The 72089-nt window shown below is 39.3% G+C and overlaps 1 protein-coding gene and 1 pseudogene across 1 annotated transcript; one reads left to right on the top strand and one right to left on the bottom strand.

The window, feature by feature from the left end:
- Positions 1–18704: 18704 nt before the first annotated feature.
- MGST3 (microsomal glutathione S-transferase 3) lies at positions 18705–46958 on the top strand. Its single transcript, XM_072648763.1, has 6 exons — positions 18705–19335; positions 38546–38669; positions 43241–43314; positions 44235–44292; positions 46131–46203; positions 46708–46958. Exons 2-6 carry the CDS (start codon positions 38553–38555, stop codon positions 46842–46844), a joined length of 459 nt encoding a protein of 152 aa, XP_072504864.1. The 5' UTR covers positions 18705–19335; positions 38546–38552; the 3' UTR covers positions 46845–46958.
- A 24376-nt stretch (positions 46959–71334) lies between these two features.
- Positions 71335–72089, bottom strand: part of LOC140523203 (minor histocompatibility antigen H13 pseudogene) — a 1300-nt pseudogene continuing 545 nt past the window's right edge.

Here is a 72089-nt window from a genome sequence, read left to right as displayed (position 1 = left end):
CCAAAGAATCATTGCCATACTTATCTATTTACATGTTGTACACCTCCAACAGAATTGTTTCCTTGAGGTCAGTGACTATTTTTTTAAAAATGTCTCTGTATTTGCAGAGCCACCACAGTGCCTTGAACATAGCAGGGACTTAATCAATGGTTCTAGGATTGAATAAGATTAGATAAGTACCTCAAACATGATTAGACCAGTGCTTTAGGAAATGACAAACTTCTGTTGATGGAAAGATTCTCCAAATGCTTCTAATTACAGATAAAATTATTCTAATTGTACCTCCTAGTGAATTCTTAACCACTTAAAATTCAGCCTTCATCCTCACAGCACAAATGAACCTGCTCTCTCCAAAGTCACCAAAGATCTCCTCACTGCTATGTTGGGTGGCAGTTCCTCAGTCCTTATTCTGCCTCCGTGTAGACTTTGCCACTGTTGGCCAGTCCCTCCTCTCCCAGATATTCTCTCTTCCCTTGGCTACCATGATGCTGCCCTCTCCTGGTTCTCTTCCTCTAAGTCTGACCTCTCATTTTCTTCTGCTGAATCATTCTCTGTCTCTCTCTCTGTCTCTGTCTTTCTCTCTGTCTCTGTCTCTGTCTCTGTCTCCATCTCTCCCTCTCTCCCTCCCTCTCCCTCTCCCCTCTCGCCTCTCCCCCTCCTCCCCTCCCTCCCTCCCTCCCTCTCTCTCTCTGTCTGTCTCTCTCTCTCTCTCTCTCTCTCTCTCTCTCTCTCTCTCTCTCTCTCTCTCTCTCCCTCCCTCCCTCCCTCCCTCCCTCCCTCCCTCCCTCCCTCCCTCTCTCTCTCTCTCTCTCTCTCTCTCTCTCTCTCTCTCTCTCTCTCTCTCTCTCTCTCTCTCTCTCTCTCTCTCTCTCGCTCATCCTTCCCAGCATGGATGTGTCCAATGGATCTACTCTGTGCTATTATAGATGAGGAAACTGAAGCAAACAGAGGTTAAGAGACTTGCCCAGGGTTATACAGCTAGTAAGTGTCTGAGGACAGATTTGAACCCAGAAAGATGAGTCTTCCTGACTCCACACCTGGCACTCGATCTATCTCGACATGTAGCTTCCTCAGTTAGATTATAATGGAGTCAAATTTAACTGATCCCTTATTAAATTTTTCGTTCCCTACAGGTTAATTTGTTTTTTAGTTGACTCAAAGGAAGCAGACTAGAGACCAGCACTGGAAAGTTCTGTGTCCAAATCAAGATTATTTTGGAAAGATTGTTCTGTGTTAGGAAGTAGAGCCATGTCTGGTGTGAAATTATAATCTCCCATCTCTGTACCTTTGCCCTTAGGCCTGAAATGTCCTCCTTCCCTTGCCCTCTTGACATCATAGCTTTTTTCAAGGTTCACACCAAAAGCCACCTTCTGCAGGAGGCCTTCCTAACCCTATCCCCACCTAACCCTCAAAAGTTACCTTCCTCCTACTCTTTCTGGATCTTATATATCCCCATTTATTTACAAGTTGCCTTCTGCATCAGAAACTGTTTTTGTTTGGTTTTGCCCTTTTTTGGTATCACTAATCATGAGTAGAGCTGGTTTCTACGGGAGATGATTGGGCATGGAGAGAGAGAGACAGGCAGAGACAGAACAGGCAAAGAGAGGTGAGAGAGGGAGAGAGAATACATTTATTAATAGCTTTCCATTTTCTGGACATTGCTCTACACTGCACACGCAAATCCAATCAAGCAAGGCAGTCCTTATCTTCAATGGGCTTACATTCTGATGATAGAAGACAACACATATTGTGGTGTTGGAAGTAGGGTAGAAAGGACAAGGAAGGTACACATCCAGGAACAGATAAAGAGACAGAGGTCCAGAGAGTTGAGGAGAGGGTAAGGGAGAACATAAAGAATCAATGATACAGGTGACTTAGAGGGAATTGAACTAGTGAAGTAGGTCTGAGGTTAAATTTGAGGAAGAAAAATTTGGCATAATATGGAAGAAATTGAGAAAAAAATGTAAAAGGACATAATATCCAGGTCCAGAAACTAGACCAGATTATACTTCAAACAAGCATTAGGTGACCTTCTGCTCTCAGCAGATGGAGAAACCAAGACCCAGATATATTCAGCAACTTGCCTCAATTTACATTGATGGAAAAGAAGATTAAAACTGTCAGCTTTTAACAGCCCATTCTGTTGTTACTCCACTGACCCCACACCACCTTAGGTCCTACTAAATCAGTTAAGTGCTTTTCTGCTGAAGTCTGGAGACCTTCTCTGTTGCCTGAGACAGGTTAATGGATATGTTTGAAGAGACTCTTTAAAAAAATCATAGTTCCAGAATGGGACGATCTAGCCAGATATTCTGTTCAGTACTGAATTGCCATGCACATGTAAGATTAACAACTTCCAAAGAACTAGAATACAACAAAATACACTTGACCCTAAAGCTCCATTCAATACAATTCAGTAATTCAGTGATGATTCAGAAGGCACTTGGGGATCTTGGAATGCTATAATGTTATTACAAATATCACTTGTCATTATTCTACAAATGTGCTGAAATTCCAGTTAATGGGGTGTGATAGTTGACTGAATATTGGGAAAAAATCAGCTTTATTCTCTGTGTCTGTGTGTGCACACACATGAACACATGCATACATGAGCATGCACTTGTAGGTCACGATAGTTCAGAGATGATACAATTTGCTGATGGTGATACCCATTGAACTATTAGTATTAACAATAAAAAGACCAAATCTCCATTTTAGAAAGGTTCTCACTACATGGAACCTGAGGGAAGAATTGTTCTTTGACTTAATTTTAGGTTCTGTTGCTATTTTAATTTTACTGATACTTAATGGTGTATTCTGGTAGCATCCTGCCTTACTTGCCAATGACCTCCAGTGAAGTACCCCTTGACTTAATATCATTTCCTAATCCCTAAGGCTACTTCCCCTGTGGATCAGCCCTGTGTCAGGTGCTTTCTCCATCAACCAGTCTTGAAGGTTAGTATTTGAGGCCAGTTTGCTGAAATCTGTCAGGTGTATGTACTGATCCAGCCCAGGAAGCTGGGGGAGAGAGAGAATAAAGAGAGAGAGAGAGAGGAGGAGGAAGAGGAGGAGGAGGAGGAGGAGGAGGAGGAGGAGGAGGAGGAGGAGGAGGAGACAGGGAGACAGACAGACAGACAGACAGACAGACAGGGAGACAGACAGACAGACAGACAGAGATGAGAGAGACAGAGACAAAAGACAAGAGACAGAGACAGAGACACAGGAGGGAGCAGTTAGTCACCTGGGTTTAGCTGCTGGGGAATCAATGACTTGGGCAATGCTGCCCCCTAAAGGTCAAAAGTAAAAGTACTGTAACTCCTTAAGAATTTGTAACAACGACTCACAAAATTTTACTTTATGGTGAAGAGAGATCCATGGATAACTTGTAACATATTTAATGTGGCCAGAGTCAAATTTTTATTGCTATTTTTATTATTACTGCAACAGTAACCCGTTAGTATTTATGTTCCACTGAAGAACTGCACCATGTATAACTGTAGTTGGGCCGATGAAAGAGGAGATAAAGGAAAGAATGAGAAAGTCGTACACTTCAACACTCATTCAACGGATAGAGAGGAGGGAGGGAAAAAAGATAGATCTGGAAAATGAGACAATGCCAGTGAAGCCATGGCCCCGGTTGGTACCACTATGAGAATAAAGGATCTCAAATGATGGTAAGTAAAGGGTAGTAAAATGCAGAAATAGGAAGCAAAGGGGAATGTGAAGATACTTGATGGCAAACTTACCTTTGTTCACATGTGGGCAGAAGCGAGAAGAACATGGAAGAGGAAGAGCAGGCAGAACCTATGTGTCTCTCTGTCTCTGCATCTCTCTCTCTCTTTCTCTCCCTCTCCCTCTCCCTCTCTCTCTCTCTCTCTTCTCTCTGAGTCTCTGTGTGCATCTCTCTGTCTCTGTCTTTCTCTGTCTCTGTCTCTGTCTGTCTCTCTCTCTGTCTCTCTGTCTCTGTCTGTCCGTCTCTCTCTCTCTCCCTCTCCCTCTCTTCTCTCTGAGTCTCTGTGTGCATCTCTCTGTCTCTGTCTCTCTGTCTGTCTCTGTCTCTCTGTCTCTCTCTGTCTCTCTCTGTCTCTCTGTCTCTCTCTCTCTCTCTGTCTCTCCCCTCAGATCACCTACCAAAGTGATGCGGAAGCAGCTGGGGTATGGGAAGGAAAGCTCTTGCAAGCAGACACAACATCTCTCCAAACGCTCCCTTGTGTGCATGAGGACACAGTGATGAAATGACTCTGTTAGCCCCTCATCAGTTGATACGCAGAGAAATCCCTACTTGTGGTTCAATTAAGAAAACTATAATTAACCAGGAGTTTCACAACATGAGGAAACTAATGAAGCCTGATTTCCTCTGGATTGGAGCCTTCTGGGTGACTGGCTTGCTCATTGAATTATTCCAAAGTTTCCACGTGTTATAACACAAAAATAATACCTTGAATTTATCCTAGAAGCATATGGTTTGTCTCTACAACGAACTCTGCATTCTTTGTACCAAAGAAGCTGGAGTTGGAATTGAAATCTGGCGGGAAAAGAGATTAAAAAACCTGGTCCTAGGAAGAAATATAGTACTTGTGTACCAGTACTAGTAGTAGTAGTAGTAGTAGTAGTAGTAGTAGTAGTAGTAGTAGTAGTAGTAGTAGTAGTAGTAGTAGTAGTAGTAGTACCAAATAATAATGGTTTGCCTTTCTATAGCACTTTATGGTTAAAGGGCACTTGTATTATGTCACTTGATCCTGACAACAGCTCTGTGAGTAAAGTAGGGCAATTATTATTATCCCTGTTTGAGAGATGAAGAAATGGAATAAGTGAGCCTGAGGAAAAGCATGATTGCTATATATAAAGGACAGGACCAGCTGTTCTCCATCTCCATCAAGCACAAAACTGCAGCCTAAGAAACTTAAGTTAATTACATATTAGGCCTGTATACAGTGCTTTGAAGTTTGCAAAGTGCTTGATGGATTGGTTTTGGTGTTTTGGTTTTTGTTTTTTTGCCCTTAAATGTCCTATGAGATTAGTACCATTATTCCTATTTTACAGATGAAGAAACTGAGTAGTTATGACTTGTGAGAGGCAGCAGGTGAGAGCAAAGGCTTTTCCCTATGTATCCAACCCTCCTGCCTTCTACTCTCTAAGATACATTTCATTTGCACTGTATTTATATTATGTATGCATAATTATTTGCATGTTGTCTCCCTTTTAGAATGTGAGCTCCTTGAGGGCAGAGACTATGTTTTTATTTTTGTTTTTTTTTAATTTTCTTTGCTTCTCCAGCACTTAGCACAATAATTAGCATACAGGAAGCACTTAATAAGTGCTTGTTGATTGGAAAGTGGGGTATATTTGGAATCAGATAACCTATGTCTCCACTATGCTATTTGATAATTGGGTGACCTTAGGCAAATCACTTAACCTCTGGTATCAATTTTCTCTTTTATAAATTGAGAGGATTGGACTAGATGACCTTCAGGTCCCTTCTAACTCTCCATGATCCTATAATTTACCCAAGACTCATACCTAGTAAATATCTCAGGAAAGATTTGAACCCAGGTCAATCTGACTCCATGACCAGTACACTATCTGCCACACTCCTGGTGCTTCTCTAAGCTAAGAGTAAGTAAAAATCTTCTTGATGGCTGAGGTCACCGAGCACTGAAATTGCCTCTCACAGAAAAGCTTTCTTTCCCTTGCAAATAATAATAAAAGTCTTTCTGGAGGAGCATAGCAGTTCATTTCTAGACTCAAGGGAGAGAAACACACTTCTCTCTCACTGGGAACTCAACTGGTTGGAAACAAAAGATATAATGAGGACATGTAGCTATGCGGAGTCCCCTTTGTCCTGATTCTGGACTTTGACAGGGACTTGTGAGCTGGCCAGCAGCACCAGGAATGCAAACTGAGTCTAAGTAGCCTGCTATTCCCAATTACATTTCCTTCTGTATGCATTCCTTCTTACTCTCCTATAAATAAACTATGTAGGTATATTTTATCAATGTGCCAACTCAAGATAGAAAAACCCCATGTTTCTGTGAATCTACCAATCAGAAGTAAGCCAGATTTAAAAAAATATTCCTTGGGTTGGTACAGTGTCTCTGGTGCTCAGTGGTAACACCTATGGATTCATCCGTTGCTTTGGACTTTTATGCAAACATGTCCCTCACCACAGCACCACCAAATGGGACTGACCAGAATGTTTCATATTGTTTGGATGGAAATGCCACAGTGAGCTGCACACTTATTCGATTCATAAATGGGAAACCAGCCACCCATTTGCTTGCCTTATAAGCCATGCATTTACCAGAAAAATATCTGGCTGCACAAACTTAGCTATGACTTCAGCTCAGAAAAGCCCCAAGAGAAACAAGCAACAGCACGGTGCTCAAATTTACTGCCAGGAACTCCATCCAGGAGATAAAAGTTATGTTAAGCTATCTTGGCATTTGAATAAAATACAAGATAGCAGACTTGAGAAATCATCCATACCAGGTAAGAGAAATACCAGACAACCTGCTAGCTTATAATATAGATCAAGATCAGTCAGGGTCCTACAAAGACAGTATATCACAGCCACCTGTTGCCCATACGAGAATTTGTTAGACTCCCCAGTGAGACAAGAACAGTAGAGTCATCCAAGTGACTTTTAAGAAGGGTTCAGGCACCAGTTTCATGGAGATTATATGAGGAGGCTCCTATGATGGAGAATGAGCTGGAAATTGCATGTTAGTATTCTCCAGAAGGTCAGAGAGAGCCATTAGACTTCTCTGACCCTAGGAGGATCTTTGCACAGATACAATGAGGGGGCTTGAATCCAGAGGCCACCCATTTCTTTCCTTACCACCACTGTTAAGTCTGGAAGAGAATACAGGACACCTCGAGAGGCTGATTACTTTGGCACTAAATTAGACAATTCATGAGCTCAGACTTAAATCTGTAAGGAAGTAGGTATCATAATACCCAGGCTGTGAAACTGACTGAATAGGTCTCTGTAGAAAGGTCAGGGCTATCTTGTCTAGTGGCCAAGCTTACATGACACTTCAGAAGTAATGGGAGAAGAGATTACATATACCAGATATGTCTATTAATGCATATTTGTGAATACTTTGCATGGAATATCAATAGATGATATTATGTTTTGTGTGATACCTTTATAGTTAGTCTGTGGAGAGTGAATGTAAATTACAATTATTCCTGTTCTGGTCAGAAACCCTGAAGGTGTGTCCCTCCCAGTTTGATTTTTTTTTTCTTTTTTGAATAGGTAAACTACACCATCTTTTGCTTCATTTCCTGCTTAGCCTTAAATCACTGAGTGGGTATTGCCTTAGACAAACTGAGATCTAGGAAAGACCTTAACTTAAAAAGACCATGGTATTCCCAATGGTCTCTTAAGGCAAAATGCCTTCCACATTCAGAGAAAGAACTATGGAACTCAATCACAGAATGGAGCAGGTCATTTTCCTTTGTATTACCTTTTGGTTTGTTTTATGATTTCTCCCCTTCATTTGAATTCTTCTACGCAGCAAGACTAAGGTGAAAATGTATTTAATAGGAATGTATGCGTAGAACCTACATAAAATTATATACCGTCTCAGGGAGGGAGGAGGAAAGGAGGGGGAGGGAGGGGGGAAAATCTAAGTTATATAGAAGTGATCGTAGAACACTGAAAACAAATAAAATAAAATAAAATAAAATAAAAGACCATGGTATCTCACTGCATCTGGGGTCATCTCCAGTCATTCTGAGCTATGTCTTCCCACTGGACTCAGATGACCCTGGAGGAGAGAGTGAGGCTGATGCTTTCACACAGCCCTGCTTCACTTAAATCCAATTCTCTTACAAGTGAAGAAGATACCACCTTCCTGATGTCTTTGGTCCTCCTTGAAACAAAGGACAAACAACAATTTTTGTGTGCTTCCCTAAGGCTGTGCTATGCATCACATGAAATTTTTACGTTAGTCTATGGGGTGCATCTTTTCCATACTGCTCTTGCTTTTGTACTTTACACAATATTTTAGCACGTACTCCAAGCTGCTACTAGAAATTTTGATGTATGAATTATATACTAGGTCAGTGGCTCTCAAACTTCTTGGTCTCAGGACCCCTTAACACTCTTAAAATTTATTGAGGAATCCAAAGGATTTTGCAATGTGATATATGTGTATATATTTGCTGTATTTTAAAATAAAAATATCTTGGCATTATTATAAAATTATATATTATAAAATATACTCTCAAGAGTCCCTGGACCTCATTTTGATAACTACAATAATAATAATTAATAATAACAACTATCATTTATATAGCACTTCAAGGTTTACAAACTCATTCACAAATATTATCTTATGAATTTCTTATTTTTTATTTTTTAAAAAAATTTAAAAACAAAAATCACTTCATTTTATCCTCACAACAACTCTGGGAAGTAGGTGGTATTATTATCCCCATTTTATAGGTGAGGACAGTGAGGCAGACAGAGGTAGAGTGACTTGTCCAAGGTCACACAGGTAGTAAGTGCCTGAGTCAGAATTTGAACTCAGGTCTTCCTAACACCATGTTCTAAGTCCTATCCACTGTACCATCTAGCTATCTGTAGGGGTCCTGTTTATCTGGGATAATTGCTTATTATTATGCTTTGTGCCAACTAATAAATGTTTATAATATGTCCTTTCAGTTTGAGCTAATGTAATTGTCAAGGACTGCAAAATTTTTACTAAGGGTTTAGACTGTACGATAGAGAGTCTTTGCATTTAACCAGAGCAATAGCTGGAGGGCATTATTCTAGTGAAAGAAATTAAATTTTAAAAATAGCAACAAAAATAGCATTTATATAACACTTAAAGGTTTCCAAAGCACTTAATTATCTCATTTTCTCCTCACATCAACTCTGAGAGATACGTGCTAATATTACCCCCATTTTATAGATGGAAAAACTGAGGTTTTAAGAGGAACCAATCTTACAGGTTAACGACACAAACCTAGTGAGTGTCTGAGGGTGGATGTGAACTCAGGTTTCCTAATTCTAGGTCCAGCATTTGAATCCACTGTGCCACCCAGTTGCCTAAGTATCTTAGGAATAGCCAAGCCCGAGTTGGACAAGACAACGGAAATGCCAAAGAGCCCCTACAGACAAAGAAGAGAACGGGCAGAGACTGAGACATCAGAAAGGACCAAATGAAGAAATGACAAAGAAAAGGATGCTGGGAAATAGAGAAGGACCTGATCCAGAAATCCCAATCCTCCAGATCCCAGGAAGCTGCTCTCTCCAGGGATGGAGTTTCTGTGATCTCCATTGGGCCTCACTGATGATAATCAGAGTTTGAACCACAGTTTCCATGTCTCCATCCAAGGTTCAGTGATGATAGTGAGAGCACAGGATAGAATTCCTACAGTCTTCTAATCTCTGTGCCCTGGTGTACAGAGACCTGGTGTACCCAATAATGTTACTGTACCCAATAACCTAACACCCTGATGCCATTCTGATGAGTGAGACCAAGCAATGTGCTGATGAGTGAGGACAGGAATCAAGACTTTTATCCTCTCCTTCTCCCCATCCCCCAGAATTAAATGTGTAAGATTACTAAAGAAAGTCTGAAGAAATGCATGGTGAGAATGTTCTCTGTCTTGTCTGTGATTTCTTGTTATTTGCCTTGTGTTTTATTTTAAGGAAATGCCTTATGCTTTCCTGTGATGCACCAGAATTAGTTCTGGCTAGTCAAGGGGAAGAGTGAGGAAATGGGCACCTTTGAGGAGTGGTTGAATGTATGGCCAACATGAATAGGTTCTAGGAACCAGGACGTGAAGTGTCATAAATGGCTACTGCCTAAATAGGTAGCAGATGGCACAGTGGACAGAATGCTGGACCTGGAGTCAGGAAGATTCACCTTCTTGAATTCAAACCTGGCCTCAGACACTAGCTGTGTGACCCTGGGCAAGTCACTTAACCTTGTCTGCCTGAGTTTCCTCGTCTGTAAAAATGAGCTGGACATGGAAATGGCAGACCATTTTAATATCTTTGCCAAGAAAACCCCAACAGGATCACAAAGAATCAGACATGAATGAACAACAATGACGCCTGTTCAGTGTTAACCTCAAAAAGGTGTTACAAGTATGACAGGGGATTACTCCCATGAATAGTAGGAGCTAAATCAATTGTGCAATGATCAGCCGTGCTCATCCTACAGCAAAATCATGAATCCCCCAACAAGTTGAAGGGTAGTCAATAATATCACAGACAGCGGTAATAAAAGGCATAGGTATAAACTCCAGTTCCTGGTACCTAAAACCTCATATAGACTTTCATAGGTATAAATTATTCAAGAATTATGATGGCTAGGATTCTCTTAGGGGTTCTGATAAAGGAAGTTATTTTCAGACCAGGAGAAAGAAAAGTCAGGAAAAGTGAAGGTACAAATTTCCAGGACCAGCTATTTTTGCAAAGGACAGCTAGGTGTCACAGTGGATAGAAAGTAGGCCCTAAAGTTGGAAAGACTTGAGTTCAAATTAGGTCTCAGATACTTACCAGCTATGTGACCCTGGGCAAGTCACTTAGCCCTGTTTCCCTCAGTTCCTCATCTGTAAAATGAGTCGGAGAAGGAAACGACAAACCATTCTAGTATCTTGGTTAAGAAAACTCCAAGTGGGGTCATGGTTGAAATGACTGAATGTGATACTTGCCAAAGAGGAAAAAAATTGATTCAGTGTTTCACAGGATGGGAGTAGCCAACTACCTCTAAAATGCAGGAGCAGCTGTAGTGATTTAGAGAATGATCAGACTATCCATTCAGCAAAGTAAAAAGAAGGAATCTCTCCTTGCTATATTTTGTTATGTTTATGTGGATAACGTGTCTCCAAAGGAGGAGTGGGGGGAGAGGTAGTATGGAAGTCAATAGGAGCACAGTAAAACTTGGAATCCTAAGGAACATAAAGTAGTCAATTCAAGGTTCCAATATCGATGCTTTGGGGTGTTGTGAACTGGACCTGAGTTTCAGATTTGGTTTGTAATTTCCCAGGGCCTGCTAGACTTTCAATGTTGCAGAGGAAGATCAGTCTATTCTTGTCCACCTCCAGCTTGTAAGAGACTATTGCAGCTAATGATAAGAAAGACACTTAATTACAGAATTCCAATTGCCCTCAGACTCTCAAATTGAAAACGTCCTAACCTCATGTGACAAACCTCATTGACCACAGTGACTTAGAATTAGGCCAAAGTCCTAAGGAATGAGGTTATCCTGCCCTCCCAAAGAAAGCCAAGGGGTACCATAGGTAGAAACTGGCCAGCTTTACTGAACTTTTTTGTGTTCTACAATATAAGGCTCCATTTCTATCCTAGCATCTTCATTCTGTCCTTCCCAGAGACCAAGGCATAGACATCCTCTCCACGAAGGGGCTTTAATACCTGGCTCTTTGTATACAGCAGCCCAAAAAGAGTAAATTAAGCTAATGTAAAACCCTGCTTGTTGCCAGCTGCTTGAACAGTGAGTAAGGAATACTGCCAAACATTTTATTTCAGCTATTATCAATTTTAGTACCATGTGATATTTTCCACCAATGCAAGTGGGAACATTTGGATGCAAGTGATAATCACTTGTTTAAGCAGTTTTGCTGCTGAAAATGATAATTTCCAGAAGCCATTTTCCAATACAAATAGTCTCTTGTTGACACCCACCACGAAGCGAATGACTCAGATAAGAGAAATGAGCGGAAGATCTAGAACCCAAATGCAGACTTTCTAAACCAAAAAGCATTCATGGAAAATAGACCTATTCTTTTTAGGTTCATATGAAGAAGACATATTGCCTCCCAGGGACTGGCTGTGTTTCAAAGTCCCTACCCCACTACTTGATAGAGAAGATTGTGGTTAATGCTAAGAAAGACATGTGCTGATAGAATTTTAGATGCCCTCAAATTCCTGAATTCCTTGTGAAAACATCCCAACCTTATACGTGCAAGGCAAAACAATCTAGGGAATAAAATGTAGATAGGTTCAGCTGTAGGAGATGATTATTCATATTACAAAAGGATTCACCTTAGGCTACCTTTCACATCTGAGGATGTCATGGGGCCTCATGCACAGTAGGTGCTTCAAAAGAATGTTTATTGACTAACTGTAGTTGTACTATTGGCATTCATTGATTGAGAAAATGCTTGATGCCAGAAAGCTTCAGTGAATTCAGTAATGCTTTTAAATAAATTTGTAGCCTACAGTTCCAGCAGGGGCCACATATACTTGAAAAATACTTCATTACTTTGTTGAATCTGTTATCTCATGGAGGCAGTTTCAGTATCCAAGGATGCCTCAGATATTTACTAGCTGTCGTGACTCTGGCAAGTGACTTAGTCACTCTTTACATCATTTCCTTCATTTGTAAAATGAAGATAATAGTACCTACCAACTATGATGTATAAACAGTTCAAGAGACGTAGTTTCTGGGCAGTTAATCATTTTATTAATTATTGCTAGCAGATAATTAATGAAAGGATTGGTTATTGGACTGCCTCTTGTGAATCAAAGATGGATTATAAAGGCTTCTTGATGCTTATATGCCCTTGGAAGAATGGGTGTTCCCAACAAGCAGTAATCAACTCTGATTGTTTAACAATTTATGAGAAGAATGGATATCATAATGAGAGGTGGATCTGTTCTAATGAGGGCCTGGGGGACATGACTGATCAGTCAGATCCATCTGACTAGAACTCAGTGGGCTGGATTTCACCCAGATTAGATTTTCTTTGTAAGGTTTTTCTAATTGACTTGGGCAACAATTCCACCAGACAAAATCGTCTAAGTGGGATAAATTTTGGGACAAGGTCAGAGATCTCCTTGGAAGCCTATACTTTGAAATAGGAAAAAGAAAAAAAAAACCTCCCTAATAATTGATGATTTAATATGAGAGAGAAATAATCATTTCTTTCACTCTCGGGGATGTTGTGAGATCAAATGAGAGTATTTATAAAGAAGTGAGCACAGTTCTGGCATATTGTAAGCACTGTAGACTTGTGGACTAATATGACTACTATGTAGACTACATTCCATCCACATCTACCCATCCTTTCTGACACTGTTCCAGACTCCCAAAAATCTTCCTCATGGGGTTCCTCCAATATACAGGGAATCTTCCTCTATATTTCTTCATACTTGTGGATACCAGTGCAACATGGAGACCCTCTTGTCAGTTATTGCTATTTGCTACATGAATAGCCCATCTGTTTTTCCAATCATACATTTTTCTATTGATATCCTTTATTCAAAGATATGCTTTACCTTCCTGTGCAATTCTTTATTGTTAATATGATTCAGCCTGTTCATGCTGCAATGCACCTCCTCAATTCTCCTTTTGGCTGACCCTCAACTTTAATTTGGAAAGTAGTAATATGTCTATGAATGTGACATATTATTTATTAAGTTCATGAAAAATAAACCTTGGGAATTTGAGAGAAGTATTGGCAAACATTGACTTTTCTACATACCCACCAGCAGCTACAGGAGGAACTAATATAGTTTGCAAGGTCTGTGGACTTTCATTTTCAGTTCTTAGATTTTTTAATATACTGAGTCATGCTACATATTTTAGAGCTAAATAAAGACCAAAATGACAGTGCTTGGTGCAAGTGTGGATTCATAGATCCTTTGTAATAACTCTGCAGCCGCCAGGAGTCTTCCAGCTATCCACTGGGGACCAGTCTACACAGCCCATTCATTAACCACTTGAAAGAGAGGCAGATATATAGACCTACTTGAAGACAGAATGTTGCCAACAATCCCTTTGTGTTCATGTTCAATCAGAAAGCAAAGTAAAACAAGATTAATTTACAAATGAAAATGAAAGTCAACAAGGAAATAGTATTGATTTTTTTTTAATGAGCTACATAACTTTTCAGAAACATGCTGCAGCAACAGAAGAAATCCTGTATTGATATGAACAACACACAACCTAACGAGTAAGAGGTAACTAGGGGACTTTGGGATCAATTTGGTAATTCTAATTAATTTGAAAGAAAGTAGCCTCTTCCTCTTGCTGGTGAGTTCCTCACTATTCATGCATGTATGTACATTTGATGGGATGCCTACTACATTATACCATAGCAATATGGATAGGGCTCAGTAAAATATGGTAGATTCAGGAAAGAAGCTGAGCTTCTGGTTGGTAGGGGCTTAAGAGCTAAATCTGATTGGATAACTCTCCACTAACCATAAGATTTATGTTGTTGTTGTTCAGTCATTTTCAATCACGTCCCTATAAGGGGTTTTCTTGGTGAAGATACTGGAGTGGTTTGCATTTCCTTTTCCAGCTCATCTTACAGATGAGGAAACTAAGGCAAAGAGGATTAAGTGACTTGCCTAGGGTCCCACAGCTAGTTAAGTGGCTGAGGCCAGATTTGAACTCAAGAAGATAAGTCTTCCTGAGTCCCAGACTGGCTTTCTATCTACTGAGCCACCTAGCTGCTCACATTTATACCAATAAGACAAATGCAACCTCCCAAAATGAAACAGAAAAGGAAGACAGGAGGTTGTCTACTCTTTGAGAACCATAGAGAATTTGGCCCCTCCCCCAGTGGAGTGGAGCCCACAGTGCCCTGGAATCATTGCGGGATGTCCCAGACCCCAAGACTTTAAGTGACTAGAATCATGTTAGCAGCAGTACTGCTTGAGAGTTAACTGAGAAAGGTTCACAGTAACATCATTAATACATAGTATGGTGTAATGAGAAGAATTCTGGATTGAGAGAGAACTTGGATTTGAATTCTGCCTCTGACGTTTGCTATTTGTGTCACCTTAGCCAGGTCACCAGACCTTTCTGGGCCTTAGTTTTATCATCTATAAAATGAGGAGGGGATGAGGGAACTATATGACTTTTAAGTCCCTTTCCAGCTCTCTATCTATAGTCCAATAACCAAGCCCTCACTTCAACACAGCAAAACTCCAGCATTAGCTAGCTCCTTGTTTCAAATCACTGCAACATATCCCCTTATCTGGATCTCTCCCCACTCCTATTGTCTCCTCAACCCTGCCCCAGCATGCATGATTTTTTTCAACAAATCCTTCTGTTGTTTTTTAATTTTGCCATTGGGGCAGCTAGGTATCACAGTGGATACAGTGAGAGGTGTAGAGGCAGGAAGACTCATCTTGAATTCAAATCTAGCCTCTGACACATAAAATATGCAACCTGGGCTAGTCACTTAACCCAATTTGCCTCAGTTTCCTCAACTGTAAAATGAGCTGGAGAAGGAAATGGCAAAACACTCAGTATCTTTGCCAAGAAAATCCTAAATGGAGTCACAAACTGAACAACCACAGTACCAAATTAGTTGTGCAGACTCGGTGTCTTTCTCCACCCTTGCTCCATTCTGAGAGAATGAAGAAAAGGCCCTGCTTTCACTAGCTTTCATCATTTTTATATTGCAATTTTGAGGCTTGCCATGTTATTCTGTTCATGTAAAACACATCAGAGAGCTCACAACATGGATCACTAGCACAGTCTTGAAAGTCAGTTGGAAATCAGTATTTACCTCTTTAATTCTAGCGTTTCCTTTCCTGATTTGACTATGATGCTCTTAGCCCTTCATCCTCCTGGGGATTTCTGTGTGCTGAGAGGTGGCCCAGACTCTCTGGAGAACTTAGCTCTTCTTTGGTCAGAGTAGTCTGCTTAGCCTGGGGTCAATGAATTTAGAGGCTTGGGGATTTTTTCAATATTTTGATAACTTGATTGCAATATGATTGGTTTACCTTATAATCTGATGTGCCTTATATTATTCATTTAAAAACATTATGCTGAGAAGGGTTTGTGCTTAGCACAGTGCCCAACATGTAGTAGGTGTTTAATAAATATTGAATGATTGATTGAGAATGAGTCCATAAGCCTTGCAATGGAATCCATGACATAGAAAGGTTAAGAGCTCCAGTAACTTAACTCACCCCCAGACCTCCTGGGTCTCCCTCACAGAGCGTTCTCCACAAATATTGGCATGTTTATAACCCATCTCTCATTAATAACATTGTTTCTGTTGAACCAAGCTATCCCCACCATGTTGTTCTGGCTAAAGCTGTACTTTTATATAAAACCAATTAAGTACATTAACCAGGGTGTGCCTGTGTTCTCTGTTGATAGATCTGGACCAGGAGTCAGGAAGACCTGAGTTGAAACCCCTGCTTAGACACAGTGTGACCTTGGATAAATCTCTAAACCTCTGTCTACCTCAGTTTTCTCATCTTTAAATTGGGGGAGGGGATAATGATAATAGACATCTCCCTGAACGGTTGGGAGGAACAAATAAGATAATATTTGTAAAGAGCTTTGTAAACCTTAAGCATTCTATAAATCCTAACTCTTATTATCATCATTGTTTCTTTTCAATCAACACTTGTCTCCCTGTAAGAGGATACTGCTACCTAATTTTTATCTGTGAATCAAAAATGGGAAAGGTGAACATTAGTGTCCCCGACCTCTCCACCTATGGCTTCCTGAGTTATTTCAGGTGAGTTATTTTACCCTTGGGCTTCTGTTACCACCTCTGAAAATAGAAAGGTAATGATTGATTCCTACTTAGCCTTTAGGAGTAGGCTATGGATCTGAAATGCATTTTCTCTGAAAGATTTTATGTGGAAAAAACACATCTTGGGCCAGAAACAACAAAATAAAATGTCAAATAAATATATATTAAAAGCTAGGCTGTGCATGTGTGTGTGTATGTGTGTGTGTGTGTATGTGACAGAGAGAGAGAGAGAGAGAGAGAAAGCCTGTCCTCATTTCCTCATCTGTTTTTCCTTGTTTATCCTTTGGTGGGACAGTAAGCTTGCTAAGTGAATTATGGTAATATGCATAGATGAGCAACAAAACTGCTATTCAATATAGAATCTTCTTGATTGACCAACTAAGCCTAGGATTAGAAGAATGAATGAATTAGCTCACCCAGGTAGATTAATTCTAAAATTGGGAAGGACAGGGCAAAGAATCTTAGAATAAAGATGTTATTCTCACCTTACCCCAGGACTATAATTAGGAATTCTGGTGTGTATGTGGGGGGCATGGATCCCCAAAAAACACTTTGGCAAGTGGGACAAGGAGACAGAAATATTCCCTCGAATTAACATTTTAGGACAAATTCATGGGACTTGGAATCCTCAATTAGTTCTCCATCTGTTCTGTGTTTATAACTGGTTTCTCCTTGGAAGTTTCTCCCAAGGTCAACAGAAACTGGAAATGTTTCCAACTTTTCCAGGGCATCCTGTGTACATCCAGCCTTATTGACTGACTTTCCCAAAGTCCATTGATATGGCACTCTTTCCTCAAATGAGGGGCAAACCAAAGTTGGTGAGAGGTAAAAGAGCTTCAGTCCTTGGTCAGTTCCTTTTGAGACTCTCCAAAGGCAGTCCCTCTTTGAGACTCTTCAGGACCAATCTCCCTTAGAGATACTTTAAACGAGAACCCCTTTCCCAAAGTCCCCTTGGGACTCCTCAATCATCAAGTTTCCAAGTATTGAGACAGTCACTTCTGTCTTCTAGTTTCAAGAAGTTAGATGGGAGAAGCCAATCCCACTTCAGGTTGCTGAAGGAAAAGACTCCGGGAAGACATGTGCAGAGCTGGCAGTCTTGATCATGTCAGTATCTCCAGCTTACTACACTAAAGATTTCAGGGAATTTCCCCTTGGGTGAGATCAAGGACAATACCTCTTGCTTGAGTTGTGTTATTGTTTGGTATATATCTCCTATTATGCATACCTTCTCCAATTTCTGTTTTGCTATAAGTTGGATAAATGAGTCTCTACACAGTTCCTATGCATTCATTGTGGAACTGGTTTGTGGTGGGAAAGTAATCAAGCATTGAATATAGAGTTTGGGGGGGGGCTTGCCCTATTAATAATAACAAATTGATCAGAAGTTAGCTTGAACTCGATCATATTACCTTGGCCTAGACTAACAATATTTAAGGGAGTAGATAGATATAATTCTAGACCAATACCCCCTCTCTCTGAGCAGAGGAGAGTAGCCTCCAGCCCTCAGCTCCTCCTTCCTCTCTTGGCACCTTCCTCTCCTCCCACCCTTCTCCAAGGGAGGGAATGTGGCCCTTTGACTGAATCCAAACTTCACAGAACAAATCTGACCTAGAGGGCCACAGGTGGCCCCAAGGTCGCAGGATCCCCACCCCTGAGCTAGAAGGTGTACAGTCAATAGAGAACCACTCCCCTTTCTCCAGTGCGGAAGATCTTCGTTCTAATCCAGCCTCAAACACTACCAACCTTGTGACCCTGGACAAGTCACTTGACCGTCGTTTGCCTCAGTCTCCCCATCTGTAATATATCACCTACCTCCCAGGGCCCTTGTGAATATCACATGAGATAATAATTGTAAAGCACTTAGCACAGTGCCTGGCACATAGTAAGCTATAAAAATGTTACCTATTATTAAAAGAAGAGAGAGAGTGAGAAAGAGAGAGAGAGAGAGAGAGAATCGAACCACCAGACAAGACTGAAACAACGTAATCAGCAAACAGGAATTATGTAAAAATTTCCAGCATGAATGCCACTTCTCTACTGACTTTGTTTCAAATTCTTAGTGAAATACAGAATTTACCTAACAGAGGTAGTATAAAATTAAAAGTCAGAATCTTGAAGGAAACATGCTTCCTTCCTTTCGGTAGAGGAGCTTTTAGGCTAGTTGGATTTTTGCCCAAATTTGTCTTTGCTACCAAGGAGGATACCGGGAAATTATTGGGGAGTTTTTAAAAGCATAAATAAAAGGCACTGACTTGGGGTACAAATAGGGTCAGACTCTCTCCCAGATCTAGGCATTTTTTAAAACAATGAACCCCGCCCTCAGGCCGGTTTCCACCCTGTACTCGGGCCAGACGGACGGAGCACAGGATCCAAAGCTTGACTCTGCAGACCTTAAAAAACAAAGCTAGAGCAGCACTACGGAGGGCCTGCGGAGGCGAAAGTAATAACGCGCTCCGCCCGGCTCCTGTTAACCCGCTTCGAGATGGCAAAGAGCAGAGCGTTGGTGGCGCCGTGGGGGAACAAAGGACCACCCTGACGGGTTAGCTGCTTGGAAAGGGGGTGTCGCAGTGCAGAGAAGAATCAGGCCATGTTTGCGGCGATGCCAGCAGCCCTCCTCCGCAGGAGCCCATCCCTGGACTCCAGAGCCCCGCCCCAGGGAAGGGAAGGGAGGGAAAGGGCGTGGCCTGCGGCGAGGGGTTCTTCCGAGGGCGTGGTCCACTCTGGGCACAGCCTCCTCCTCCTCCTCCTTTTCCTCCTCCTTTTCCCCCTCTCTGCCTGTTTGTCAGTAGAGCGCCCTACTACCTACTCGGATCGCCTTGCCACTGTCGGGTGAAGGTAATTGAGGTAAGCGGATGGGAGCTTGCACTGCAAGGCTGAGTAGGGTCCCACCACTGGCTCCGGCTCTACCGCCTCCCCTGCTCCGGACCCTAAGTAGAACCCAGCCGGCTAGGGGTGCTGATTAGCTTTTCGGGACTCTCTTTTCTGCTCGTCTCATTCCCCTTTCCAGGCTGTCAGAGTCGCGGGGCGGGGGAAGGGCGGAGAGGGCTAGAAAGCAGGGTGGCAGGCTGTGTAGCCCAGGGGGAGCTCCAAGGTCAGAGCTTTCTTGGTGGCTTCCCTTGCTCTCACCCCCTCCCGCCCGCGATGGGTGCAGAGCTGGCCAGCACAGCGCGCCCGAGCGCTTTCCCTGGGCCTCTCGGAACTGAAAGTACGCGCAGCGCGGGGGAGCCTGAAGGTCATGGGGCTAGGGCTGCCCGGGCCTCTTTCGATGACTTTGGGATTTCCGAGCTGGCCTAGTAGGCAAGCAGCCCCGGATGCAGCCCGCGAGACTCCCTTTGGGGAAGGCAGGGGCGGGGGCGGCGGGGCTGTTGCTAGGAGCCGGTCCCCGCCCAGGGAATTGGGGCTCTCCTTTTCCCCTGCCTGGCGGCAGCGTTCATCCATTTGTACTTGCACGTGTGTGTCGGTTTGCTCTCCTGTGCAGTAGAGGCCAGATGGTGGGGCCGGGGCCGGGGGACAGGCCCTGTTTGGGATGGAACTTTAAAATACTGCTTGGCATTTGCGGAACGATTGTTAGGAGCTCTCCCAGTACCGATGATGCAGAGAGACCCAGTGGAACCAGGGTGGGGCTGCGGGACTTTGGAGTGCTGGAAGGCTTCTGCCCTTGAGTCATTCCCTGAAGTTGTGACTTCTCTGTCAAACTTCCATCTTTAATGCCTTCTTTTTTGATCTCTAGAGTTTACTAGCTACGTATTAGCGCCGGGGGTGGGGAAAAGCGGAAAGCTAAAGGCTGCTGGAGGTAGTGATGATCCTTTGGGGAGAAACAGGATAGTAGGAAGGGTTTGGGGGATTGCCCCCAGCGTTTGTTACCGTGGTGAATTTCCTTGAAGCAAGAGTGTAGGGTTGAATCTGGGGATTTAAAGCGAAAAGAACCGAGTGTCATTTTAGTCCAACCACCTCGTTTTTACCTGTGGGGAAACTGAGGCAGAGAAAGGTTCAATGACATGCCTGTGGTCATACCAGTAGTAAATAGCAGAGCTAGATCTAGGACTCAGATCCTCTGATTCCACATCCCTAGCTTTTCCAAACTGGGTTAGCAGATGCTTTCTAAAGCCTGCATAGGAGTTCTCTCCTGTAGGCAGGAGGCTCCTCTTGGGAAAACTGCTGATCACATGCAACCTGCAGCTAATGGAAGATACTCAAGGTTATTGGGCACACACCACACTGCAGCATTTGAAAGGGTTATAATTTTGCTGGGCTTTTTAAAGTCTTCATTGAGTTGGATAGTGTGAGCCTTGGATGGGTTTAAATGGATTTTTAAAGATGAAACCAGAAGAGTAAGCTGCAGTGTTTTGGAAAGAAGTTACAAAACCTAGATTCAAGTCCCAGTTCTCCCCCTTTCCTACCTGTGTGACCTTGGGGAAAGCAAGCATTCCACTGCTCTGGGCATCAGGACCCTCATCTATAATATGAAGAAGATGAATTAGGATCCTTTTGGAAGAATAAAGCTGTTCATGTTCATTCTGACACAATAATGTTCCTATGTATGATAATGACATGTCATTGTAGATAATCGTGGCAGAGTTTTGAAAGCCTTATAGATCCTTTAAAGGTCCTCATTATCAAGGCCAGATTATTTAATACTGAGTAAGGCCTTAAAAAAAAAATCAAAGGTTGTCTTTCAATTCGCTCACTACTTACAGGACCACCACCTTAGTTCAGGCCTTTATCACCTCACCTGGATTACTGAATCAACAATCTAAGCCATGTCTCTGCCTCAGATCTTTCTCACTTCAATCCATTCTCCATACAGCTGCCAAAGTTGGGGTGGGGGGGGAATCACCTACAAATGATGCCTCTTTTCTAAACAAATGGCAGCGTCATCATTCAGCTGTGACTGCTCACTCCAGACTTGCCAGTTGTCTTTTCCCTACCATACTTTGTAGTCTTTTCTCAATCTTCAACCTTGTTGACCTCTCTGCAGCTTTTGACACTATTGGTCACAACCCCCAATAGATATTTTGTCAGGGTTTTTTATGATGTTACTCTCTCTTGGTATTTCTGTCATCTGGCTGCTTCTTGGCCTTGCTGGATTTTCATCTTTGTAATAAAGGCTCTCTCCTGGCCCCTTCTCTTTTTATCTCTCTTTACCATCTCCCTCTGTATTTTCATTAGATCCCTTGGGTTTAATTATCTCTATGCAGCATGCATATACATATGTGTGTGTATGTATATATAACATGCATATATATATATTTATAATTTCTGAGTATTGGACATTTTGAACTTTCCCTTTCATGCTTTCAAACTCGTTATGTTCAAAACAGAACTTGTTATCTTTTTCCCAAAACCTTCTTCTCTTTCCCAACTTCCTGTCACTATTGAGGGTACCACATCCTCGTAGCTCCCCAGGCAAGTAACTGCCAAATCTTTTCTTTACCATGTTTACTCTTGTATATGTCCCCATCTCTCTAGTTACACATCTACCCCTTTATTTCAGGCGCTTGTCACCTCTTGCCTGGACTATTGCACCTCTGGATTGATCTCTTATCTCCATACAGCCTTCCAGAGTGATTTTCCAAAATCAAAAGTCTGACCTTGTACTCCCCTTTCTCAGTAAACCCCAGTAAGTCTCACTTCCATGACCAAACATAAACTCTTCCATTTGTCATTTAAAGTTTTTCACAACCTGGCCCCTTCCTGCCTTCCAAGTCTTTTGTTTTGAGGGTTTTGGAGGTAGTTGTGGTTGTGACTTGTCTAGGGTCACACAGCTAGTAAGTGTCTGATGTCAAATTTGAACTCAGGATGAAAAGTCTTCCTAACTTCAAGCTTAGCACACTATCCACTGTGCCACCTAGAAGCATTTATTACTGCCATTTTTGAGTATTTGAATATTCTTATTGCAATCCATTGAATCTTTTCACAATCTGAAGGATGTTTATGACTTCCTTTACTACTAAAACATTTTAACCATCAACTCATTATCTTCAGGTGAAGTATGTCTGGGTAGATTATTTGATTTGGGGCTACTTTTTGCTTATTTTCTATTACGTTCTTGTCTATTTGCTTTCTGTCACTGCCCGGCTTATATGTTTTTGGAATCAAGCTGATATAACTATTTGATTATAGTTAGGAAGGTAAGCACTTTAGCACACACAAAAAAAGATGCATTTAAAAAGAAATTATTATTTTTTCAAAAATCCAGTCATATCTGCCATTGTTCCTTCTCTCTTAACAGTTTTTGTGAATTTGAGACCGTGTGGTTTAGCAGAGTGAGAGCTGAACTGTGATCCAGGAAGATATAGGATCTTGTTCTGTCTCTGATACCGACTACTGCAGTGGTGTCAAACTCAGATAGCAGAAGGGTATTCATAAGGATCCCTACAAGCAGCATATTGACTTAGAAAACCAGAGATTAACATTATCTGTATTGTATTTTTATTTATTTTGTTAAACATTTCCAAAATTTTAATCTGGTTTTGGCCACACTCCGAAATTTTACACACTGCATTGTTCCCATAGCCAGGTGTTTGAAAGCCCTAGTCTAGGCATCTTGTAGTTGAAGGGAAAGTGCTGCCCTCCATTGGTTGAGGGAATTTCCTGTCAAGGAAATCAGATACCTATGACTCTATTTGAGCCAAAGTGCAAATCTCATCTAGATGAAGTTGTAACTCTTTAGTGGCCATTGTGAATCTGCCTCAATTTACCTGTTAATAGCATTTTTAAAAAGTAATATTTTATCTCTTCAGTTTGGAATGTGCCTATGACCACATTTTTAATAAAGCTATGCAGAGATTTATGCATGTTGGAGCTAAACACCTCCCATGTGCTGGTGGTGCTGGAGCACAGCTGGTGATGCTGCAGGCTCCTGAGAATCAGCTCTAGGCTGCCAGCATTTCTTTTGTTAGACTGGGGGTGGGTGTGGGAGGGGGGTTGAAAGCTTACATTTTTTTTCTAGCGTTGTCTTTTTCTCCTCTATAACTATTTATCCTCCATAGCTTCCCATGTTCCTTAAGTATGACCAAAGATCTCCCTCTTGTGTCTTGGGATTTAAATTCGTGAGCTACCATGAGGCAAAAGAATTATCTGGAAAGTTGCCATAGTTTTATATGTATTATTAGTACTATTGGCCATACAACAGACACCAAGAAGAAAAACTGATACCCTCCAAAAACTAGAGAACTTGGGAGACATTCTCCTTCCTGTGGCTCGTATCCTTGTGTTAGAGTGTAGAGTCCAAGGACAGCATTAACTTGTTAAGGGTGAAGGCTTGCTGTTCAGTTTGGAGCTCTTTCTGAACTTTTTTTTTTCCCCAGAGAAATTCCATATGGCCGGAAATCTCAGGCTGAAATCAACATCACTTCTTCAGCTAGTTAACTACTTCCTGGACATCTATGTGCTGCAGTGCATTCTAGTTTGGGGAGGTCTAAGAATTACATTAGAAGCTAATCCATCTAGTAGATCATACAAGGGCAACAATGTAGACTTATTCAGAAATACTGTATGTCTGATGTATAGAATGAATAAATTGTTAAAAAAATGATCAGAGTTAAATAAGATTACTTCAGGAAGCCTTCCTGGAGGAGGCAGGTTTTAAGGTAGTTCTAGAAGAAAGTAATGTACATGGTTTCAGACATTGAAAGGGAATTCCATTTGGGAAAAGTTACATGTGCTAAGGTATTGACATATCAAATCAAAGATGATTTTCTTTAACTGTTGTTGATAATGATAACTAACCTTTAAATGCATTTCAGCATTTCCAAAGCACTTAACTCTCAGAGCTATGAGAAATGTAGAACAAACCCTGTTTTAACTCTCAGGATATAACTTGAAATTATGACTTGCCCATGGTCACGTAGCTAATAAGCCTCAGAGTTGGAAAATAAACCCCAGTCTCCCATCTCCAAATTCAGTGCTTTCTAACTATCCTGTTGCTAAATTGTTGTAGGATTTGGAAAAATTAGCTCTGGCCACAAACTCGTCTACTGCTTGTGAATTTTATTCTTTCTCTTCCCTACTCATTTAGACTTTTCCCATTTGTAAAACAAACTAACAGTATTTACCCAAAAGGTTACATTATTTGAGAACTAAAGGAAGTAACACTAAACTCCAAATAAACATGGTGTAACAGACAGGACCCAACCTGAACTTGCAAGGGCACATCTGGGAAAACTGGCTTTGGACATATGCATTTATAGGGGTTTTATGTCTTTGCTTTTCTTTTCTTCACGACTCAAAGTAGGAGATTTGGAGTTTGCCACCAATCTAGTTTTTTTAAGATTCTTTTCCAAGAGAAGAAGAAATTCTGTTTCATTTGAGATTGTTTTAATACCTCTTTCCACCAAAGTGTGGATCCAGAGACAAGGGAACAGGTAATGTCCTGGTTTTGCCCTTAACAGAGCTGACTCATACCAGTTGAGAGCTTGTCCCATATAGCTAAGCACTAGACAGTATCTACACCAATGATGATCCCTCCTCTTCTCTCTCCAAGGGGAAGGGAATGAATTTGGTGACTGTCTTCATTACTGGTCGTATTATACAAAAAGTGTTGTATTGGACTTAACATGCCCAGATTTGGAAAAGTTTCATATCTAAGTCATGTTAATAACCATGTCCTTTTGTTAGTATGGGGAAAACTTGGGTGAGAAAACTGCTTCCACCAATGTAGTAGCCTAGCATCTTCTTTGTGATTGACAGCCCTAGGGAGTTGCCTAGAACAGTGAGATATTAAATGATTTGCCCAGGTCATATAGCATATATCAGAAGTGAGACTTGAACCCAAGTCTTCAAAGATCTTAGACCAGCCCTGTATCCATTATACCATGCTGCCTTTCATGGGTATTTACTTTTTTTTTTCAATTGTGTTAAAAAGCACTACACATTGACCTTTCATTTGGAGAGTTGGAATTCCAGCAATGTTTACTTAAATAAAGCTAGATTCCATTTTTTTCCCTAGACCTTTCACAGGCTCCAGTTGTATTCAAGTACAGTGCTGGAGACCAGAGACCTGACTCCATTTGCCTGGTAGTCTGCTAGCCCAGCTGAGTTGAGGCCTAAAAGTGGGAAAAGAATTGGAAATAGCCCACTCCTGGAAACGTGCTTTCTCTGGAACTCCACTGACATAGATAATCAAGTTTTGAATTTAAGAAAATTTATTCTTATTTAATCTTTCTGAAACTCACTATTTAGCCTTTAATGACATTGCAGTTTCACTACCTTATGATTTACTTATGTGTATGTGCTATATATTCTCCTCCAACTCTTCTCCCCAACCCTCAAACAATAGAATTTCCCTAAGGGCAGGGCACTGACATTTTTGGCACCAGGCCTTATCACCCTTTGTCCCAGCAGGTGTTTAACACATGTTTTGACTTGAATTCACTATATCTGCTGCTGCTTAATAAAAGAGATTGCTTTATTAATTAAAGACTCAATAGATCCATGGTTTTTAAACAAAATTAGTTGTAGTACTAGAATTTTCATGTGAACTTTCATATTCCATATGAGGAATGAAGCCTGGCTCAGGTGTTAGGTAAGATGGAAAGGACTTTTTTTAAATTACTTCATAGTATAAGTTTTGGTCAGGTGGACTTTGTGCTGGGAAATTAGGTATGTTGTAAGGAAACAATCTGATTGGTGAAGGAGGGCCCCACACCCAGTTGAGTTTACTTAAGTTTAACTCAGAAATACTGTTAGCTTAGCCTTCGTGCAATAGAAGGCACTCCTGCCTAACTAAGATAAGAGCAGATCCAGAAATACAAAATTGCAGAAAAGGTTAGGTGAAGTCCTACCTTTGAAAAACCTTCACCAGTGAAAGGCATTACTAAAGAAGAAAGTACCTTAGCCAAAGTTTATTCTAAAACTCATCTCAAAACAAAGTGAGGAGTTGGCCGTTTCTTCTAAAACTCTCAGATATTCTGTCTTTCTACAACAGATACTCTTACTCTTAAGCTGTTGAGAGTTTGTAATAGTCACAATTTCAAATAAAAGCATACGGTCCCTTTGGGTCTTGACTGAGATAAGATTTCCAACCAAAGATCCCCAGCAGAAAAATTTTCCCAGGCTACTTTGACTCTTAATACCACAAACTCCTCCTACTTACCTTAAAAATTTAAATAATGCCCAGTCTTTCCCCTGCCCCTCAGCCGTTGACAGTTGCTGTGGCCAGTTTACATTTTATACAAGATAGCAATATCGTTTAGTTTGGGAAATGCTGCTGTGCTACTGTGCATCACCTTTCATGCTGACCTTGCATCTCAAGTGTGATCCAGTTTGGGAAAAGAATACGCTTTCTGTACTCATATACAAACCCTTATTCCATGCATAAACCAATTAAGAAGTTTTAGCCCCAGTAATCACAGTTAGAATAGGGGTGTGTTGTTTTGGGTTTATTTTTATTTAAAGGATCACTAAATGAACTGAATACCACAACAAATAGAATCAAAAACTCTCTTTAAAAAGGAAACATCTTACATTCATACTAGAAGTGATCATTTCTTTAATGGGGATTGAGCCAGGTAGCATGAAGTCTTAAGAATATAATTGAAATGCATCCTGGGGTATAGAAGGAACAGCTCAGACTCGGATCCCAGTCCCCATTGCATAGGTAGTACACTTCTCAGCTAGAACTGGTCAGCTCATCCCCTGACTGATAGTTAGGCCTAACTAAATCAAGCTTTGTGCAGCAAGGTTGGAGACTAAGACTGTTTCGTTTTGGATCTCCAAATTGGATGTTTTAAGAGTTTGTAATAATTCAGTTTATGAATTGCTTCATACTTGTATTATCTTGAAAATAGGGTTAGGGACCAGACCTGTGATCGCATGAATCTAGGAAACTCCCTTTATCAATGAAAGTCAGCACCTCTGCAACTTAAGAGTTTTTAAAAGTCACCTATGAGTATTATAAATATTCTTATCAACTGCAAAGGACCTATGAAGGTCCTCTCCAGAGAGAGAAGTGATCAGTAGAAGTATGCATACTATGGGTTTTACAGATATAGATATATATGTATGTGTACACACAGATACACACACACACACACACACACACACACACACACACACACACACCCCTACACCTGTGTCAAATGGTAGTCTTCACTATTGTGGAGTGGGGGAGACAGCTTGGAACTTAAAAGGTAACAAAAAATAAATTCAGTTATACTTGTAGAAGTCAGCTAGAAGGTGAAATGATTTGGCCAGTGTCACAAATCCAGTACGTGTCAGAAGCAGGATTTGAACTTGGATATTCTAGAGTCTGAGGCATGAAAAAACGGGGCGTGGGTGTTTTGTTGAAAAGTCTATTCTGGTTCATCACTATGATCATGAAAGAGAGTGCAGGTCATAAACTAATCATTTTGTTTTCAAGAAACTGTGGGCTATTTTTCCCTTATGATAAGGAATGGAGGGCTTGTGGTTTATATTAATGGGGGATAGATGCCTCTGAAATTGCAAATCTATCAAAGCAAAGAGCACTGTATTTCCAGTCAGGGGACCTCAGTTCAAATCTCAGCTCTGCCACTTTTGGGTGACCTTAGGCAAGTACTTAACTTCTTTAGATTAATGTCTTCTCATCTGTAAAATGAAAGGATTGAATAATGCCCAAGGTCTCTTCCTACTCTAAATCTGTAATCTCTTGACTCACTCACTAACATTGTAAAGTGCTTTTCTTAAGCATCCCCCACATCAATAGACATCACAAGAAGTAACCAACAAGAGTGTTTTGGAAACAGCTGGCCAAGCCAAGCATTCAGTAAATAAAATAACCTTTAGCAGACTGAGGCTGATTAGCTCCACCTTGCCTGGCTCAGAAGTTTTCTTCTCTTTGGCAACTATTGGGGATATGCCCAAAATGGAAAGGGCAAAGTCTAGGCTTTACCCATCCTATTTCAGACCTGATAAATGTCCCTTTGGATGGAGCTTAGCCTTGGGATCTATAACTGCCTTCAGAGCTTTGAGTGGGGTACAAAGAAGTATGAGAAACAGACCCTGCCCTCAAGGAACTTATAGTCTGGTTACGAAGAAAACAGGTTCACTCTCTTGCAGCTATTATTAGTTTACTTTTCTTGTATCCTTGCACTGCGATATGGATGTTGGGCAGATATGAAAGGCATTCAGAGGACAGAGAGACCCACATAGACAGAGTGATCCAGTGACAATAGATAGGACTGAACGTAGGCAAGAGGATAGGTGTAAAGAAGAGGACACTGCTAAAGCAAAAATTCAGGAAACACATTAAGAGGATTGATTTGAGCCTCTGCTCTTTAACACTTTCTCACTGCTTAACTCTCTTCAACTTATTTGGCTCTTAATTAATTACTAAATCCAACTCAAAGACTTTATTCTCCTAAATATCTCATGGTATGTAACAGTTGTGTCAAAGATCACAATCAGTGATTCAGCAAAGATCAAAAGATACTACTCTTGATCAAGGCAAAGTGTTTATTCATCTTTCCAAAAATGAATTAAAATAGAACTTGCAAATTATAGGCCAGTGAACTTTGAGTTCAGTTCCTAACAAAATTCTAGACTATTTTTAAAGGGGTGTTTAGTAAATATTGAGGGAGAGGGAGGAAGGAAAGTAATGTTCCCATGGAATCAAAATGCCTTTAATCCTACTCGATCTCACCAGCCTAACTTTTTTAACAGGGCTGCTAAACTGAAAAAGCACAGCTATGTTGTAGATACGCTAAACTTGCCTGTGTTTTAATAAGATGTTTAACAAAGGTGGACTAGATGGAATGAATAGGAATGAGTAGATAATATTAGATGAATTCAGAAATAGTTGGATGGCCAGCTCCAAGGAAATCTTTAATTTTTTAATTTCAGCTTGGAAGGTCTCTAGTGAAATGTTACACAGTTCTTGTTCCTGGCCCTATGCTGTTAATTTTTTTTTTAATGTTTATTTATTTTTAGTTTTCAACATTCATTTCCACAAAATTTTGAGTTCCAGATTTTCTCCCCATCTCTCCCTTCCCCCCACCTCAAAATGTTGTACATTCTGATTACCCCTTCCCCCAATATGCCCTCCCTTCTAACACCCCTCCCTTCCCTTATCCCCATCTTTTCTCTTGTCTTTTAGGGCAAGATAAATTTCTATAACCCATTACCTGTATTTCTTATTTCCCAGTTGTATGAAAAAAACAATTCTCAACATTTGTTCCTAAAACTTTGAGTTCCAACTTCTCTTCCTCCCTCCCCACCCATCCCTCTTCCCATTGCTCCTTCTTCCCATTTGCCATCATCCCCCCCACCCCACTTATCCCCTTCTCCCCTACTTTCCTGTAGTGTAAAATAGATTTTCATACCAAATTGAGTGTGCATGTTAGGTCTTCCTTAAGCCAAATGTGATGAGAGTAAGCTTCACTTTTCCCCTCTCACCTCCCCGTTTTCCCCCCTCTATTGATAAAGCTTTTTCTTGCCTCTTTTATGTGAGAGACAATTTGCCCCATTCCATTTCTCCCTTTCTCTTCCCAATATATTCCTCTCTCACCCCTTAATTTATTTTTTTAGATATAATCCCTTCCTATTCAACTCACCCTGTGTTCTCTATCATATATATATATATATATATGTATGTATATATGTATGTATGTATGTATAACCCTTCCAACTACCCAAATACTGAGAAAAGTTTCAAGAGTTACAAAAATTATATTTCCATGTAGGAATGTAAACAGTTCAACTTTAGTAAGTCCCTTATGATTTCTCTTTCCTGTTTACCTTTTCATGCTTCTCTTGATTCTTGTGTTTGAAAGTCAAATTTTCTATTCAACTCTGGTCTTTTCATCAAGAATGCTTGAAAGTCCTCTGTTTCATCGAATTACCATTTTTTCCCCTGAAGTATCATACTCAGTTTTGCTGGGTAGGTGATTCTTGGTTTTAATCCTAGTTCCTTTGATTTCTGGAATATCATATTACAAGCCCTTCAGTCCCTTAATGTAGAAGTTGCTAGATCTTGTGTTATCCTGATTGTATTTCTGCAGTACTAGAATTGTTTCTTTTTGGCTGCTTGCAATATTTTCTCCTTGACCAGCGAACTCTGGAATTTGGCCACAATGTTCCTAGGAATTTCTCTTTTTTGGATCTCTTTCAGGAGGTGATCGGTGGATTCTTTCAATATTTATTTTGCCCTCTGGTTCTAGAATATCAGGGCAGTTTTCCTTGATAATTTCATGAAAATTGATGTCTAGGCTCTTTTTTTGATCATGGCTTTCAGGTAGTCCCATAATTTTTAAAGTGTCTCTCCTGGATCTATTTTCCAGGTCAGTTGTTTTTCCAATGAGATATTTCACATTATCTTCCATTTTTTCATTCTTTTGATTTTGTTTTGTAATTTCTTGGTTTTTCATAAAGTCATCAACTTCTATCTGCTCCATTCTGATTTTTAAAGAACTATTTTCTTCAGTGAGCTTTTGAATCTCCTTTTCCATTTGGCTAATTCTGCTTTTTAAAGCGTTCTTCTCCTCCTTGGCTTTTTGGACCTCTTTTTCCAATTGAGTTAGCCTATTTTTAAAGGTGTTATTTTCTTCAGCATTTTCGGGGGTCTCCTTAAGCAAGCTGTTGACTTGCTTTTCATGACTTTCTTGTATCATCCTCTTCCCAATTTCACCTCCACCTCTCTTACTTGATTTTCAAAATCCTTTTCGAGCTCTTCAAGGCTGGGCTGGATTCTGTGGGCTGCTCCCTCTTCCATGCCCCATGTAATAGACATTTCCTGTCGGCCTTTCAGGCTACCTTGGGCTGGAAATCTCTTTCACTCTGTTGTTTTGTGGCTTCTGCTGCTCTTGAATTTGTTTAGAGTCATTTTTTATAGGTATTTTATGGACTGGGGTGGAAGAGCTAGAGTATATGCATCTTTCTCTATGCTGTTAATTCTTACCGTGATCTAGTTAGGGATATTGATAGACTGCTTATCAAATGTGTAGATGATACACAGATGGTAGGGATATCTAGATACCCTGGATGTTGGTATCCAAAAATATTTTAACACTGGGCTAAAACAAGATGAATAGAAATGTAATACATATTTATATTTATAAATATAATATATTTATATAGAAATATATATGAATAATGTACACCTCTGTTTTTTTAAAAATAAATTCTCAAATAACCTTTAGCAGACTGCTAAAGGTAGGGAGTCATGGTTAGATAGGTTTGGGTTGGGTTTTTTTTTGATAGGGGGAGCAAAGGTGAGGTTGGTTGACTGAAAACTTAAAGTAAATCAACAGTGTACTAGAGGAACCAATAAAGCTAATGCAGTTTGGGGTTGCATTAAAAGAAACATAAGGGATAAGGAGGTAATAGTCTCATTGTACTATACCCTAGTCAGACCATATCTACAAATAGCATAGTGTTCTGTTTGAGGTGTCACATTTTAAGAACATAGATAAGTTGGAAGGCCACCAGAATGATAAATAATATGAGATTTAGTTGAAAGAACTGAGGGAATTTAGCCTGAAGAAAAGATGGGGTGCAGGTGAGGAGTAACATTGTAGTGTATTCAAATATTTGAAGGCCCTTCATGTAGAAGAGTGATTAGATATGTTCTGTTTCTCAGAGGGCAGAACTAGGAACATTAGGTAGAAGTTGCAAAGAAAGAAACTGAGTCTTCATGCAAGGAAAAGCTTTCTAAGTAGGACTATACAAAAATAGAATGGGCTACCCTAAGGAATGAAGATTCCCCCTTTGTTGGAGGCACCCAAGCTAAGTGGTTACTTGTCAGTTATAGTATAAAAGAAATTCTTTGTAAGTTATGGATTGCACAATATGGCTACTGAGGTCCCTTTCAGCTCTGATTCTCAGAAGAGTCTCAGAATCTATAATTCTGTGACTACCTGGATCTTCCTTGACCTTATGACACTATCCTGGTCCTCCTTCTACTTCTTCACTTTTTTTCAGTGGCTCTTCTTCCTACCCTATTTATTTCTTTATTTTCACTAGTTCCTAGTGAAAATTCTAAAAGACTTTTAGGAGATTTCCTTTATAACATTGCTCTCAAGCCTGATGTTATGAAACTCTAACTCCCTTGGATGAGGCTTAAGTGGACTGCAGTTCATGTTCCTACAAACAATGATTAAGATGTCAGTGGACTATTCCAGACCCACCTGTGCAGCTCTCCTCAGATCCTCATAAGAACACCACAAAGGACCCATCTAAAGTACTAGGATTCTTGATTAAGTCTTTATCCTCACTGTTCATCCTTGCTCTTAACACAACCAGCCCATATTCTTTTTGAATCATACTTTCCTTGATATCCTTTACACTTCTTGGTTGCTAATTACTTGTTTGTAAGTGTTGAAGCCTGCCCACTCCCACCATAGTCCTCTCCATTGCTTTTTTGGTGATAATCACATTGAATTCTTTAGAGACTACCAAGCAACACAACTCAGAACACAGAATCTGATAGTTGGAAGGGACTTAAGTGGCCATCTATCAGCCATATCACAAAGGAATCCCCTCTATAACAAACCTGGATTATCCAGTCTTTGCTTGAAGACCCAAGAGCACTCAATTTGGGAGTCACTGAACTGAAGTTTGAATCACAACTCTACCACTTATTACAAGTATGGTCCTTAGACAAATCAATTCATCTCTCTGTCTCAATGTCCTCATCTTAAAATGAGAGGGTTGACTAAATCTATGATCCTATAACTTCTCAAGGCATTTTACTTGTGTCCCCCAGCCATATAGTTCTGTAATATTGCATAATATGGAATGACACTCCTGCAACCAGAGTACCAGCTAATTAAGCAACCTCTCCTTTTAAACATTGAACTTAAAAAAAAAAAAAACAAGGGAAGTGATTGTACAAAACTGAAAACAAATAAAATAATTTTTAAAAATTAAAATTTAAAATTAAAAAAAAAAAACAAGGAACAAAGTCCTTGTCCTCAAAGAGGTCCTCATGCTGTTGAAAGAATGAACTGGCTAACAAAAAACTACACAAGAGTGACAAAATGTACGGGACACATGGTACACCCAGGAAAAGGAAAAACCATTTTTCAGTTCCCAAAGGGAGTAGCTATGTCTGTTTTATCAGCTACTCAAACCCTGTCAGTTGGCTTTAAGATACCTATTAGCTCTATGACAAGTACTCTCTAGGGAATGGCTGTGACTGCCCCGGAGCAGGAATTCAGCAAGTATTGATCATATTGTTTTAAATCCAGAGTGAATTGTGCTATGTGTGAGGGTTTTTTTGTTTGTTTCCCATCATGCCTCACCATTTCTCCACTCCCTGTGCACTGTTAAAAGTGTTGGAATATAGACGTCACAAAAAACTGATTCTGTTTCCTCATGATGGCAGAAAGATGACCCTGGGTTCACAAGGACAATGCCAATGGAACAAATGAGCTCCAACAGTGCTTTGCACATAGTAGAAGCATAATAAATGTTAGTTGCCTTACAGTTGAGAAGTCTTTTCATATGGGCCTGGTGACTGGTTCTGAAGATGAACCTAACTAAGCTCCAAGAGGCTTATAACTAGATAGTTGACCTTCTTTCTTCCAACAGCAATAAATCACCATGACCACCCATTCAGACTCAAAGGACCTGCTTTGTCTATGAAGGGAATTATCCATACCAGCTCATTCAGAAATCCTTACAATACTTTTAAGCAAGGTAGATTTGATGTCATTTAGTATAGTTTGCCTTTGATACCTCTAATCTTTCAGATATTTAAAATGTTCTATATGAGAGTAACGTCTGAAGGTTACCTTGGGTGGTCTAGCTAAACCAGCATTTCCCTATATCCTATATATAATGGCCCAGATCTCACAGTTATGGCAAGGGAATTTTTCTTTTTGCTGGAGCACTGAGTGCAGCTACCACCACAGTTGTGTGGGCAAAGTTTGTCTTTTGCCACTTCCTCTTCTGTATTTGCACCTGGTCTCCAAAGGTTTGATAGAATGTAAGCTCCTTGAGGATAAGGAAGACTAGTTTTTGTCTTTGTGTCTGTAATGCTTAGCATGTAACCATCAAAAGTCTAGTAAATTCATTCATGTTTTTCTCTGGCTGTCCAAACCCACCTCCTTTACCCAATTGGTAACATACACACACACACACACACACACACACACACACTTTGCTTCAAAATTATTCCTGCCTCCTTTAGTTTTTCCAGTCATACTTCCCAGTTCTCAATGTAACAAAATCCAGCTTCCATTAAGAAAGGCTAATTAATTTGTGCAGAGTTGTGACTTCTGTTCCTTCCAGAAACCATTAGCATTTTAAGAGAGGAACTTATATGTAAACCCATGTAAATATCAAACTTCTGGAATGTCAATTGTACAAAAATGTACATTTGTACAAAGAAGGTTTCCTGAGTATTCTATGCCTATTCTAAGAGTACTAGCTTTCCCAACTCCCATCTTGTGCCCTTAAAAAAAGGGGGAGAGGTCAACAAATTGGTACCCTTCTATTTTTTAGACTACCTTTCTATATAGATCATTCAGTGACTTCAAGCTGATCTACAGATTAGAGTCTTTTATTTTTTCTCCCTAGCTTGTCTTCCATCCCCAATCTATCCTACACACTTTCACCAAAATAATTTTCCTAAGGCAGGACCAAGTCATCTCCCTGCCCAGAAACCTTTAGGGATTCCACATTGTCTTTAGGCTAAAATACAGATGCCTTAGCTAGGCATTTAAAGACCCCAACAACTTGATTTTTACCTAGACACAGTGTGGTATAGTGGAAAGAGCCCCGAATTTGGACTCAGGAACCGAGGTCATATCTAGCCTCTAGCACATTACTGCTTTGTGAGATCTTGGACAAATCACTTAACCTCATCTGTTTCCCATCTGTAAAACTGAGAGGTTGGGGTAAATGAACTCCAAGGTCCCTTCCACCCCTAAATCTATTATCTTACCTTCCCAGAACTTATTTCATACCGTTCCCCTTAATAAACTGTATTTCAGTGGACTGGACTATGAGCCATTCATTCCCTGAACTCTGCATCCTGTCTCCTGACTGGGTACATTTGTGAAAGCCATCCCACATGACTGTAGTCCGTCCTTATTCCTACCTCTCCTTATCTATCTTTAAGGCTAAGCTAACCTTGCTGCCTCTTCTGGGTAAGCTTTTCAGACTTCCCCCACTCCAGTTAGTATTCTTGCCTGCCTCAATTTTTCATGTATTGTAATTGTCTACCTATTGCATACCTCCAGGAGAATCAAAGCTTCTTGAAGGCAGGTTCTTTTTAATTTTTTTCTATTTTCCAGATGAGGAAATTGAGTCTTAGAAGTTAAGTGGTATGCTGAGGGTTCCATAGTTAATGAATAGGACAGGATTTGAACCCAGGTCTTTCCAATTCCAAGTCTGGTGCTCTGTTCTCTACATTATAGGCCTGCTTCCTATAGTATGTTGTACATAATGACCACTTAAAAATTGTTAAAATTGGATAATACTGTATGATTTGGAATGTGATTGTCTCGTTCATTTACAAACTTGAAAAAGACTGAAGCAAACTTGGTTACATCTAAGTAGAGGAATAACTCAAAGAATATGTGTAGAAAAACCATTCCAAAATGGAACTATTTTGTCTACAAGAGGTCATTGTGTTGGGGGAGGGGGAACAGTATAGAGACCCTTCATTCATGCCATTTGCAATGTGATTTTTTTGTTGCTAGGCAAACTTGAAACCAGAACTGAATCCAAGTCTTAAATTCACCACTTACCAGTTGTGTAACCTTGGAAAATTACTAGGAACCTGTATTCATTTTCCAGATAGAAAGATAACATGTGGGGCTATTCTGAGCATTAAAAGGAGACAGTCATTCTTAGAGGGAGATATATATACAGGTCTCTCTCTCTTTCTGTTTCTGTCTCTCTGTCCTTGTCTCTATCTCTGTCACTCTCCCTTTTTCTCTTCCCCTTCTCTTTCTATACAACTTATCACACACACATGTACATATACACATATATGTACATATATACATATACACATATATAAAAAACACTTTGCCTTTGAAACTGTAAAATATTATATAAATTTGAGTTGATACTATTCTATTAATAATTGCTGCTCCACTTATCTTTTTAAGCTTGCCAAGAAAGGGCCAAGTCATTGTCTGCTCAGTCTCTGGGCCCTGCTGAGCAGGCCTTTCACAGCCATAGCTGCCAGCTGCAGAGTCATGGAGGAGGCAGTACTGCCAGCCTTGGGCCCTGCTGGGATTTGGCCATCACACAGGAACAGGGCAGGCGGAGCCTTTTGTGTTTCTGTATTTGGTTTAATGACTTACAAGCTGAGCTGTTCTGTTTGAGCTTCCATGTAAAGCACAATTCATGTGAACCTCTGTCCTAACAACCCCACAAAATCCTCCTTTTCTTCATGAATAGCCAGATTTTATTGGTTTTTTCTGGGCTTCGATAATCTGTCCAATCCTGGGATCAGGAGTTCAACTATGTCCTCAAACAGTGTGATGCTGGAGAAGTCACTTAACCTCTGCCAGCCTCAGTTATCCCATCTGTAAAATGGAAACAATAAAAGCACCTGCCTCCTAGGGTTACCGTGAGGATCTAATGAGACAGTAATCCTAAGGTACTTAGTGCAGTACCCAGCCCGTAGTAATAAGCACTATGTAAAAGTTAGCTGTCATTATTGTTATTGTTGTTCCTGTGTGCTTCAACAGTACTGAGCAGATGGCAGGTAACAAAAAAGCGTCATAAAAACGCAGATCTACTTTTTCTTACTATTTTCGCATAACCAAGACTCATATTTAATTCCATGAAGACTTACCAAGTACTTACTCTGTAAATAGCCCTTTGTTAGAGAAAATACAAAATTTAGAGAACATACAATTCCTGCTCTCATGGAGCGTCCAGTCTAGCAAGATAGGACACGTACCCAGGTAACTGAAACGCAACATATATAGTGAATGTAAAGCAAAAATATTATGTAATGTTGTAGGTAGGATAGGTCATTGTCATCTAAAGAACACAGAAAAGGTGTCAGAGAAGCTGTGAAATTTGAGTTGAGCTGTCCTTTAAAGCTCAAGGGGGAAACTGATCACTCCAGGCATAAGGAAGAAAAGGAAGGACATAATGGAGATAAAGCCCGGCATCCAATCCTGGATGACTGGAATGTAGAGTACATGGGGTAATAAAATAAAAACCTAATTTCATAGGTCAGTAGCTATCTATTACTTGGTTTTAGAGTTGTCTGTAGTACTGCCAGTCCATGAGCTGTCCATGGTTCCCAAAGCTAGTGTGTGTGTATATATATATATATATATATATATATATATATATATATATATATATATATATATATATATATATATATATATACACACATAAGAGACAGGACCTGAACCCAGGTCTTCTGGGTTAGTCTTTCCACTCTGTCATATTTTCTCTCCTTCATATGTGTTTTGGTGTGTATATAGCAGTGTGTAGCATTTCCATAAAACTTATATATAAAGTTCATAGTATATAAAGCACTCTCCTCAAACCCAGCACCCTATAAAATAACAGATGATAACTAAGACAGAGGGGTTGTGTGACTTGCCCACAAATACACCACTAGTAAGTAGAGTCAGTATTTAAGCTCAGGTCCCTTGATCCCAAGTTCATATTGCCTTTCATGTTGTCCCCTTGATGCTATTGAAGAGCCAGATAAGAAAGTTCTCACCATCAAACTTCTTGGTAGTGTTCAGTCATTCATCAGAATTATATGTGGTTTTATCAGTGAAAATAATATGAAATATATCTGCTTTACCATGGCACCCCAAATTCCCTCACCCTTTCTACCTGAAACCTCCTACCTCTGTTGCCTCCTCCTATTAGAATTTCAGCTCATTGAGAGCAAGCACTATCTTATTTTTTTATTTGTATCCTCAGGGCTTAGTACAGTATGTTACATATAGTCAGTTACATGCTTTTTACATATTATAATACATTTATTCAATAATAAAATTACTTTATCCATTCATCCTTCCTTTATATGAAAATTGGTTCAAGTTTCATCTTTTATTTTTCCCCATTGCCTCATCCAGCTACACTGAGAACTAGACAGTTGTTCCTTAGCATCCTAATGGTGTGCTTCTTTTTCCAACAGTGCCAAGATGGCAGTCCTCTCAAAGGAATATGGTTTTGTGATTCTCACTGGTGCTGCCAGTTTCATATTGGTCACTCATCTCGCCATCAATGTAGGCAAGGCCCGGAAGAAGTACAAAGTGGAGGTAAGTGAAGGGTATGAGGTGCTCCTTTTTACAGGTTAGCTTCAGAGCCTCTGGCTCTCAAATGGAGGGAGGGGTAGGCTAGCAATGGTGGCAACTTTTGCAAGAGCATGTGGACAAGGACCACTGGATATTGTGACAGGGGAAAAGCAGGAAGAGTGAAACACTTGGTTACCTAAAAATAGGACTGAATGTTTATCTGCCATGTAGAAGGCTTCCAATATGGTAACATGTAACAGAGGACCTGAGTTCAAATCTCACCTCTGCCACTTAACCTGTGTGACCCTGGGCAAGTGTTCTATCCCTTCTAGCTCTGATATTATGGTACCACGACTTTATTGTTTTGGATCTGCAGTTAACAAGGCTCTAAGCCAAATATATTTTTAAAGTATGATTCATAATTCTGTGGTCAATGTCAGCATGCATTTATTAAGTGCCTGCATATGTTAGGCTTAGTGCTGGGTGCCAAGCTTCAATATCCTTCTCAGAAAATAACTTCATTAAGTTGTTTTGGAATAATGGAGTATGAATCAGTGAAACTAAATTTCAGCTTGAGTTTGGAAATTATGCCTGGCATTGATCCTTTACCAGGATTACCAGATAGCAAAACTGATATTTGAGAGCACTGGACCTGGAGTTAGTAAAAACCAGTTCCAGGCCCAGCTCTGACGCTTGTCAGCTGGATATCATCAGGTCAATCTCTGGGCTTGGGAGGGGGGAAAATAATGCTAGCACTAGCCACAAGGTTTTTGTGAGGTCAGTGTTTTGTGTTTTAATAGATTTTTAACTGATACATTTTATTTTTATAGAGCCCAGATATTCCCCTGTCTCCTGCCCCCTTCACTTCCAGAGAGTCACCCCTTATAACTAAAAATGAATAAATAAAACTTAAAAAAAAATAAATAAAAGGAGAAAGAAAGTATTCAGCAAAGCCAAGCAATATATTGAGGAGAAATCTGATATATGCGATGTTTCACACCAGTAAAAGTATGGAGCAGGGAGAAGTAACTTCTGATATCTCTTCTTTGGAGGAAAACACTTTCTAAACCATAAAGAATTTAATAAATGTGAGCCGTGCTCAGTATTCGTTTCAGTCTCCCTAGAAGAACTGATGTTTGTTTCCTAACTCTCCATCTACCACAGTGCTCTGCACCAGAGGACCTAACAACAAATGTCTGAAGCCCAGCTAGCATTCCTCAGACAGTCTGTAACAAAAGAGTAGAAAATGGGCAGAGTTCTGCCCACTCCCGCTCTCAAACTCAGTATGTTGACTTTGCTTCAAGAATTTAAAATAGGGAAATTTTGACTAACATAGGAAGCGAGCTAGCCTCAATGAGTCAGCTGTGTACTGTAGGGAATTGTGAGCAAGTGAACTCTGATCACTTTATGGAAGCCAACTCCCCATAGTGCCTGCCCTAGGAGAAGGGTGTGGTGAAGCCAGCTTGGAACCTCCATTGCCAGCCTTATCCTGAAAAATAATTTGTAGCTATAGGTCAAATAGGAAATGGAAGCATCTTAAAACTGGCCTAGGAGTGGCAGTTCTATCCTACACACACACACACACACACACACACACACACACACACACACACACACACACTCTCACACACACACTCTCTCTCTCTCTGTCTCGCTCTCTCGCTCCCCTCCCCCCTCCCCTTCCCCCTCCCTCTCACTTTCTCCCTCCCTCTCTCCTTTTCTCACTGTCTCCCTCCCTGCAAAATCCAGAATAGAAAGCTTATTTGTACCATACACCAAAGACACATTCTGACTACACATGTTGAGGGACTGGGGAGGAGGATTCTAGCCTAGATTACGCCCAGGGCAGCAATAGTACTGCTGTAACACAGTTTTCCAGGGTTTACTAGTGATATGTATTTTCTGAAATCATTGATATGAATGTGATGACATGGTGTCCCAAAAGTCTTAAGTGCTAAGTCAAAGTTTAAACTACATTAAGACTTTTGGGGCACCTTCTACTTGGAGTGAGGACAGAGACTCTTTCCCCTCAAATGAATTATTTAAAGCTCCTTTTATTTATTTATTTTGGAGGGTAAAGAGAGGTAAGTGATTTGCCATCAGTCACACTGCTAGTGTCTGAGGTCACATTGAATTCAGATCCTCCTGACTCCAGGGCCACTGCTCTATCCATTGTGCCACCTTATTGCCCTGGCAAAGTTCCTTTTTAGAACTTTTTACATATCTAGGTTACTTTGTTAAAAAATAAAACATTAAAGTATACCAAACCTTAGAAAAGTAACTTGGAACTTTATAACCCTCTCCCCCCACACCTCACTCCCCCACCTTTTTCTTCCCTCATCACTGTCATTATACTGGCAATGCATATTTACATAGGACTGGTGTAAACCTTAGAACTAAGCCAAGCCTCTGAGAGGCTGAAAGTTTTTTACTGATGAAAGACCTAAGAAAGAAGGTGGCAAGCTGTGATCTGAGCTAGGAAATGTAAATCAAAGTTATCCATTTTCTGGATTCAGTCTTCACACTAGGTTTATGGGTACAGAAGGCTCGTTTTCAAAAAAAAAAAAAGAAGAAGAAGAAGAAGGAAGGAGGGAGGGAGTTGGAGAGGGAGTGAGATGAAAAACTTTAGCAAAACCATGGAATGCAAACCTTGCCCTGTGGAGCTTAATCTAACCCAGCCCACATTCTGACCTATCACTGGCCCTTTCTACCTGTTTATGATAACTTCTGAGGTGAGATGGCCTCCAAGATCCCATTCCTGCTCTGTATCTAAAACTATTTTTGAGTGACTCCTTCTTTATCATGTCCCCCACCATAATCCTGTGAGGTAAATAGCACAATTATTTTTCCTCACTTTACAGGGAAAGAAACTGAGGCTTTGAAATTGTTATACAGCAAGTAAATAGGTTGAGCTAGAGCTTGAGCCAAGGCCTTATGAGTCAAAGTTCAGGGTTGTCCCTCCCTTTCCTCAGCTATACAGTGGTATCTATCATCATAAACTTCAAAAACCTGAAGCATGCCCTGGTAGAGACCACCACCACCACCACAAGATCTAGCCATTGAAATGACCTTAAGGATTCTGTTTCACTCTCCTCATTATAGATGAGGAATTTAAGTACCTGAGATGTTAATTAAATCACTTACTCAGCAACATAAGGAGCAAAACTGAATATTTTCCATCTTTCTAAAGAAAGCAGTCATTTTGTGGGGGGTGTATATTTTTCATTTGAAGGCAAAAACTGAAGTACTCTAAACTCTTTCTCTTCTTTTTTTCCTTCTGTTTTTTCATACCTCTGGTCTTTAACTTTAACTTTATAACTGACTGTGCCACTTAGCTTTTTAAACCTTCCCTTATAGGAGACTAAACATTTTAAACCGCAGTATAGATTTTATTATTTTTAAAGGAAAAGAGAGTCACAATGAAAATTCATAGCTTCATGTACAGTCATCTCTTTCTCTTTTACTTTGGCATATGGAAATGCTCCTTTTATTTGATTTTAAATTCAGAATTAAATGGAATAACAATTCTTTCCTCCTCCCTCCCCCCAAAACAATGCAACATAGGCTTGTGGTGAGATAATGGAAGCTTTTAAATGTTGGGGAAGATTCCCTCTGACATAACACTTAACTGTCCAAGGAAGAGATTTCTCAAGCCCTTAACACCCTGTTCTTCTCTACCAATGGTAGCACCTCCTTCTTTAGTAAAATGATCATCACCATTAGCCTCAAGTTCTTCCAGCCCCCTTCTTACTTATTAGTTTCTCTGCACCTTTGCCCTTCTCTTTTCCTTTCCTCCTATCTCAGAAGAAAGACCTCCTTCCTTTCCAGGGCTAACCCCATCACTTCTCTCCTTGATTTCATTACTTATAACTTCCCCTAAGATTTTGTTCCACCCAACTTTGGCCCTCACTGCCCCTGGCCTGGAGAGAAGCTGTTGCCTCCTAACTTGGCTCCCTGACTTTCGTCTCACTTTTTCTCTCTTAGACTATAAACTCCATAGAATCTGGGACTGTCATTTCCTTTATTTCCCCATCAAAGCCTAGTACAATCCCTTGTACAATAAAGATCTGAAGAATGGCTAGACTGAACACAATCTGGAACCTAAGGTTATATTATGTCACTTTAAAACTGTTATTTGCCAGCTTTAAATTCCCTTTTACCAACCCCATCCCTTTGCTCTAAGGCTAGCACTGACCCATAGCTTCATTTCTTTCCAGTTAACATAGGACAGATTAGCTCTCACTCAAAAATCTGTGAGTTTTCCATTACTAGAAATATCTAAGCAAAGGCTAAATCAATCAGTATGCTGTAGAAAGACACAAATAAAAGTCTCTGCCCTCAAGGAGTTTACATTCTATGGGAAACATGTTATCTCTGTAAATAAATACCATGTAACTGCAGGAGGGTGACTGCCTCAGGAAAAGCCTCATATCTGAGCCTTGAAGTAAGCAATTCATTTGAGGAGCTGGAGAGTGAAGGGGTGTGTGGGGAGGGTGGGGAATGGAGATATCTCTCAAAAGATACCTTAGAGAGTTTGCATTAAATTATGTGAACCTGTACTATTGGGACTAACATGTGTTCTGTGTTTGTTTTAGTATCCCACCATGTACAGTACCGATCCTGAAAATGGCCACCTTTTCAACTGCATTCAGCGAGCCCACCAGAATACGTGAGTAAGGGGTTTTGTGCATGGGATTCTGGTTTCTGTCCTCACCAGGCAATCAGAGAAATTTCTAAAGTCCTGAGCATTCTGCCTCTTGTTCCAAAACTTCCTTCTGAGATCCTAGAATCTCTAGGATTATGCCAATGGGCCATAAGCGCTGGCATGTTTTACCAGGTTAGAAAGACTATGATCATGAGCCCAGAAAGAGATGATGTGTCAAAAATATTGAAATTAGTGTGTTTGATAAGGTTTGTTTGTGCCCTCTTGGCAAACAGTGATAGCTCAGTGTAAGCAACAGGAATATAATTATGGTGACTATTTCCAGATAGGCATAGGAACTCTGGTGAGAATACCTATGGGCGATCAAATTCAGTGTTGGTTCAGAGGACTGATATTGGGGCATAGTTTAGGGATAGCAGCAGAGACTTGGTGGATTTGGGGTATATAATGTTATCTTTCAATCACAGTTGCTGTGTAAGGAAGTTCAGCTTAAGTTTTTGGTACATGTGAAGGAGAGTACTATGGGTATATATTTATTTAAAAGTGCTGTAATGTATGTGGTAGGGAGGGGTGCTTCAATAAATATTTTCTTAAAAAAAAAAGGAATAGTGACTAAGACAGTAGGACACCAAGGATCAGAACTTTCTGAAAACTTCTGACCAGATAAGATTCCAAATGTAAATTTGTATAGCACCTTTCTTTAACATTCTGTGAGTAGACTTTGATTCTCTACAGAGTAGGAGGGAAAGAGTGACCTCTAACCCCCCTGGGTGAATGCCAGTGGCTTAATCCGTCCTTTGCAACTCATTGCTTTGTTTTATTTTTTTGTTGGTTGGGAGAGTGGGGGTGGGGGGAACTGCTGAAAACCTGTTAAACAAGACTTTCATATCTGAAGCAAAATGAATCTTAATGTGTTTATATTTTAGGTTGGAAGTATATCCTTCCTATTTATTCTTTCTAGCTGTTGGAGGCCTTTACCATCCTGTAAGTAGTATTCTCATTTTATTTATTTTTATAAATGTATTATCTCTGTATCATACTGCCCTGCCCTAACTGAACAATCAAAAAAGAAGATAACAAATATACATAGTCCAGCAAAACAATTTTCCACATTAGTCATGTCCAAAGATATATGTCTCATTCTCTGTTTTAAATCTAACCTCTGAGTCAAGAGCTTCATCATCAGTCCTTCGGAATCATGGAATACCGCTGCATTTGATCAAAGTTCCAAAGTCTTTCAAAGCCACTTTATAATTAGTTGTCATTGTAAAAATTATTCTCATTTTTATCCATTTCACTCTCCATTAGTTCTTAGAGGTCTTTCCAGTTTCGTCTGAGATTGTCCATTGTTCATGGTACAATAATATCCCATTACATTAATAGATCATGATTAGCTATTCACAATATATGAGTTCTCCCTTAGTTTCCAATTCTTTGCAAAACCACCACCACCCCAAAAAAAGAGGTGCTATAAATATTTTGGACATAAAAGTCCAATTAGGTGATGCAATAGGACTTTAGTGAAAGTATCAAGTCCTTTTTTAGTGCAATTTTTTTTCAATTAACAAATCTATATTCTTGCCCTCCCACCTCTCCCTCACATTGGAGAAGAAAATAAAAGACAAAGACACCTCCTGTAAGAAATATGAATAGTCAAACAAAATAAATTACCACATTGGCCATGTTCCAAAAATATGTTTTGCTCTACATACTGAGTTTATCACTTGTCAGGAACTAGTCAGGAACATACTTCATTGACGCTTTGTAATTATAGTAGGTCATAGTTGCCTTGATCAAAGTTTTAAGTCTTTCAAAGATATTTTTACAATATTATTATTGCATTTAAGAAATAGATTGATCAGTGGAACCGATCAGATATACAATGTACACCAGGAAACAAACACAGTGGTGTAGTGTTTGAATCAGCCAAAGACCCCAACTACAGGGATAAGAATTCACTATTAAACAAAAACCTCGGAAAACTAGAAAGCAGTATATCAAAAGCTAGGTACACTTAGACCAACCTCTCACACTGCATGCAAAGATAAGCACTCTATGGATATGTGACTTAGACCTAAAGGATGACATTGTGAAGAAATTAGAGGAATAAAGAAACATGAAGGCTTAACACATCATTCTACAGGCTCAAACAAACTGAGATAACCCCAAAGGTTGTCTAAGCTCATGACTGTGGCCTCTGCCACCAGCTGTCACCAGCCCACCTGGCCCATTCTGCAAATTCCATCTTCCCCATTTGCACTCCCACTTACCCTGTCATCATGATCTCCACCTTTACCCAGGTTTTCCCAGATCCATAGAATAATGGAACATCTGAATTCTATCTGTAGTTCAGCATTTATGGGGCAATGGAAGCTGAGATAATAGTAACAGCAGCTAACATTTATGTGTGTTTACTACGTGCCAGGCATTGTGCTACATACTTTAGAAATATTATCTCATTTGATCCTCCCAACAACAACAGGTAAGTTCTGTTATCCCCATTTTACAGATGGGGAAACTGAGATAAACAAGGATTAAGTGACCTCCTAAAGTCACACAGCTAGTTAAATGTCTCAAACCAGATTTGAATTCTTATCTTCCTGACTCCAGACCCATCTGTTTTGCCACTTAGCTGCCCAAATTCTCAAATATACCTGACTTTTGAGTGAAAGGAAGATATTTGACCATATAACCAAAGTTTACAGATATGCCAAGTGCCAAACGGTAGAACTTTTTATTTATAAAGAGTCTGCCAAACGTAGGTATTAAGTCTAGTGTTTTTCAGTTTTTCTGATGCTGAAATGAGTATATTTTTGTTTTAGCGCTTAGTTTCTGGTTTGGGAATTGCATGGATAATTGGACGTGCACTTTATGCTTATGGCTATTACACGGGAGGTGAGTATGTTTATTTGAGTGTAAATCCGTATGTAGTTCCCTTAATGGATAACCTACTCAATCTTCTATCAATTGAGCATGGCTTTAATAGGGGTGAGAATGGAGATAAGCACTGGGAGGATATATCAGTCTGAGATTTAGATCAATAATCTAAAATATTTTCAAGCTCAAACTTGTTCATGGTAAGGTTCTCCAAAGCCAAGAATTTAGAAAAAAAAAAAAGATGGAAAAGCAGGAGTGCACAGGGAAAAGAATTTTACTCCAAAGAAGCAGGGCTGTGGACTCTTGCCATGTCTTATCAGGCACCCTGTAGTGCTGTTACTTGATATTGCTTCTATTTAGTGTGCCAAGTACTGATAACAGCTTTAGGCTGCAATTATGGTTTTCTGGGTTAACCTCCTGAAGACCAAGTGCCTGATAACCCTAAGACACTTTTATGGTCTATGTGCCAAGGGTAGACCTTAGGATCTCCTGGGTAACTCATTCTTCTTACTTCTTTTATAGAACCAAGCAAGCGGAACCGAGGCATGGTGGGTTCCTTTGCTCTCCTAGGACTGATGGGGACAACTGTGTGCTCTGCTTTCCAACATCTTGGTTGGATGACCCGAGGCTTGGGCCAGGGGCCTAGGAATTGTCACTGAAGAAACAAGGCTTAACTGTCTCCTTCTTTTGGATGATAAACCTTTAACATTCAAGTGTGCTTTTTTCTTTTTCTAAATACAATAAACCTATTTGGCATTAGCCTCATACCTATACCTCCAGAAATACCAGTTTGGTTTTTTGAAGTATCTGTCTTGAATAAATCAGCTACTTATATTCATAAAAAGTAGGTACAGAGATAACTAAGTACCCAAGTGAACCCAGAAAATTATTAGCCACCTCTTAGATTTCAAAATTACAAAAGATGAATACAAAAGGTCGATTAATATTACTTTGGCATCTGAAGAAATTGTTGGAGTGGGAAATGAATCAGATTCACCTGTCCATATTTCATACATTTGGCTTCAGTCGCCTTTTAAATGAATGAGGTTTTTTTGTGGCAACTAGCCACTACAAAAGAGAGGAAAGAAATAGCTTATGTGTAGAATTTACATATCCTAAAGAATATCCTGGGTGACGCATTGGATAGAGTGCTGGACCTGAAATCAGGGAATACTTATCTATGTGAATTCCAGTCTGGCCTTAGATATTATTAGCTATGTGACCCTGGAAAAGTCACTTAATCCTGTTTGCTTCTATTTCCTCATCTGTAAATTGAGCTGGAGAAAGAAATGCAAACCACTCCAGTATCTTTACCAAGAAAATCCCAAGTGGGATCAAGAGTCAGACACAACTGAAGAACAACAAAGCATTATTCTTTAAAGCCAGCAGAAATCTCAAGAGGTCAAGAAGGGAAGGAGGAAAAAAGCTACACACTTTACAAATAGTATACCATTTGATCCTGCAACAACCCTGGTAGGTAGGTATTATTATCCCCATTCTGCAGTTGCTAAAACTGAGACAAAATAAGGTAACTGACTTGCCCAGGGTCGTACAACTTGTAAATACCTGAGACTGGATTTACATTTAGGTCTGCCTAACTCCAGGCCCAGCAATTACCCACTACAGCATTGATTCCTGTGTTCTAAGTCTGGAGTTATCTTTCAGATGACTGATGGGGGTTGCAACATCCAGCGTATTACAAGTTTTCCTTATTTATTTAAGAAAAGTCCCATCCTTGTGCATTGTCAGACATGTTTGTTTTCTGATTTAGAGACTCTAAGGCTGTGATTACCTAAGTGGGACATCAGGCATAGGCTTAGAATACCCATGACTGCTTGGGAGGACAAGACATTTCTTGTCCAAGGAGCTAGAGGGCTACAAAAAAAAATTTTATTTGGACCAAAATGAACATTATGGGGTAAAAGCATAATTTTTTGAAACAGGAAAGAATAGAAAGCAAGTAAAGAAACACAAGATTATAGAACCTTCAGTATCCTGATGGAATTCTTTTATCTTTGGCTCCCACCACACACCCTAAAGTCTAATGCATTTAGCAGTACCTAGTACCTCATACAGAGGACTTTTTGCTCCATGTCCTTGCTTAAAGAAATGTTTTCAAGAGCCACTAAGTCAAAGAAAGTTTAAAATTACACGAGATGGACAATAACCAAGAGCCTTCACCAACTCCTCCTTACCCTCAACAGCAATTTAATCAGTCTTCCAACCCCTCAGTAATGAGAATTTCATCAGTTAAGGTCTCCAAGACATGGGGTTGGAGAAATAGAAAATGGAGGGACTGAAGACATAAATCAGAGGAAAACTAAAAATTTATATTTGGGAGGTGGGAAGAATTCTAGAATAAAGTGTCAGAGAATAATTATGCAGTAACCTCAGAAAAAGAATATGGAATGACCACAAGGATTCTGTGAGAGTTTGAAGGAACCAATAAAGAGAGAAAGAAGAGATGAAGAGTGAGATAGACTGCCTAGAACAAAAGTTATGACATTTAAACATAGAGAACACTCAGAAAAAATGAATGAAACAACCCAAAATGAATGATACAATAGTAAATTGTATTTTAAAAAAACTGAAAGAACATGTGAGATCTAGTAGCAAAAACAACTGACTTGGAAGATGAGGCAAAAAAGAGAAACTAAAAATCATGACATAAGAGCACATTAAAGCAAAAAACCCAAGTACCACACTTTAAGAAATGATAAAAGAAAATTTATCAGAAACTAAAGTTTCCCAGGTGATCCAGAGGTCAAAGTGTAGCCTGGTAAGAATTCACAGAGTACTACCACAAAGAAACCCCAAATATAACAGCCTAATATGCAGCTGAAGCAGGTGCTGTGGAGCACCTAGAAACATCAAAGATGCCAAGGTCATCTACTGTTTCCTGGGACATCACTAGTCATCTTGACTTTTGCCTTCCCATTGAACTTCAATGACTGAGTAAGAGAGAGTGAGGCTGCCAACTTTGCACAACTCTGCCTCACTTGCATACAATTCACACACAAGACATTACCCCATAATTTTATTGGTTCTCTTTGAAAACAAAGGATAAACAACAACAAAATGCCAATATCCAGCATCTCCTGGGATAGATAGATATACATACAAGGTGATCCAGATGTAGTAATAAAGTTTAAAGTTATTAAAATACATACACATATATACATATAGGTGTGTATATAAACACGTGCATGCATATATATGATCTATCCTGTCATATATACTTTATACGTATATATTGCTTGTAGTAGGTATTGCAAGAAAGATGTAGATTACAGGTCAAGTGAATGGGTATTTTAAACAATACATGCTAGGCACTGTGCTAAGGACTGAAGACACAAAGGAAAGGAGGCAGATACTTCCTACTCTCAAGGAATTCACAGTCTAATGGGAGAGACTATATGTAAATAATTATACATAAACAAGATATATATAGGATAAATTGGAGATAATTACTGAGAGAAGGCACTAAGGAAATCAGGAAAGTTTCTTGTAGATGGTGGAATTTTAGCTGGAATTTTAAGGAAGCCAGGAAAGTCTGGAGCTGGAGATGAGAAGGGAGAGAATGACAGGTATGGGAGGTAGCCAGTGAAAATGGATGGTCAAGAGGCAGAGTGTCCTATGTGAAGTCAGTGTCACTGCATGACAAAATATATAGAGGAGAGTAAGAAGATTAGAATGATAGGAAGGCAGATTTGAAGGACTTTAAAAGCCAAACAGGATTGTACATTTGATCCTTGGGGTAATAAGGAGCCATGGTAATGGAATGGAAGAGCACACAGTAACAGTTTACTAGGTATGAAGCACTGGGGTTAGAAATAGAAAAGCAGGCTTTCAATCACGTTCTCAAAGATCTCACATTCTAATTGGGTGGAACAGGTTTTTTTTCATGTGTATTCATCCTTCGTTGCCGAAGAAGACCATGCCATCAGAGAGATGACGTGACTTGCATTTGACTTTGTTTTGAGTGAGGGAGGGCTGTGCAGGTCACCAGCCTCACTTCTCCTCCAGAGCCATCTGATTCTAGTGACCAGATATTCATCAGTATGACTGGAGATGACCCAGGATGCACTGGGAGACCTTGGCCACCTTAGACCAAGGTCTTTGCAGGTACTCACTTAGGATGAGGCAACACCCATCCATTGAATAGGATTGTTTAAGAAGGTAAACTAAGGGGAAAGAGGAGGATTGATGACATAAGTGGGCAGTCCCTACTTTATTCAGGGAGGAACTATATAGTCAACAAAAGGGCTTGTTTCTATTGGTAGGAGCTGTGGTTGTTTCCAAGGAGAGTGTGTTATTGCAGAACTATCCTCTCTGAGTCTTACCAAGCTGTGACCTATATCCTAAAGGAAGATAGATTCTTCTTTTTTTTTTTTTTTTTTTGGTCATCCTTAGATTTCCTTATCAGTCTCAGATCAATCCATGTTTCAGTATCCTTATATGTTTTTCTTATGTGATAAAGACATGTTTTCGCATTCATTCTTCATTACCTGACCTTGCTTAATAGTTGTAAAGAAGATGAAAGCAAGGTCAGAGTGGAACAACACATAATGGAAGATTCCAATTTATGGCAGATGAAAAGACTAAGAGATACTTAGGATTTGTTGGGTAAAATAGAAGGCCAAGAGGGTAAGGTCTCAGGGAAGTTGAGTGTAATGAACAGGCAAATAGTCTCCCTCAACCAATGACTGTTGGGAAGAGGTAATAGGTCCCAGAGTAAGAGTAAAGTGGGATTCAGGGTAACTTCTAAGAGAAGTGAGATGAGAGAGAGAACTCAGTATCTAGCTGAGAGTGAGTGCCCAAAACCTGATGGAAACTAGGCAAAGGGATTGGGTTGAGGAAAGGTAAGTCACTGCCCTTCTGTATTGGTAGACTGGGTCAAGAGGAGATGAGGGAAGGTGACTGACTCCCTACCGTTGTGATCACTGGTGCAGCTATAAAACATAAGTCAGAATAGTGCAGGACTATACATCAACTAGAAGAAAGGAAAGAAAATATTGACATATGACATTAAAAACATAGAAAGTGGCTTGTGACCAAGAACAACATCCTGTAGAATCATAATTCTATATGTGAAAAATAGGACTTTTAACAAAACAAGCTAGTGTTAATGAGAGAAAGAGTGGTGTAGTGAATAGAGAATTGGTCTTTGAGTCAAGATAACCTGTGTTCAAGTCCCATCTCTGGCAAACTATTTGTGTGACCCTGGGAAAGATCACAAACTCTTAGTGACCCAGCCAACTCTCTAAGCCTATAAGTTGCATAATAATTGTTGATTAGTATTAACAAAGATTGTTTCTTTATTTTGTAATGAAGTTATAGTTAAAAACAAAATCAAAACAAAAATCTCAGAATCCAGAACTTCTAAACACTCCCATTGATAAAACTAGAACTGAAGAAATTTTACAAGGTAAACACAGAGAACATTAGAAATTTAAGGAAGGTTTATTCAGATTGTTTTGTGGTATATGTCTATGGATCCTGAAAGTGGCAAAAGAGACTATTCCTAAGAGTTAATCTGTGTGACAGGGATGGGGAAAGAGTGTGTGGGATGATTCAGGTTGAGAAAGTTGCTAAGGGTGGTTGGATTTCCAGGCCAAGGAGGTCCCAAGTGCTAAGGGAAGTTCCAGGATAAGGTTAAGAGAGCCAAACTAAAGGGGTCTGAATGAATGTGGTTTCATTCTCTCATAAGAATATCATGTGAAAATGGGATCTCGCTTGCTTCCTTAATTACCTTTAGCCAAAATTATTGAGGTGCTGAAACTTGAGAATAATTCAAAGTCAAGGGGACAGATTCAAGATTACAGAGTTAAAAGGAAATATTTTTGCCTTAATGCCCCCCCGCAATACTCCCTTCCACAACAACTTAGAAATTCTCCAGATTGAATTCTGAACGGGAAAGCCAAGAAAGTGTCAGAGTAGCTTAGGAATATAGAAAAAGAAGTCTGCTCACATTGGGGCAGGAGCTGGACCAGAGGCCATAGCAGCAGTGACAAATGAGAAGGGGGAATATTCTAGCATCCAAGAATTGAAAGGGAGCCAAGATTGAACACCAGAGCACCAACACCAAGGCAGAAAGAGAGCCCAGGGGACCTGTGAACTAGTTCTGAGAGTAAAAACAGTTGCTCTGTAACCTATTGCCCAATTCTGGGTAGTAGGCTCAGGGTAAAGAGGAATAGTGGCTAATGAGAAAGGCCCTAGCTGTGTACTGAGCACAGAAGAAATTCCAGAGTCAAGATGTATGGCTTAGAGCCCAGGAACAGAGAGTGACTCAATTCTAATCTTTAGCCTAACACATAAGCCTGTGGTGGAATAACTAGGGCGGGAGACCAAGCCCAAAGGGGAGCCAGCAGTTCAGTTGCTCTGAACCTTTAGAACCTCTTCTCGGTATGCTAACAGTGACCGTGTCCAGTGGGAGTCTACTAAAGCTTAAGTATACAAAAACCAACAAACTGAATTTGCAGAGCTCAGACCAGGAGAGCCGTGAACAGGTCTTTTTCTGGAATATACCATTTTAGAAACATTGAAAACTTGCAGGTCTCAAGACTGAACTGTGAAAGGAGCAGAAGGACATAAAAAGACAAGCTCCGACCACACACACACACACACACACACACACGCGCGCGCGTGCGCGCTCTAGAAGAAAACAGAGTCCAACACTAACATAAAGTCTAAAGTCAAAAAGTAGGCTGGAAGAATAAGCAAACAAACAAATAAAAAAAGAACTCAACCATAAAGAGCTACTATGATGAAAGGGAATCTCAAGACTTAAATGCAGAAAAACACAATGACTTGAAAACACCTACAAGTAAAGCCTCAAAATACAAATGCAAATTGGACAAGAGTCCAACAAGAATTTCTAGAAAAACTAAAGAAAGAGCTAAACAAACTTAAAAAATATATTTTAAAACCACGAGAGAGCTATGGATGAAAGCTATGAAAAGAGCTCAGTAAAAGAGGTATAAAAATCTTACTGAAGAAAACAACTCCTTGAAAATTAAAATAGGCCAAATGAAAGTTAATGACTCCATAAGACATCAAGAAATAATAAAACAAAGTCAGAAGACTGAAAAAATAGGACAGAATGTGAGATACCTCATGAGAGAAACAACTGTCCTGGAAAATAAATTGAGGAAAGATAATTTAAGAATCATTAGACAATCTGAAAGTCATGAACAACAGCCAAAAAAAAAAAAAAGAACCTAGACATTATATTTCAAGAAATTATTAAGGAAAACTTAAAACTGTCTTATACCCAGAAGATAAAGTAGAAATTGGAAAGACTCCAATGGCAATCTCCTGAAAGAAATCCCAAAATGGAAACTCCCAGGAATAATATAGCCAAAATTAAGAGCTCCTAGGTCAAACAAAACATTTTGCATCAAGCCAAAAAGATATTGTCCATTAAAAAGTCTTGCAAGATTTGGTTAAATTCTGTGTTAAAATTGAGTATACTCTACACATACAGAATTCCCTTTATTTACCAGTCTATTAACCGTGTCAAAAGAAGAAATTATGTAAATCTACATGATCAATTTTTTTTAACCAATCCTAGATGGCAATTTTTACTTTGTCCAAGCAGAGCTGGACAGGAAAAAAGAAACAGTTGATCACTTGGAGCCTTCAGGTCAACCAGAACTCAGTTCTAGTGGTGGTCACCTTTGAAGGGACCTTTTTGGGGAAGGTCCAGGTACTGACACTGTTTTTACATTGATTGATCTATTTGTGACAAAACCATGGTGGCTCTTTGTTATTATTCCTTCCTTTTCTAGATATTCTATTTAATTATATAATCAGCCATTTGCTGATTATATCAGCCAAAGTTAACCTAAGTGGTCTGTAGGGTACATTTCCTGTTAGAAAATGAAGATATTTGCCCTTCTCAAGTTAACAGATCCCTCTCCTGTTCTCTATAATCTATCATGGATCACCTACCCTGGATATCATCTAGCTCAAGGAAGGATTAACAATGAGACTCATTTTCCTTCATTTTAATCTGCTTTGATAGGGTGCTTTTAAATCAACAACTTACATCTGCTTATGATAACAAAACTTGCTATTGGTTTGTCAAATGAAGATAACTTAAGAAGAGAAATCAACAGACTTCCATGAAGACTCAAAAAGGAAGAAAAGTCCTTGATAGAGTTAGCATTAATAGTTCAGTTAAATTCTACTGCATAATTACATAAAGCAGAGCCATTGTACTTTATCCACTTTGTTAAGCTGGCTACTCTTGACAATATAATGAGAAGACATTTCACCAAAGTATCACTAAACCAAAACACCATCATTCTGATTTCCCTCTTCATTTCCCATCCAACTGCACTCCCTTGAACTTCTTCATTGTGCCCTCCATGAAATTCATCATCATTTCGCACAGTGTCTGACACATAAGATACACTTAAGAAATGTTTGCTGACCAACTAAGACCTACTAGGGAAACAAACAATTTGTGATAACCTAAATATAAGTGATTAAAAGCACGTGTTCCCTAGAAGGGGCAGACCCTCTTATTTCCCCACAAATCATGAAGAGTCAGCATTGGGGAATTAGACATCTCTTGATCAGTCTCTAGAAGACAATGGTGTAGATTTTTAACAGGAAACAGGACTGAGAGAAGAGTGTCCCTCAATTCTTTCCTTCTAAACAATTTCCAAAGAATGAACAGGACTGTATCCAATGTAGTGCTCAGTTGTGAATTATCACTTGGCTATTTTCCCTGCCAAATCCTACATGAAAGAAAAACAAGAGGTCAGGTGTAAAGTCTCACTAACATTAACGCAGAGACTAGTAGATTACTCTGATTGCTTAGTAGACCTTGCTTGACAATTGCCTCTAGAACTATTATCAATGTGGTAGAAATGACCCCATGCTCTTTGGGTACTATTAGCACTATTTGGAGGGGCAAGAAAACAGAATATAGGATGGTTTGCTCTTTTGCTTATATTTGCTCTTTTATTTTGCTGATTAATGTTCTTTCCTACAAGCATTTTTGATGGGCAACTGACCCAGGTTGGGATCTGAGTACAGCACAACCTCCTCAAGAGTCAGCCTGACTCCTTGGAAAGTTAGTGATAAAGCTATTAGCTGGCATTAAATTTTCATTTACTAACTTCTTTTTCCTTGAGCAAGTTTTAAGATGAAACCTCTACTAAACAACATATTAACTACCTTTGTGGCAGGAAGAAGATATATTTTCTCATTATTTAATATTTTATTTTTCCCAATTACATGTAAAAACAGTTTTAACACTTTTTTTTTCAAATTTTGAGTTCCAAATTCTCTCCCCCTTTCCCCTTACCCCTCATTGAGAAAAAAAAATTTTACACAGATTACACATGTGTAGGCATGCAAAACACATTTCCATTTAAGTCATTCTGTGAAAGAAAACACAGACAAAAAAAGGTCTAAGACAAATAAAGAAAGTAAAGAAAAAGTATCTTTAGTCGGCATTAGGCTCTACCAGCTCTTCCTCCAGAGGTGGGCAGCTCCTTTCATAAGTCCTACAGAATTGTCTTGCATTATTATATTGCTGAGAATAGCTAAGTTGTTCATAGTAGATCATCATACAATATTGCTGCTACCATGTACAATGCTCTCCGGTTTTCCTCATTTCACTTTACATCAGTTCATATAAGTCTTTCCCTGTTCTTCTGAGAGTATCATTCATCATTGCTTGAGGCACAATAATATTCCATCACAATCATATTTCATTCAGCCATTCCCCAATTGATGAACTTTCCCTCATTTTCTACCTCTTTGCTACCACTAAAAGAGCTGCTATAAACACTTCTGTACACATAAGTCCCCTTCCTTTTTATGTTTTAACTCTTTGGGATACAGACCTACTAGTGGTACTGCTTAGTCAAAGTTCTGGTTTTATCGCCCTTAGGGCATAATTCCACATTGCTCTGCAGAATGGTTGAATCAGTATGTAACTTCACCAATAGTTCATTACTGTTTTAATTTTCCCACATCCTCTCCAATATTTGTCATTTTCCTTTTCTGTCATACTAGCCAATCTGACAGGTGTGAGGTAGTAGCTCAGAGTTGTTTTAATTTGCATTAGAGATTTAGTGCATTTTTATATGACTACAGATATCTTTGATTATCTGAAAACTGCCTGTTCATATTCCTTGACCATTTATCAATTGAGGAATGGCTTTTATTTCTATAAATTTGACTTCATTTTCTATATATTTGAGAAATGAAGTCTTTATCAGAGAAATTCACTTAAAATTTTTTTTTTCACAGAAATGATTATCAACTATGTATTTCCCTGTTAATCCTAGTCTCTCTTTTCACCTTGGCCATGCTCAAAAGTGTTTTGTTTCTGACTCTTACTTCCCCCAAACTGCCGTCTCTTCTATCAACTCCCCCCACCTCTCTTATCTCCTTCCTTTCCTATTTTCTTAGATGGTAAAATAGATTTCTATACCCAAATAAATGTGTGTATCATTCTGATGAGAGTAAGGTTCCTGTGTTCCCCTTTGTGCTTCCCTCATTTCCCCTCTGCTGTAAAATCCCTTTCTGGTTTCTTTTAGGTCAGATAATTTATCTCATTCTGCCTCTCCTTCTTCTCTTCTCCCAATGCATTCTTCTTTTTCATGCCTTTTTTTTTAGATAATCATACCATCTCATTCAACTCATACCTCTGCTTTCCATCTATGTATACACCTTTGAACTTCCCTAATAATGAGAAAGATTTTAGGAGTTATAAATATCAATTTCCCATAGAGGAAAAGAAACAGTTTAAGTTTATTGAATCCCTTATGATTTCTCTTTCCTGTTTACCTTTTATGCATCTTTTGCATCTTGTATTTGAAAGTCAAAGTTTCTATTCAGCTCTGGTCTTTTCATCAGGAATGCTTGAAAGTTCTGTATTTTATTAAATATTTGGTTTTTTTCTCCTGAAGGATTATACTCAGTTTTACTGAATAGGTGATTCTTGATTGTGATCCTAGCTCTTTTACCCTCCAGAATATCATATCCCAACCCCTCCAATCCTTTAATGTAGAAGCTGCTAAATCTTGTGTTATCCTGACTGCAGCTCTGTGATATTTGAATTGTTTCTTTTTTAGTTGCTTGCAGTATTTTCTCCTTGATCTGGGAGGTCTGGAATTTGGCTATAATATTCCTTGGAGTTTTCATTTAGGGATCTTTTTTGGCAGTGATCAGTACAGTCTTTCAATTTCTATTTTACTCTCTGGTTCTAGAATATCAGGGCAGTTTTCCTTGATAATTTCCTGAAAATGATGTCTAGGCTTTTTCTTTTTTCAGATAGTTCAAAAATTCTTAAATTATCTCTCCTGAATCTATTTTCCAGATCACTTGCTATTCCAATGAGGTATTTTACATTTTCTTCTGTTTTTTCATTCTTTTTATTTTTTTTTATTATTTCTTGATGTCTCATAAAATCATTAGCTTCCTCTTGCCCAATTCTAACTTGTAAGGAATTATTTTCTTCAGTGAGCTTTAGTACCTCCTTTTCCGTTTGGCCAATTCTATTTCTTAAGGAGTTCTTCTCTTCATTGAATTGGTATGGAGATTCCCATGGAATATAGTAATAATAATACTATATACAATACTAATAATACTATACTAATATGGCATACTAGAACTAGGCTTGAGATTCCCATAGAATACAGTAATAATAACACTATATACAATACTAATAATACTATGCTAATATGGCATACTAGAACTAGGCTTGAGATTTAAAAGAAAAGTAAAACCAGAATTAGAATTAAGAAGTTTCAGATGAATTCTATTGATCCTACTTACAATTAATTGATTTTGTCCTGTAACTGCTTAAGTCATGGCTCTTTGTCTCCAAACTTGGATTAGAGATACAACAGGCTTGTAAATTTAAAAATCCATTTCTCCTACTAGTCACTGATCTATTCTTGCCTCAAGGAATTTAGCCAACCTTGGGGGATGTGCATGAACACAAAGTAAGTTGAGCCTAATATCATTATACCACCAAGCTACACTTCAAGGATTTCTGGCTTGCCATCCAAAAGTCGGGGATGCTATCTCACACCTGGACTCAAACAATGAGTACTTCTTACTCTCATGAGGGAAAAGGGTCATGGAAGTTCATTGCTAGCCCCTATTACCAAGCTTCCAACCAATTATGTTGTTCCCTGTGCCTCAGCTCCATAACCAATTATGTTGGCCCCTATCCCATGATATCATCTACCCTGTCTCCCCAAAATCTATAAAAGGGGAACTGACCTTTTGCTTGGAGTCACTGACATAATTGGAGGCAATCCATTGCCCCATATATTGACTGGCTGTATGCCCCTGCTAATAAATGTTATTTTGCACAAAGATGTGCCTCAGTTTATGTTTTTGTTAAATTTAAATCATGGCAGAACCCAGGGTTCCTTAATCCTTGTTGAATACACTGTATTGTCATACCTTGTATGAAGATTAACCATGTGATAGCTAAAAGACCACACTAATTTAATGAGCATTAGCTGAAGTAAAATGTGGCCTCCATATTGTCAAAGGATAGACTTGGAATGCAGGATGTTAGGGAAAGAGATCTTATTCTGAATACTTTAATAGAATAGAGAAAACTAACTCTATTAATCAATGAACACATTTTTACATACCACCCTGGAACAGCTATCTAAATTCAGTCTAGGTTTTATTCTGCTCGAGTTAAGTCATACAACTGGAGCTTCAAAGACTTTCATCACCTTAAGGAAACCATTCTACAGTGAGATGAGCCTTTCATTCCTCTCTAAGCCCCTAGACTCTCCCGAACTTTCCCTACAATATCCCACCCCCTCTGCTTTTTAGCTTTCTTTTACGTTTTGTCTTCCCTCATTAGAATGTATATTCCTTGACATACATTCTAATGTATGTCTTTCTGCTTATATTTATATCCCCAGTGCTCAGCATGGCACTGGGCCCATAGTAAGAGCTTAATAAATGCTTGTTGGCTTGACTTTTGACTTTGATAGCTTAGTGAAAGCTATCATTTTATATCACTGAAAGGCAAAGTCCACTGGGCTAACATGACAGCAAATTCAACTAACACCCTAATGAATGTAACTACAGGAAGGAGTGGTGAGGAAGTTGAAGTATAATTATTATTAATAGAGATCAAAGTCTATATCCCAAAGCAAAATATCACTCTTCATATCTGTTATCTTCCTTTATTAATATATAAACTCCTTGCTAAGCTGGCAAAGTGTCAACAATAAGCAACAATAAGCTAGAAATTAGCATAGTGCTGATCAAACTGGTGCTACAGTACATGTTGGGACACCTCAAGCCCAAGAGCTCTGAGATACCTAATTCCCTGTCTTGACATGCCAGAAGAGACCCAGAAAAGCTAGCACTCTGAACCTTAGAGATCCAAAGGGGCCTATCCCTTAGAGGCAGAGGGCAATATGAGAACCCTGGGAAAAGCCAGGGCAAGACCAAGCATGATTGATTATCTCATCCAAAAATGAATATGTGCCCTTCCCCCCCACCAGCACAAAGCCTCTATTCAGGAACCAAACCTGAAGAAATTAATAAAGCAAATAAAACTTTATCTAGTATGAAAAAAGCATCACAATTCTAACTCATAATAAATGCATGCAAAAACTCAAAGGAAAAAATGGATTTTCCCCATGGATTATGTGAGTAGTAGAAGAAATGAAATGAGACAAAAAAGATGAAATAAAAGTTGTAGAAGAAAGAATTGAAAAGATGGCTTAGAAGGGAAAAGTGAAAAACCTTTCCTAAGAAATGAAATCCCACCAAATAGAAAACAATGATTACATGAGAAAACAAGAAAAATTAGAATAAAATCAAAATACTGAAGAAGAAAAAAGAAAATAAAGTTAAGAAATCTGATATAAAAAACAAGTTACCCAGAAAACAGGAGGTATAATTTAAGAATTACTGAACTCCATGAAAGCCATGATTAAAAAAAAAAAAAAGCCTATACATCATATCTCAAGAAATTATAAATAAAAATTATTTAGATTTATTAGAAATAGAGAGCAAAGCAAAGACAGAATCAACTTGCCAATCATCTCTGAAAAGAAAAGGGAAGAAAGGAGAAAAAGAAAAAAATGGAAAGGAAACTTTAGGAAAAGGAAAGGAAAAAGAAAAGAGGAGGTGGGGAGAGGAGAAGAGGTAAGGAGAGGAGAGGAAAGGAGAGGAGAGGAGAGGAGAGAAGAGGAGAGGAGGAGAGATCTAGGAATGTCATAGCCAAAATCCATATGTTCCATGTCAAAGAGAAAAATACTACAAACATTCAAAAGGAAGCAGTTCAAGTACCAAAGAATTATAGTTCCTATAATGTGATAGGTAGGATTGCACAAGACCTGGAAATTTGAGGGAAGATCTTGGAATACTAATTTGTTGATGGCTTCCATAGTGACTATTTCATCCTCCATTTCTTTATTTGAAGCAGAAAAAAAAATTGATTAATGTGTATCATTGTCAAGGTATGTTCTACATTGTGCATCAGAAAAAAAAATTCTCAAAATGGAAAGGAAACATAATAACACATTAAAAGGAAAAATAAAAACAACTATTTCTAAATAGCAATTCCTTTTCCTAGCACCATTTGTGGAAATGATGTTGCAAGTTCAAAATTTTACTTCAGAATCCATTAAAAGGAGTTTATTTGTATCTATTTCAGCAAAAAGGACCTTTTTAAACATAGAATCTTAGATGCTCTAAAGAGTAAGTTAATAACAGGGCTCTTACTATCTAGGATATAAGGTATCAGAATTTGAACTGAGAATGGAAATACATACACACACACATACACACATATATATATACACCCACAAATACATATATACATGCATATACACAGTATACATACACATATACATATATGTTTGTATGTACGTATATACAAACACTTTCTCAGTCGCAACAGATTCTACAAGCAGGCATGTGCTGTACTGAGCTCCAACTAGTTTGTAAGACCAACTATAAAATTCCTAGTATGAGCACTTCACTGACATTGGGGGCAAACACAAAATCAGGGCTTAATTTTCTGTTTTAGAGATTGTCTAGACTTAAAGTGATGGAAAAAATTGTAATAATGCTGATTAAACTTAAAAGTGTGTCACAGGTACATTTTTTGGAGATACTATTGTCAAACATTTACCAGCACACTAATAAATAAGACCAGAAAAAAGGAGGTAGGGCATTGAAGGAAATTGAAGGCAAGAAAGCGTAAACCAGGATTTTAAAAAATAGATAACCTATATAGATGAGTCACTTAAACAAAGGTGAATTTAACTAAGGACTAGAAAATTACAGAAACTATCGTCCAATGTGATCTATTGATCTAGTCATATGACATTTATTCCCCCACCCCCACTCCTCACTTTATTGTAGCAATTCAAAATTATGGCCAAAATCCAAATGTAAGTCATCATAAAAGACCAACAGAACAGCTCAAGGATAGTTTTCTAAAGGAGACCAACCCTTCCAAACTGGAGAACAAATTAACAACTTCTCATTGCCTAGGCAGCCTCCAGAAGGATTCAGCAATGCTCCATGCCCATATACATATACATATATATGTATATGTATATGTATATGTATATGGGCAATGCTCCATGCCCATATACATATACATATATATGTATATGTATATGTATATGTATATGTATATGTATATGTATATGTATACTAAAGACAGTTTTTGCATCCTGGACAGCCAGGTTTACTTCCTTTTCTCTGGAAATGAGGAGACGAGCTATCACTTAAGCTAAAATAAGAGTTAAAGAGACACATATTAACTATCTGAGGAACATGTGCCTGGGTCTTTTACAGTAAGGATAGGACCATTTGATTTCATGAGAGGACCTCTGCATTGTTTTTAAAATAAAAGGTGACTTAAAATTTACATTATTTTAAGAATTTTGAAACACTCCCTGAGATCACTGGAGTAAATCCTGGCTCTTGTAAAATCAATATTTGATATTGAATCTATAGAGTTATGAACCATGAGGCAGCTAGAAGATGCAGTAGCTAGAGCAACAGACCTGGAGTCAAGATGACTTGAGTTCAAATCCAGCCCTAGACACTTAGTATCTGTGTGACCCTGAGCAAGTCACTTAACTTCTATATGCCTCAGTTTCCACAACTGTAAAATAAGGATAATAAATAATAAAACCTACCCCTCCAGGTTACTTTGAGGATCAAATGAGATATTTGTTATGTACTTAGCATGGTTGCTAGCATAAAGTTAGTACTATATAAATGTTAGCTATCTTTAGATATCACATTACGCTAATAGCTAAGAGGATCAGGAAAGTTTTTCCTGTAGGAAATGGCACATGAACTGAGTCATAAAGAAACTAGGGATGTTAACAGGCAGAGGTCAGAGAAGACTGCATTCTAAGAGGCACAACCTAAGCAAAGGTTTAGTGGGGAGAGATGGAGTGCTGAGTTTTGGCAACAGCAAGGAGTTAAATTTGCCTGACAAGAAGAGATTAATGTGTAACAAGCCTGAAAAGGTAGTCTGGAACCTAATTAATGAAGGGCTACATTAAGTGCCAAGCTGAGGAGCTTGGCATTTCTGATAGAGGTAAGTAGAAAGCCAAGGGAAACTAGGTGGCTCAGTGGTTAGAGCCTGGAGTCAGGAAGACCTGAGTTCAAATCTAGCTTCAGACAATTACTAGTTGAGTGACCCTGGGCAAGTCACTTTACCCTGTTTATCTCAATTTCCTCATCTGTAAAATGAGCTGGAGAAGGAAATGGCAAACCTCTCCAGTACCTTTGCCAAGAAAACCTCAAATAAGGTCTCAAAGAGTTGAACACGACTGAAACAGCTGAACAACCACAAATAGGAAGTTATTAAAGTTTCTCAAGGAGAGAAATGACACAGTCACACTAGTAATTTTAAAAGATTACTTTATTGGTTGTATAGAGGATAAATTGAAGAAGAGAGAGACTGAAAGTTGGGGTCCAATTAGGGCACCCTTGATATTGCATAGACAGATGATGAGGGCTTGAACTAAGGCAATGACCATAAGAATGGAGAGATTGAATATCCCAGAAACCTCTGGAACAGAAGAGCACAGGAATCCTTGGGGAAATTGTTAGGGAAGTCATATTAGAGACGGAAATGTCAAGAGGCACAAACTTTGAAGGTGAAGATCAAAGAGACTGACAGAAACAAAGCAGGAAGGAGGGCATAACTGGATCTTTTCCACTGGAGCAGAAAGAACTTTAAATAGAGCATGCTAGATCTGAACCAGCGGTGGAGAATGAGTAAGTTCTTGTCTGCTAGAGGGGGTGGATAAATGGTGCAATGGGCAGGTAAGGCTTCAGAGGCCATTTGAGATAAGGCAAGGCCACAAGCATTAACTGCTTGCTCTGTGTCAGGCCCTGTGCTAGAGAAATCCTTTGACAATTTGGTATGGTACTGAATGAGTCAATTAATTTAGATAGCACTATCGTTTTATTGTATTTGCTTGGCCTACCCATGAGCAGTTAACATTTCACTAGTTGTTTAGATCTGTCTTTATTTCTACAAGGAGTCATTGGAGGTTGCATTCATACAGTTCCTTTTTGCATCTGAGTAGATTCCCAAGTATTTTATATATCCTCTAGCTATTTTAAAGGAAATTTCTCTATCTCTTCCTGGTGGGTTTTGTTGGTAATATGCAGAAATGTTAACGATTAATGTGGTTTCATTTTATATCCTGCAGCTCACTTAATTTATTCTCTCAACTAATATGTTAGTTGACTCTAGGTTTATTTAGATAGATCAACATATGACAATCTGTACCCTCCCCTCCAAAAAAAAAAATTTGTTTGATTTTACAGTCTATAGGGAAAAGGCAGTTTCTATGGTTAGGGTCTGTCTGACCTGTCAGACATTCTGGAAAAAACCACAGTCATTGAGAACCAGTCAGAAGTGCTTCCTATGTCCTCTTAGAGAACGAGCAGGGAACACGTGTACCTTCCCTGGAGGTGACCTTCTGACAAAGATCCACCCTGTGTTATCAAGTTGTGCAGGTGACAGGGAGGGGAAGGGAAGAGAAGGAGGGTGTTTTTTATCAAAGCAATCTGTTTCCTTGACAAAGGGATCAATCATACAGGATAGAAGTATCCTTCTTGGCTCTAGTTCTTCACCAGGCTGTCCTCTATAACAGGTTGTGTTTGTCCTTCATTCTTGAAGATGACCTTGACATCAGTATAATGACATGACTTGCAGTTGACTTTAATTTGAGTAAGGGAGGGCTGTGCAAGGTCACCAGCCTCACTTTTTCCTCCAGAGCCATCTGGGTCCAGTGGCCAGATATTAGGCTAAGGTCTTATCAGATTCTTACTTTGAGTGAGATACACCCATTCAATGAATAAACCTCTTTAAGTAGTTATTGAAGGGATGACCCCTTTAATGAAAAAAAAATCAAACTTGGAGAGAAAGACCCTCAGGGTTCCTGGGTAAAAGAGAAACAGTTATTATTTAGTATTTACTCCTGGTGCTAGATAGCTATCACTACTGGAGTGTATGCAAAGTGTACTTTGTATGGAACATGACCACATAATGTTATGCATCATATATGACTTCTCTGTGTTTTCTACAGTATACAATATGGTGTCCCATATGATACTGGGTGTCTTTGTGTAACCAATGTACTTGATCTTTACTAGGCACTCAACCATGTAATGAGATATATATATATATACATTATATATATATATTTACATATGTATGTATGTATGTATGTATATATACATACATACATATGTATGTATGTATGTGTATATATATATATATATATATATATATATATATATATATATATATATATATATATATATATATAGATTGTTTCATCATGCATTCTGTTTCTGGGATAATACATGACTCTCAGGCACAAAACAGTTTGTATAACTGAGAAACTGACTGTGACTAAACTATAGGCAAATTAATGGACATTGGGATATGCTCTGATGACTTGCACTGATGTTCCTGATGCAATTTGCAGGGATTGCCTTTTTTAAAAATTTTATTTTGCTGAAGGGAGTGATAACAAGTCAAAGGCTTTTTGCTTTCAGTATAGGAATGTAGGGCAAAGGTTGCCAACTCTTTCCATCTTCCCCTAGTGTTATTACTAAGTGCCTCCTCAAGGCTTGTTGAAGCTTCGAGGTAATTTATATACCTCAGGCATTGACTGCCAGGGGTATAATGGGAAGCATGAGGACAAATAAAACATATCACTGTATTTGCCTATTTAGCCTCACTTTTGGAAAAAATTATTGAAAGGTGGGCAGAGGGACATCACTTTAACCCCTTTGAGGGCAGTGGTGACAAGAGTTGAAAATAATTTACCCTGACCTAGGCAAGAAACGTGACTGGGGAACTTTCAGGAGGGGCGTGTGAGGACAACAGGGGAGGGAGTAAATTAAAGCAAATATTGGTAGCTACTTTAGTGAACCTTTTCTATATCAGCTAACTAACAAAAGTACTAAAGAAAATTTGACTTTACCAAAGGTATGCTGGTCCAGAGTCATCTCATTTAAAAAAAGAAGAAGAAGATAATATTAGCCATGGGAAGAAACAGCCTGAGTCTCAGATGATAGAGTGAGCAGATGGCAGTGACTCAGTAGGTAGGAATTTCATAGCAGCTACAGAGGCAGGGCAAATGATGGCCACAGAGGTGGAGTGGAATGATTTTTGGGCAAGGAAAGGCCTGGAATCATTCAAAGGATCTGGGAGAGGTTAAGCCAAAAAGCAGTGAAGCATAGCTGGTTGCTAGTAGGTGAAGCCATGAGAGATGTTGCACCATGACATAACCCTTCTCTACTACAGAGCATGAATAGACTAAGGAGCTCTTCTTTTCCCAATTGGCCTCTTAGTCTAGAGAAGTTTTCATATATAGGGGAAGAGGATTTAGAGTCTATTGTTTGGTTTTGCCTATTTACTTTGTATTTATGTCTTAATTAAATGCTTTGCAATTTGATTTATGATTCCTATTTAGTCTCTTAGGAGAAAATGCACTAACAGGAACTCAAGTCATATTTAAATGATTAGTTAACAAAAACACCCCTGTGTGATAATGTGGGTAGCAGGGGTTCCAGAATTCAATAGAATCCCTGTTTAAAAAAAAGTTTGTGGAGGGTGAGGTTATTATCATCTGGAGGGATCAGAGAAGCCATCATAGAGGTACTGATAGCTATTGAACTGTGATAGGAAGGAATAGGTGGTAATATAAATCTCTCAGTTTCTATTGGATACAATTAGAGAGAAATGTTGACCACTTACGATAGTCTTCATTGGTTGACATCCTCCTGACTCTCTGGTTTCACCACCATGCCTCAATTTCCCTCTCACCCTGAAACTTCCTTCAGTGCCTGGGGTCTTATATGGAACATCCTCCACCCCTTTTCCCATTGGTGAGCTCCTCCTTGGGCTTCCATTTTGGTGACTGGCCCAAGTAGACAATGCTTCATTCCCCTCCCAGCTCTACTTCTGACTCTCAGGACTTTGCTAACATGCTCCCAAGTAGGTACCTCCACCCTTTTCACTGCCCCCTTTTCAGCTCCCTTTTGTATATTGTCTTTCTCCATTAGAATTTAAGTTTGGTGAGGGCAGAAATTATTTTTCTTTTTTATTGTATTTATATGCCCACAGCTTATTTGCCATTAGAATTAGAAGGAAAAAGGTAACCAGTAACATTTTCCAAATGTTTCTCAAATAAAAGTCTCATTTCTAAAATATAGAAGGAAATTATCCAAATTTAGAAGAACCAGAATCATTCCTCATTGGTAAATGGTCAAAGGATATGAACAGGAAGTTTTCACATTAAGCTATCTAAGGTACCAAGAAGCATGACAAAAATGCTCCAAATTACGAATTATTAGAGAAATTAAATACATATTAAAACAATTCTAAGATGCTACCTCACAAGCATCAGATTGGCAAAGATGGGGGGGGGGGGGAAATGACAATTGTTAGAGAGATTGGGAAAGCAGGCATACTAATGTATTGAAATAGCCTTTCTGGAAATCAATTTGGAATTATTCTCTAATAGTCACTAAATGATTTATTCCCTTCCATATCACTATTAAGTCTGCTCATCCTATACCCAAAGAGATCAAAGAAAAAGAGGAGATCCAAATGGACAAAAATATTTATAGCAACTCTTTTTGTAATTGCAAAGACCTAGAAACTGAAGAAGTACTCATCTATTAGTAAATAGCTAAATAATTATGGTATCTGGAAGTAATGGAACATGACTGTGAAATAAGAAATTAGAAAATGTATGGTTTTGGAGTATGGTTTCAGAAGATCTATAAGAAATGATGCACAGTGAGATGAGCAAAAATAGGAGAATGATTTCTATAATAACAACAGTCTAAAGAAAAACACTGACTGACTAAAAATCAGATCAATATGATGACTAACTAGAATTCTAGAGGATGAATTAAAAGAGCATGCTTTTGACAAGTGAGGGACTGAAAATATAGAATAAGACATTCATTTTTGGACATAACAAATGTGAGAATCCTTTTTCCAAGATTATATATTTCTTATAAGGGCTTTGTTTTTATTTTGTGGAAGGAAGGAAGGAAGGGAGGGAGGGAGGGAGGGAGGAAGGAAGAGAGGGAGGGAGGAAGGGAGGAAGGGAGGAAGGGAGGGAGGAAGGGAGGGAGGGAGGGAGGAAAAAAGGGAGGGAAGGGTCACTGAGGTATCTTATAAAATGCAGTGGAAAGACTAGAAAGAAGGCCAGAACGAAGTACGTACAAACAAGCAGGAGGCTGAACTTATTGTATACTTAAGAAAAGAAAGCTGTGGAGATCTGGGTTCCACGTACAGTCAATTCTATTATAATAGGACAAATGTGTTCCTAAAAATCATAGTCTATGCAAAACTGTGTAATGAAAACCACAAGACTTATAGGGAAATGGGATCAGATGCACAATGCTCAAAAAATTCATTATTGACACATTTTTGAAAATAGGAAGCTAATCAAAATGATAGCAGTTTCATACATGTTAAATGGTTAAGAAATACAAAAATACTCCAAGAAATAGTGTTGCATTAGCAATCTTGGGCTACTGTTTGACTTGTACCACAGTTTCCCAGGGGGCTGGGCTGGCAAAGCCTCCCATAGGTTGGATAGGTGGCAACTCTGAATCTCATAGACAGAGGTCTCAGCAGAAGGTGGGGGAAGGACATGCTACACACCAGCCTTCCTTCATCCATGGCTCCGACTGCACTAGAAGATATACATTAAATAGCATTTTAACGTGAAAAAAAAAAACCTGAACTTTGCTTGGAGTGGTGAGTGAAGTGGCGCAGTTTTCTGCCTCCTTACTCTTTCTAGATAAGCAAACATGAAATTCACATTATGATCAAATTGTTCTGCAATGTATCAATTGCACTGGAACAAATCTGCATTTTCAAAAGAGGTTTTATGGCAGAATTGACTGTACAATCCTCTTTTTTCTGCCCTACCATGTATATAGAAATGCCTATCTTATTTGACTTTTGTTAAATTCATAATAATAATCCTGAAATATATGTTAACAGCATTGGAATTTAGTTACTCCATGAATTCCCAAGTTCTAAGTTTCCCAAGAGATCTAGAGATCCTAAAGGACCTCTTAGGCATAAGCTTCCCAGATGGAGATTTCCTTAACTCCAGTCTAGAAAAAGAAGAGTCTAGTGGATTATCCTGAAACTAGAGGTTGAAAGCCATAAGATGCAGGCCCCACAAATGTAGAGCTTTGTCAATCCTCCATAATTTTGTGATCCTTTGCTCAAATGGTAGAAGGTAGAAGGTGAATGGAACTGCTTGTTAAGCATCAGAGAAATGTCTTTACCTCATATGTCTCATCTGGAGTGGGGTGGGGTGGGGTGTGCACGTTAAGAATGGAAAAGGAGTAAGTCTAATGGGCAATTTGAGTGATTTGTTTTTGTATTTATTCATGAGTTCTGGTGAGACCTTAGCATCTCGTACATCTTCATTGGAGTGAATTCAATAAAAGCTTCCTTATACCCAATAGTACATTGAATATTAGGAAAATAAGTAGTCAAAATCACATTTATTAAGTACTTACTATGTGCTAGGCAGAGTGCTATGTATATACAAAATATACAAATACAAGCAAAAAGTCAGTCCTTCCCTTCAAAAAGCATGTATTCTTTATTATCAGAATTTCATTCTTGAGCATCTCCTGGGCTGACGTTTGAAATATTTTTGTCTATGGGATCCTACCCATCTTTCCCCTGATTGCTTTGAAACCTGGTTTCCCAAATTCTAAGGTGCATGTCAGACCATACCCAGATTTCTTCTCTCTAGGGAAGAAAGGGTTCCCTTCCATTCCTAGGTTCCCATCATTTTCACCCCAGCATCCAGATCCTTTAATTAGTAAATTAGAATTTTCCATTCCTACTTCCTCTACCTTTTGAGGGGTCAAATTTTCATAAAGGCAAGTCAGGAAGTTAGTAGCTCTTCTGGTTTTGGCAGAGAAGGTGCCATCAAATGTCTAGATAATTGAAATTCTTCATCACAATTATACCATATCCCTGTGCCAAGTTGGTGTTATTTTCCAAACTCATCTATTTCCCTTTTGGTCCAGGTAACTTGTGGTATACTCCACTAGCAAAATGTGTCTGCTTCTCCATTGACTTTCCCTCAAATACTTTGCTTCATTCCCCCCATCTCCCTTCAACTGTGGTTCCTGGATTTCTTCACTTGAGTATGTCTCCTTAACATACAGAGTTTGATACCCTGACTTCCTTTTTTTTACCTTGGCTGTTTCTTCTGAATAAGGTAAGCTCATCTATCTATAGCTATGAACTAGTCACAGCCAAGCCTGTGTGATAACTTCTGAGTTCAAATTTGCCTTCTTGTATTAGGACCTATTGTTTATTGTCTAAATTATGGGCATTTGTGAGGTGATGGGTAGGACAAAAATCAGCTTCTTGAATTTTTTCTCCTGTGAACTTCTGGATGTCTCATTTATTATCTTTTGTAGTTGCTCTGCTTTATGTAACTTGTTTGATATATAGAGAGAGTCTTGTCCCTCTACCATCCCTTACAATTTAAAGCCCTTTTTATTATATTAGCAAGAGGGGAGAAGCATTTATTAAAGCCCTACCGATAAGGTGCTGGTTTATAGTTGAAGAAACTGAGGTACAAAGAGGTTAAATGACATGCCCAGGGTCAAAGAGCTAACAAGTGTCTGAGGTCAGATTTGAACTTAGATCTTTCTGACTCTGGGCACTGTACCTCAGGAACAAACAGTGAGTGCATTCTTACCAGCCTCTGTTAGACATACTCCATTTCTGGGCAGGAATTGGTCATTCCTGTATTTCACATTGTGACCCAGAAATTAAAAAAAAACAAACCATTTTCAGTCATTTAGTTAGTCAATAAGCATTTACTAAGCCCTTACTATGTGCCAAGCATTGTGCTAAACACAGGATCCCAGCCATGGAGACAAAGGCCCATGAGTGAGAGACAGAACATTGTTGGGGGAACAGCATATAGACTACTTTGGCTGGAACATGAAGAATGTGTAATTAGCCAGGAAAGATTGTTTGGAGTCATATTGTGAAGAATTTTAAATGCCAAACATAAATTCTGCTTTCCTCTGACATGCACATTTCTGAATAGCACATGAAAGCAGTCTTGAGCTTCAAGGTGAAGTATTGGGGCAAGCATTGCTACCATTAGACATCAGAAATCTTTGTGCTTAAGATCTATTTTCCTCATTTCTCTATTATCTGAGTTGATTTCAATCTTTTCTGAGTGTAGCTAACACCACTGCCTCCTTAACAAAGTCAGTTGTTGGGCACATCATGTATTTTTTTTTTTCACTTTTCACTTGACATAGACTTTTAATGTAAGAGAGGGGTTCACAGTAATACAAAAAATTTAAAAACCAGGCCCTCTCACCACCCATCATCTTTCCCACAAAGATAGCTGGGGTTTCTGCCCCATGGTGGGGAGGGAGGACACAGATGGTACACAACCAGAAACAATGAGAAAATCTAAGGCTGGGCTCAGGAGGGAGAAAGAGAGGCCTGGCCTGAGCAGGACAGCCTGGGCACAGAACATCAACACCGGCTCTGCAGGGCCTTCCTCTCTTTCCCTGGCTCCTCCCCCACCCCCGGCTCCAAGCCCACCCTTACTGCTCCTTCTTTTCCGTCTCAGAGGAGGAGGAAGAGGCTGACGACGACGACGACGACGACGACGATGACGAGGACAGTGGCGCTCCCCCTTTGCACTTACTGGCTGACTCCTTGTCCTTGTCATTTGTCTCTTCATAACTGAACATCTCCGTGACTTCTCCTTTTGCCAGTACCACCAGGAGGGGGTATCCAATGCAGGCAGGGACCAGATAGAGCAATGCTGGCTGGGCATGTTTGAAGACATGCATAATGAAGATAGTGAGGCCCAGACCAAAAAAGTATGCCACAAAGCTGGTATAGAAGTAGGTGTATGTTCTTCTTCAGGTTGATGTCAAATCGCAGAAGCAGAGCAATGAAGATACCTGGAATGACGATGTCTCCCAGGCCCAGCATGGCAAAGTTGTCAGCCTCCAGCCCCTTTTCCAGCAGGTCTTGGGGGAAAACCAATTTTATTGGTGCCTCAAAGGACTTGGCCACAGTTACCATCACACTGGTGCCAAAAACTCAGAATGTATCGTAGACAAAGAGGCCTCCTAGCAGGATGCAGCCTGTGCTGACATTATCGAGGTGCAGGAGCTCCACTCCGGTGAAGGAGAAGGCCAGGCCAAAGAGGTTGTTGGCAATCTGGTGCTTCCTTAGCAGGTACCAGACGCCAGTGATACTGCTCAGAGTCAGGCGCAGGAGATCCTTGCTGTCAAATTCATAATTGACAATTTCTTCCTTATTCTCCCCTGAGCCTTGTGTGAAGAGT

This window comes from Notamacropus eugenii, chromosome 2, assembly GCF_028372415.1.
Source record: "Notamacropus eugenii isolate mMacEug1 chromosome 2, mMacEug1.pri_v2, whole genome shotgun sequence".
Taxonomy (NCBI): Eukaryota; Metazoa; Chordata; class Mammalia; order Diprotodontia; family Macropodidae; genus Notamacropus; species Notamacropus eugenii.
This window is presented reverse-complemented; position numbering and strand designations above follow the sequence as displayed.

What these genes read in the sequence shown, in the direction of transcription:
- MGST3 (XM_072648763.1), top strand. Translation starts at nt 38,553, where the DNA reads ATGGCAGTCCTCTCAAAGGAATATGGTTTTGTGATTCTCACTGGTGCT. An exon ending in GGAAGAAGTACAAAGTGGAG is followed by an intron (nt 38,670 to 43,240) that starts GTAAGTGAAGGG and finishes TGTTTGTTTTAG; the next exon opens with TATCCCACCATGTACAGTAC. An exon ending in CAGCGAGCCCACCAGAATAC is followed by an intron (nt 43,315 to 44,234) that starts GTGAGTAAGGGG and finishes TTTATATTTTAG; the next exon opens with GTTGGAAGTATATCCTTCCT.